The sequence below is a fragment of the Helobdella robusta genome, assembly GCF_000326865.2.
Source record: "Helobdella robusta unplaced genomic scaffold HELROscaffold_39, whole genome shotgun sequence".
NCBI classification, from domain to species: Eukaryota; Metazoa; Annelida; class Clitellata; order Rhynchobdellida; family Glossiphoniidae; genus Helobdella; species Helobdella robusta.
The window spans coordinates 322,895-394,983 of record NW_008704865.1 but is presented as its reverse complement, the minus strand read 5'-3'; the positions used below and the strand labels follow the sequence as shown (position 1 = coordinate 394,983).

The window sequence follows — 72,089 nt, the reverse complement described above, 5'->3', positions numbered from 1 at the left end:
ATACATACATTGTACAATTGTTATTGTATATAATATTTATGAGTATCACAGAGTTAATGGGTGAAGATAAACAGCGTCCTACTCTACATCTAGTTTTGTTATTATTCTTATTATTCTTATTCAAATGTATAACCAGAGTTATGCCTATACGTATGTGTACCTATTGATGTATATATGTGTATTTAATTAATTTAGAACTAACAAATCTTGTATCATTTCTGATGTTTTAATCAGCTGCAGAGAACATAAAACATTACATATCATTTGTTAAATAGGTTCCTCTGCGGTCTCGAGTACTTTGAAAATGGCAACCGACTCTACCCATCTCCATGTCAGGACTGCATGGTGCTTCATAACAACTGGATCGTTTCAAAAGAAGCGAAAATTTACAGATTTAAAGAACATCTGATGTGGGTGTATGATCAGGATGAGTATTATTCCAGCCCTACAAACATGTACATGAGTTATTCAAACCCATCAACATGGCCTAACACCAACGTCACTATAACATATGAAATGGAAGCTTTGAAAGGAGCGTTAGCCATCGCAAGAATGTTGAATAGAATCCTTATTCTACCGAGATTTCACTGTTCCCATCAAGTTCCAGTGAATGGTAAAAAAGATGTTAAGATGACAAAAAGGAGAATATTCAGAACGGTTTTGAAGGCTTGCCCTTTGAATGGATTGCTCAACATAAAATCGTTTGATTCTGTTTTTCAAGAAAGTTATCGCGAAAACTCGTTCTTACAGAATCCTGCTATTTCCGAAGGATTGGCAAAGAACAGATCAAAAGAAATTGTCATCATCACCGTTGTTAATGCAAATTTGTTTAGAGATAAAATCCCTATAACGTCTTTGTCTTCAAATCATGTGGGCGCTGCAAATAAGAGTAACGTGAGAAGCGTCGATGAGACAGAAAGCCAAAAACTTAACGACAACCACAACGTCAGTGACGACATAGAGTTAATCGACATGTCAAAGAAGCAGGTTATAAAAGAAGAAGATATCAAGTCAGCACTCAGCTCATTCACAGAGAGGGTTCTAGTCTTCCGATCTCTCTATCAACTGATGCCCCAATTTACGGATGAGGAGGATCAGCGAGTCTTCAACGCCGACATTAGCAAGGCTTTCAAAAAAAGTAACTACAGACAGCTTTTATGAAGAAAGATTCGTGGCCATTGTGATTTGCAACGTTAGTCTTGAAAAAATTGGTGGTTTACCAGAATGGCTAACGTATTGAAACTTTGATAAATCGATATCATGTGAAACCATATTGTAAAAATGTAGAATTCCGTGTATATAATTTTAAGTATTAAAAAACACTTCACTATGTATAAATATTCACAAAATGCTACACCTCAGTCACATCTAATTTTAAATTCTTCTTTCAATAAATAGTCTTAACAGAAACTCAGATGAATCAATGATTGACTAGTCATTATTACTTCAACAGCATGCGTTTACCATCAGTTTGCAGTATTCATTCATGTGCAGCTCCTGATGCATGCATGCATCAGGAGCTGCATCAGGAGCTGCACCTTCTCTTTTCCTCATTTTATTTCTTATTTACCATCATGTTTATGCTTGTATCCTTTATACACGTAAACACCTACATATATATATATATATATAATATTATATATATATATATGTGTGTGTGTGTGTGTGTGTGTGTGTGTTTATTTATTTATTTACTTTTAATCGCATATATCTTTCTTCTATTGCTTTATTGTATTTCTCAAAAATAAATCATGCATAATAAAAAAAAAATTACTTTCACATTTTATATTACAATACACACACAGACAGACGCAGTCACACACACACACACACACACACAAACACACATATATATATATATTATTTTTGTTTGTTCATTTATTTATACGCATACAATATCAACATGCTTTTCAGACTTAAAATTTTCCGGAAAGTTTTTAAACAACATTCCGCTTAAATATATTTAATCTGTTCATTTAATTTTGGTATAAAATCAGACTTATCAGTATGGTTATTAACGGTGAGGTATGCCAATATGTTGGATCTTATAAGTTGCATAGAAACAGTTTATATAAGCTTTGAGAACACGCTTGTAGCTGTAAGATTTATTATAGTCAGACGTTTGTACGAGACTTACTGGTTCTCTCAAGGAAATGATTTCCGCAGCATAATAACCATTTCTAACACATACATGTTTAGAACACCATTTGCAGCGATACTCTCTGCTGTATACCCGGTCCAGATTATTCTTCACGTTGAATAAAGAGAGCGTACGTCTCAGGAACCAGCTTTCGTTCTGCCATCCGAACGCAATTTATGCAAACCTTAGTATGATCCAGAAGGACACCAGTCTACTAATTTTAAATTTAATTTTCAAAGGACAGCATGTGTTCACGTAAAATTCTCAAAAATAAATGCATCACCTCACGTCAAAATGTAATCCGATGAAATTTTAATAGACGACGCATACCGCGAGAACAGTAGGAGAAATGGAAACTTTATTTTTCATCGTAACGATTGAGATCCAGTAAAATGTACAAACAAAAAAAGCATTTAGACTACCATATCATACTAACAATGTTTGCTGATAACTTGGCAAAATTCTTCTAGATTGTTTTTTAAGGTTTATGTGAAACCGTAAGTTAAGAAGATGTTGAATGAAGTAAGAAACGAGCGAGATTTACATTTTATTCTTTACAATTGTGAACATTATAATGCAACGAATGCGTTGAAAGACATTTAAACAAAGAATATAAAAAATGACATGAAGAGAATGCTGCTAAAATGAAAACTGTACGCTTCAAACACAAATACAAACTCATATTTTATTATTTCCACTACGATAAATACTGTTATTTTTAACCATTCGTTTTTATTACAATTAATTTTATTGATTTTGATAAATTTCAATTGTGTGGTTGAATTTATTAATTTATTCTGATCGTTGTTGGAAGATGAGAGAGCCTGTCCATGATTAACAGCACCTGAAATAAATGAATAACCAAAATGGTTTGTGTTATTTTAATCTGTACTTATTATTATTAATAATATTATTACGCCATCTATTGCGACAGAAACATTATATAACCGTTTAAATATGTCACCTAACTGCACTTATTATGGATAACGAGTAATGGAGTTTTATTGTGCATTTAATTATTTGACAATGACCATATTTTATCCTATTTTATATTTTATGCCACTGATTTTCTGAAATAAGGGAGTTTTAATTATTATTATCATTATCATTAAATTTACTTCATTAAAGAACGAAAACTGGACGCGCAGTTCAACAAAACGCGACACAACAGCTTCTAAGAAACTCTGCAAACGAGGTTAACTGTTAGCTACGATAGCTTGACTTGCCTTTTTTGCTTTTACAGATTGATGTCCTCGATACAAATGATAAACATTGGAAGAACACGCGTCTGTTATGCGCTGAACGTCGCGTGAACAGTTCACCAAGCTTTCTATCAGTAACAACAGCTTCTGAAAACGTACGAGTCATTTCGGGAATTAAGTCCAAAAGGAGATTAGAATTAAAAAATATGAAAATAATAAATCTGATCTCGATGCAATGTTGTGGAAAGATAATGATTGCCGATTTGAAGTTACGCTATCAACCGAGATAATTGTGCCAACTTGGAACCAATGAGCACATGGAAACATTCCTACATTCCTTCATTCATAGAACGTAAAAATGCACGCGGCTCATTAACATACATATATTAATACACACACACACACACACACATACACACACTAGCATATACACGCCCCTTCTGGAGCATACAATCACACACAGCATACACTGCATACAATAACACTTTCGTAAACACACACACACACGCACGCACACATGCAGGCATACATATGCACACGGACACACACGCACATAATTTGCACAGAATACTAGTAGCACAACCTAATTCACTTTGCAACTTTCCGTTGGAACCATGTTTAATGTTTTATATGCCTTAGCTACGAGTGTGTATATGTAGAATATATACGTACATGTGTGTGCGCGCGTGTGCTGTGTACAATATACATAATAGTGACGATGGTAGGAAAATATAGGCACCGTGTCATTAAAGTGAATAAGTGTGCATTTTGATTTTGAATATACTTCCTAACCTTATCGCTATCATCATTTTCGACTGCATCGTCATCTTCTTCACCGTTGTCGTCATCACCACCACCATCACCATCATCATCATGATGTTTTTTATGCATCTTGGACAGGCGGTTGTTGATAAATAAGATTAGAGCATCCTTACCGTGGCTGCATTATGTATTATATCGTGTAATCATTAAGTTAGGACAGTGAGTGAGTGAGAGTGAGTGTGAGTGAGTAAGTGAATAAGTGAGTGAGTGAGTGAATGAGCGAATGAGTGAGTGTGTGAATGAATCTATTAGCGAGTTTGTTCATAAATAAATATCAACATAACGAAGCAAAGAGTAAATGACCAAATGATGAATTAATAAAAAAAACAACGAACGAACAGACGAATGAACGAACAAACAAACGAACAAACAAATGAACGCATGAATAATGTAGAAACAAAGTATCACATTTCTAAACGTATCAACCAACAGATGTATAGAGCATAGATTTTTTTTATATAAACAACGATTAATTTGTTTTTGTTTTGGAGAAACATTAAACATTGCACTACAGCAAAGTAACCTATGATAAAACATCTATCACGTAGCTATCTTCTGCCTAATGCATTATAAGGCTTATTATTATTATTATTGTTGTTGTTGATGTTGTTAATAATAACAATAACAACAACAATAACGCCAATAACATCAACCTGCCAATAATTTCATGTAGTTGTTTGTTAATGTTTTGGTAGTCTGCAGTTGATCTGAGGTAATTCATAAGCAATATCTCTTCTTCTAAAGAACTGTATGGAAAAATAATCTATCTATCATTCGTTCTTTCATTCGTTCTTTCATTCATTCGTTCATTCATTCGTTCGTTCGTTCATTCATTCATTCATTCATTCATTCATTCATTCATTCATTCATTCATTCATTCATTCATGGTATATACCTGTTATTAAATCCCTAAATCTTAATCCCACATATGAAATACTATTAAAGGCACACTTACGACCGCACAATTCCATTTATATAGATTCCAAATATAACAAAATTCATTCAAACCTAAATTCATTTTTTACAACATTTCCCATCTCTCCATCATCATCATCAACCACATCAGCTGTGGTGGTGGTAGTAGCAGCAATAGTGGCAGTAGTAGTAGCGGCAGCAGCAGCAGTATTAGCAGCAATGGCAGTAGTAGGCGTTGTGGTAGTTGTGGTAGTATTACCATCAGAAGGTGTATTTTTAGCTTTAGAAGCTGTCAATTAAAATTGAATAAGATAGGAAATTTAAAGAAGAAAATAATGGGAAATGGTTAATAATATTAATAATATTTATAATAATAATAATTACAAAACTAGCAAATACAAATGGCATCAACTGCACCAAACACATGCAAACAACAGACCTGCATGTAGACCAGTATCACGTGAATCGTAGAATGTTATTGGCTCTCTGTTGCCTGACGTCATTTCTACCACTCTGTCGGCCAGATCAGACATCGTGTTGTACACCAGGTTACTGAAAGTATCTAGATGGAAATGGCGATGATGACGGCGATGATGACGGCGATGATGATGATGATGATAGTGAAGATAAAATGGTGATAAGATCTGTGGTGACGATGCCAGTGTTGATGATGTAGATGGGACGTCGAAAATGCCATGAACTTAATGAGGTCAGTCAAAGGTCATTGATGACGAAATGAATTAGTTAATGTGATGACGTGGTCGTAAAGATGGTGACGTCATTTATAGAGATGGCACTAGTGGCGGTATTATGGCTTAAGTATTTGAAATGTTACACACAAAAAACGCATTATGATGCGGTTAACATTGTAACTTTGGAAATGTAAACAGGAAAAAATTTTATTTTAAAGTTTTTGATGGACGTAGAGCCCCTATGACGGAGATTTAGTTTTTGTTAATTATTCATAATCGTTCGTTCATTCATTCATCATTCATTAATTTGTTTGTTCGTACCTTCGTTTGTTCTTTGATTCATTCATTCATCCAGACATTCGTTCAGTCATCTATGCATCAATTCATCTGCATTAAAACCTAGTTGATTAATTGGAGACAGAGACGGAGAGAAACAGAAAGAGAGAGAAAGAGAAAAAGAAAGAGAGAGAGAATACAAAATGGAAACAAACTAAAAAAAATTAACAATGAATAAAAAGTAGGATGAACCAACTGTGGATGGGCATTGTGTGGCCAAAGCCCATGATAGTTGAATTTGTAACTGCTCTTGAATCTATGCCTATGTACACTATTGGCACAGTGAATGAATGAATGAATGAATGAATGAATGAATGAATGAATGAATGAATGAACGACTGAATGAACGAATGATTGAAAGATTCATTGATTGTGAGTTTAAAATGAATAAGCAGAATGAAAAAATCGCTGAAGTTAGTTGATAAATTAAATAACAAGATATAATTGGATGAGGAATTAAAAACAGTTGCAGGTAAAAAATAATGCAATATAAATGAAACTAAATAGCCAACTAAAAATTATTTCAACCCTACAAAAACCTCATGATGAGAACTTATTTTTCAAAAAATTAAAATATTTTAAGAACGCAAAAGAAATTCAATCAATAGATCAATCTACAACAACCTTTTTGATCTGAAATCCTCTGAGTATCACTACCACTCCCACCCCCACCACAACCCTTACCACCGCCACCTCCATCAATTCCATCATCACCAGCTGCAGTTCCCCTGTCTTCATCATTGGTGTAGAGAATTCTTAATATCTCCTACATATTGTGACAGGAAAAAGTTTATTACAAAGTGTTTCATCACTATGCCTCCATTCTAGACCAAATTTTATTTTCAATGTTTTAAAATGGAAGGACACCATTTAGATAATAAGAAAATTTTATTCATGCATTTATTTATTCATTCATTCATTCACTCACTCATTTATTCATTCATTTAGGTGTTTGTTCACAATTAAAACTTGAAGAATGAGAATAATAATGATGATGATTGTAAGTGTACAACCTTGGCTTCACTTCTAATTTGCTGGCAGGTAGTCACTCCAAGCAATGAATGAGCATGTACGTTGAATTCTAATAAAAAAATAATTATTTATAGGATTTTTTAAACTAAATTATACATAAAATAAATATATGATAATATTAATAATAATAATTATACACCACAAAATAAATGATTCAACAGCACAAAAAAAGCAATAAAGAAAACATGACTGATAATTGTTGAAGTAATAATAACAAAATGATTATAAAGAAAGAACCACTCGCCTAGCTCACTACCTACTTGTTGTTTCACTAATTAGTGTGGAGCTTTTTCTTAAACTATCCCTGAAACTTGCATGTCCTTTTTCAATGAGATGCTTCATGATTTTCAGCACCTAATGCATCGTAACCATCAGACAGATATCTTATTAACAAAACAAAAGTGCCAACAAATTGTATCTAACAAAAACATCGAAGGAACATGTGGCTCATATTGGAAAATATGAACTTACACAAAATTTTTAGTGAAAACAAAAATTTTTGAATGAATAAATATTTTGTATTCAATAAAAAAGTTTACACATTCATACTTTTATCAGCCTAATTTACACATTTGTTAACTATACTTGTGAAAAGAGTATAAAATGAATGAATGAATGAATAAATGAATGAATGAATGAATGAATGGATGAATGAATGAATGAAAAAGACAAATGAATGAATGAACTTCAACTAGCCTTAAACTTGATCCATTGAGACTTCTTAGATAGCCTTTTATTCAACCAATCCACAAGATCATAACAGGTGTTCATGTACCGATATGTCATATCTGGATCAAACAAGGGAATATGTGTGTTGTTAACCTCTTTTGTCATGTGATCATTATATTTTAAAATAATATTAATTATATTGCTAATTTTAATTTATATTAATAAGTATATTACAATGTCAGTAATTAAAATTACTCTGATTTCACAAGATTCAACCTTGAACAAAAAAGCATTTAAATAAATAACACAGAAGTGAGACAAAAAATAACCAACTAGACTAACATATAAGTATAATAATTATGTAATAAATAATAAAAACAGAGAATAAATAAGTAATGGTGAATTATACTATTATTTATTTATTTATTTATTAATATATAAAATAAATGATGACTATCTTATTTCAAGTGACAGTTGTATTAATAATTAATTAATTATGTTAATTGATATGATTAAAATTAAAACAAGACCATCATATACACATAATATATTTATTTATATAATTTAGCAACCATTGATTTCATTGAGCAGATAGCCAGGGGTTGGATTTGGATTGTCCAACGTTGCATTCATCAACATGGGAATCTGAAATTAAAAGACAAATAATTGAATTTCAAACACTTTTTGATTTTAGTGTAACTCCCAAGTCTTCTACTATATTTAAAAAGAAATTTTTTTTATAATTGTTAAAAATTTTTTGGTGACCAAACCTTGCTGAAAAAAGACCCCTTTTCCAAAATGAAGTCGGCAACACTCATTGAATTTGATTCCATTTGTATATTTATAATTGAAACAAAAAAACTAAAGATATAAAATTGTCATAAATTAAAAAGTCCCCGATGTCTTCTACAAATTTTTTTCGAAATTGCACATAGCTGGTTACCGAAATATCGCCTATTACAATATTTACATAGACAAAACATTACAAAGATTAAATTTTATTGTCAGGTTTCAAAATTAACAAACATCGAACAGAACTGACCATGGACATATATATCTATGGCACTGACCGATTTCATGGTATTCTACAAAATTTTTTGCATTAAAAACTTTATTGGAAATGAAAGCAACATTGTTGTTACGCAAATTACTTTTAGATAATATTCTCCGCAGCTAATTAAATTGCAATTTAATGGCGCAAACGCCTTCCCTCGAACATTAAGGCCAATCGCAGTTCTATTCCTAAACATCATCATCGAATTTTCGAACACCTGCAGAAAACAAAAGCTGAAAAAACCAAACTGAAGTTAAAAAAACATTTTAATAACATTAAAAAAATTAATTTGACTTTTGGTAATAAATATTTTTCTTTTTAGGAGTGTAGGGTGGTTTGTCAACATTTAGAAGACTTCTTAGTTCATCAATGTTCATTTCCCAGTATTTCTCGAAATATACATTCATGAAGGACTTAGCGTTGAACCCCTGCTTAATAGCATACTTGAAGTGCGTGTCAAAATACAACTTCATATGTCTGTATGGAACGTGGATCAATGTAACGTTAGATAGATCAAATAAATACGTTTCATCAAATTTGATAAATGAGAGTGCAACTGAATGAACTAACTTGGGACCAAGTCTCCACGTGCCAAAAATTCCACCAGTGACGCACATTGGTAGACCAGTTTGAATACCTTCAAAGAGTTTGACAGTGACTTCACCGATCATGTTAGTGTTCATACCCAGGATAACATGTGTGATGTCATGTATCTCTCTGTATCTCTGCATGACGTAAGCAAGTTCAGCATCGTCAACAAATTGAACGGGAAGTCTTTCATCAGGGTGCGCTTGCTAGTGTTAACAATTCGTTCATCATTTACTTTAGTAACTTAATGTGGAAAAACACAATTGGTCCGCAATATATAGTGAAAATAAAAATTGAAATATCATTATGTGAATAATATAAATTTATTTTTAAAAACACAATATAATTACATTAGGTTTCAGCCAGTCGTGATAAACCCTCCCAAAGGTTCCATCTGACAGTTCCTTCAATTTGTTTAAATCAACTGTGCCTGTATTAATCACTGGCTTCTCTCTATATTCGAGTCAAATCAAATACTTACAAATTATTATTATTAGTAGTAACAGTAGCGGTAGTAATAGTCGTAGTAGTAGTAGCAGCAGCAGTAGTAGTAGTAGTAGTAGTAGTATCAGCATCAACAGAAGCAGCAGTAGTAGTAGAAGTAATCAAATTTGATGCTTACAACCTCAAAATGAGTCTTCCTTCTTCATCTTGCTCCATCCTCTTCTTCATCCTCTGCAGGGCGCAGGCGCCAGATGTTTCACCAAACAAAGCCAACATGTCTTGGAATTATTATGTAATAATAACAAATATAATAAATAAAAATAAATATTACATATTAAAAACAAATAGTGCTTTTCAGTCTTAATTATTGCAAATATTAATATTATCAGAATATGAAAGTTTTTAAGTTTATTTCAGTGACTATTAATTTGGAAAATAACTTAGTCTGTTGAAATATTTTCAGTTGGGATATAATGTTGGAGTCAAAATGAAAAAAAAAAATTTACAATTAAATATTACAATTACTGAACATTGAATTACATAAACATAAAAACATTGTGATAATGATGGTGACACACAAAATGATGATGGTGGAGTCGTTATTTTTATACTTCAACAACTATGTTGATGATGAAACGAGCAAATAATATGTGACAATGACAATGATAATAAAAGTGATAATGACACTGATAAGGATGAAGTGGCAGTAGTCACCTCCTCTGCTGGGGTTGAACAAGGTGATGGCAGATGATCCAAATGCTAACAAAAATTTTTGAAATGTATTTGTAGGAATGTGCCCGGGATACAAAACATCATAACCAATGTTACTGGCACTTGAGGAAGAGAGATGTCTTGGTAATGTTGCTTCATTCATGCAAAATGTATAGAGAAATATGAATAAATTAAAATATTCATATAAAGTTTGTACTTTGTATGTATGCATGAACATATTATGTATTTATTATTATATATATATATATACAATATATATATAACAAACATACATATTATAATATAGCGATCACAATATATTTTCACTATTCACAATTAATTCAATTAATTAATACAATTTCAAAAATTAAAAATTCAATGTATTTAATTTATTTAGATGTTCATTTGTTTATTAAATTAAATTGCAAAGAAATGAAATGAAAAAAGCTTACCTACCTAGTATAAAATTAATATTAAATTGATTCTTCAAAAGTGTGAATGTACTCATCAAATGTTTCATTAAATTGTAGTACACTGTACAAATTTGAGTTGAAGTAGTGTAGAATATTTAAAATTTTTACAAAATGAAAATTGAATCTTGTGATTTAAATTTTTAAAAATTTACTTTTTTTTAGTCTTAGTCCTTTTTGGCTTTTTTAGTAAAGTTTTTTTAGAGAATAAATAAATGAAATAATGAAATCAAATCAGACTTATTTTAGTAACTAGAACTTAACATAACAGAGTGACAGTAATCTTATAAAAAGAACTAATTAATTAGAGAAGAGTTGAGCTAAGTTTGGATTTAAATTAAACCAGAAAGATATTTGTATATCAATCAACGAACCACCACTATGCTATAAAACTGTGCCCAAAAGTTAAGATGCTTTTAAAAGTGCACCAATGTATAGAAAAAGAAATGAAGAAATGTACAAGTAATTAAATGAAAAAAAGGTCCACTTGGATTTTGTTGATTAATCCGATAAACCCACTTAAGACCTTGGTACGCAAGAATTAAAGAACATATCCATTAAACCTTCTTGTTTTATAGTTAAGTATAATGCGAAACAATATGTGTGTTGTGTGTGTATGTATGTGTGTGTGTGTCTGTGTGTTTGTAAATGCATATTCGTAGAGACACACGCACAATAAAAAATCTCCAAATTTACGATCTAGATTAGAAAAAAAAATATATATATATATATATACGATCTAGATTAGAAATATATATATATATATATATGCAAAATAGGTATGTCTATTTCCAATTCCAATAAAAACCTATACAAGTACAAATAACAGATCAAAAGGTTATCTCGAGAAAGATTCAAGTTCCTTGAAGATATACAATCATGTTCATGATCGGCTTACTAGTTAGTTTTGTACTGTTGGTCAACGCTAAATCATTTCCTGATGATGACGCAGGTTCGTTATTTCATTTTATTCTCCATTATCAATTAAAATTGCTTTAACATAAGTTAATGTAACATAATATAACATAACATATGTAAATTTCAATATTTTTTATACGTTAAGTCTTTTTAACCTTATGATGACATGACTAAATAATTAATAGAGTCTTTAATCGTGTACTCTACTTAACTAAGAAAATTGAAGTGATGAAAAAATAAAATGAGGTAGAGAAAAGTCACTGATTTTGTTTTTTAACCTTTTTAGATGAACAAGACGACACAATGGCCATTTCAGAATTTGAATTTCTGAAGCCAATAGTCCGACAAAGTCGTTCGAAAAACAATGGCAAGTTTGTATCAAAAATTGACTTTGATGTCGTCTGTCGACACTGCGCAGTTCAGCCCTTCTCGTGTCTCAACAACGTTCTGGTCTTCTGTCAGTTTTATGAATCCCAAATAAGAAAAATATAAAAAAAATGCATAAACTGAACCGCATTTGATTTTCAAACATATTTTATTACAGTCGACAATTTATTAAAAAGAATTTATATGATTTTTAAATATTTTTCTAATGTAACCTTTTTACTTTTCAAAATTGTTTGAAGATGAAAAAACATGAATTTACAATACAACAAAAATGTTGTTCTTGAATGACTTTAGCAATTAGTAACAATTACGTTTGAATGGTTCGTCATCGTTTAATCTGCAGATCTTCTGTTATCTGTTGTTATTTTTCTTACAAATCACTTTAACTTTAGCTACAACATCTATTTTTGTCACACTGTATATTAGGAATGAAGCAGCTTCTTCTAAATGGCCAATGAAGCCACTTGACTTGCTAGCTCTGGTAACCAACTAACGTAACATTATTTTGATGTGAATGAAATACCCATCAATTTAATGTCGAAGAAAACAACATCAATAATAAAGATAATAAATAAAGACGCCAACAACAACTAAAAATACCAACAACGATTACATCAGTAACAATCAGAGGCAAAAAGATGGCCGATAATCGTACTGAAACGCCGTCAATCAATCAATCAATTAATGTGTGCGTTCTGTTGTGCGTGTGTCATCAAACATCAAATAAGTATAAAATAAATGCCTCTAAAATTAATCTCACACCTAATGTATATGCATTCTTCACCACGAAAAAACTGATTGAAAAATACTTAGTTGAGTTGTTTTTGACATATATAATTATACAAATTATTATATTCTATGTACGTTTATATTTTGCGAGCTTATTACCAATATCAAGGCATATGCCTAGAATGAAAGTTATTTCTAAAATTAATCGCCAACTAACGAAAAATAGTTGCTGTGAAACTGTAAGATGCTAATGGTGATAAATATAGAAAATCTAAGACTAACTCAACACTGCTAGTTCATATTCTGAAAGTGTTGTGCCTTGCGCCGTCATTATTGCGTAACGACCTGGTTCGAAAGCATCTGTTTAAAGCCTTATACGTATAACTTGATGCTTGATCGATAAGTGTTATGTGCGTCGTTTGGCGTGAATGTGCAGTTTTAGCAGTTAATAAAATTAAGCCCTACGCTTGCCTCATATACGATAAATTACAAAAAATACGCATACCATACAAACACGATTAAGACGAAGAAAAACAGATGCACTACAAGCACATAGGTTTTTGCCACACAAAGCTAATAATCCTATTGCTTCAAAGAATTTATGGTCATGCCAATGACAATCAAATTTTTTAAACTCAAGATTAAATGTTCGACAATAAATGATGCTCTGAAAACATATGCAACAGTACGGTAGCTCGCACAATAGGTAGGCAACCAATAAATAAGGTAGATACTGAATAACATCTAGATGCCTACAATTTGTGGTACATAACTTATATACTCTAACCCATACATACATACACACATAGCTAGCAGAAAAATGCGTGGGAATACGTTGTGCACTTTGCTCCAAGAGAAAAGCTTCTATTTAAAGAATTCTTAACTTTGTATTTGGTAGACAGATTACACAAAAGCTTGTTACATCCTAAACAAATCTAATTTAAGGTTTATTTATTCTATTCATTATTTGAAAACATTTTTTTTACTTATTTTAAAAATAAATGACACATGACATGACATGAATAAAAAATTATGAATGAATTCTCAAATCATCTTAAGACTTAAATTAAACTAAAATTCAACCAATGTTAGTGATTAAATTCAAATGTCTCATCTTGGCATTGATAACAGATATTCTTTTTGAATAATTTATCTTATGTAACAAATAAATCAATAAAATAATTTTTGGGTGGTGACATGACAACATGGCTAGTACAACTGAAAAATTCCATGCCAACTTATGAATGGAAATAGTAGAAATAATTAATTTATTTAGGTGCAAAATGTCGTCATTCCGATCGTTTCGGACTGTTCACAGCGACGTAATGGTACAGAACCACCAACAGAAACAAGGAAACACCAAGGAAATTGGCGAAAATGGCTAACTGAACGTCGGTAATCATTTCTGTTTTATTTTCAGCAGACAACGGAACCTGAAAAAATAAATTATAATATATGTTACTAATTAAAAAAAACTAATTAATCAACCACTTACCAGAGGCCGAAACACTATATGAATTAATAAATGATACCGAGCGACAGAATCAAACACTTTTTTGCAGGAAATACGTGTGTTTATTATGAAATAAATTTAAAAGTAAAATTTTAAAAATACTTATTTTAAGTAACAAATATTTAATTAGTTAAATATATAAACTAATAACAAAATTTATTAAAATTAAAATGTATTTTCAAACATTTAAAATTATGTAAAAAATTTTTAATTTAAATTATTTTTACAGCTCATCACTAATGATTAAATTTAAACAATGATTGAAAAAGATTTTCCTAAACAACGATTTCTTTCTTTTTATTAGTTGAGGTTTGCAAACGGACTCGAAAAAAGATTTACAAATTAGGCATCGTTGTTTTTGTGGTTGATTCGGTTTCAAAATGGCGGCGGCCGTTCCAGACCTTGAGACTGACGAGTCGGAATCTAACTTGCTTTTTTTCAACTTCAACCAGAATTATTCGTCAGTTTTTTTAAGCTTTTCAGTTTTAGACTTTTAGTAACTTAATTAATAATTTTAATTATTTACTGGCTTGAATAAAAAATCATTGACATTTAATTTATTGATATTAATCAACAATTTTTTGTGGGATTTGGCATGTTGTGGTACACATGTGCATGCAACAATCATGCTGCCTATTTTTCTTACTTAAGCATTTAATTTTTAATGTTAGTTTTTTTAAGCTTTTTAGTTTTAGACTTTTAGTAACGAGTAACTTAATTAATAATTTTAATTATTTACTGATTTGTGGTACATATGTGTATGAAACGATCATGCTGCCTATTTTCTTACTTCAGCATTTAATATTTAATTTTGAATGTTGAAATAAAAATTTTTAGCTCAATTATTTTTTATTTAATTAAATATTTATTTAAAATATGTCCAATGTGCTGATTAAGACAAATTTTTTAAATAAAATAAAAATTATAAATTCTAGCGCTATTTCAGTTGGTACAAAAACTGGATACAGATTACTGTCATTAGCTTCTATCGACAAGTTTGACGTCGTGCATGAAGATGGTATACATATATTTTTCAGTAGTTTTCCATTTATAATTCATTTGCTATGCTAAATGCTCAATTTGATATTCTTATTTTTTCAGACACCCCAGAAGTCAATGCGATCGACAGGTTTTTTTCCAGTAGTTTGTTGGCTTTAGTTAGTTTGACAGCCCCCAGAAAACTGAGGGTATGCCATTTTAAGAAGACCCAAGAAATATGTAACTTCAGCTATTCTAGTGCCATTTTAGGAGTCAAGCTCAACAGAACGGTATAAATTTAAAAATTGACCTTTTAATATATTTGCTCACAAGTTTATTAAATATATATTTTTTCCATATTTTTGAGAAAAATAATTAACAATACTCAAATTTATTGGCACAATGTGATGCTATTTAGTGGCTGAAGTTGTAGTTAGTTTATTAATATATGTCAGAACCACATGCATACTCAATGATAGTTCAACATCTTTATAATATAATTGAATATCTTTGCAAGTCACATGCGATATTACAGAGGTTGGTGGTCTGTTTGGAAGACAGTATACACATCCACGGTCTCAAGGACATGAGAACCTTGCACAGCATCAACAACATACCATACAATCCAAAGGGTCTTTTTGCATTAGCCTCTGGCAATGAAAACTGCTTCCTTGCTTGGCCTTCAAGCAATATCATCGGGGAGGTCCATGTTTTCGACTGTATCAGTCAGGTTCTTGTTCATTCACTTTTTAGTTTTTTGTTGTAGTTTTGACACCATAGTTTGTATTGCTTTAATCAAAGTTTTTTGTTCTCAAAATTTGTCACATTTTTTTTATATAGGTGAAAATAATTTTGATAATGGAGTTGAAAAATTTGTGATGAAAAAATTAAACTCAAGAGCTTTAAGACTGAACTCAGTTGATTCGAATAACTTATGTGACAATTCCAAATTCAATTAAAATTTGTATGCTATATAATAAAAAAGTTTGTAAACTATGTGAGGTCAAATGCGAAAGTTTTCTAATGTAGATGAATTTTTAAAAATACGAACCAAATTTGAAAACGAATCTTTTTCAAATTTATCTATCTACCTGTCTGATGATCTAATTAGTAATAAATTTGGACATTTTAAATAGGAAATGATTGATTAATTAAGTCGATTTGGAAGCTCAAAGTTTTAAGAGTTCAGTATTGTAAACGTGTAATTACTCCAGCAAAAACAAGCACTAAGAGGATGTGTAGTATAAAATTGAATTTGTCTCTATATATTTATTTTTCATTGGACAGAGGGATATAACAACCATACATGCCCATGACAATCCATTAGCTGCCATAGCATTCAGTACATCTTCATCTATGATAGCCACTGCATCTGAAAAAGTATTGTTCATTTTATTTTTCATTATTTTCATCTGGCTTTCCATTTTGGTAGCTTTAAATTTTTTTTTAACGATTGGTGGACATCAGTTCATTTGGTTATATTTTTTAAATTATAATCATTTGCACTTGTAATATTGAGTATGTATATATGAGTATTATAATGAATATTCATAATATATATATATATATATATATATATATATATATATATTCTCAAATGTGTGAATGGTGGGAATTGGATGTTGGATGTTGAATGACAAACCACCATCACCACCAACAACAAACAGGGTACAATCATCAGAGTTTTCTCACTGCCTGATGGTCAGAAGATTTTTGAATTCAGAAGAGGAGTTAAAAGGTTGTTTAGTATCATTTTATCTATTTTTTGGTTTTAATTCCCATGAAAAAAATTGAAAAACTTGTTAATTTTATTTATCTTAGATATTAAATTAAAACTATTAGTTGATCGTTGTTTAGAGTAATACAAAATTGATGATTTTTAATACTCAGATAAGAGCACTGAATTTGAAAATGGCATGGATGTTATGCTTAATATGGAAACTTTTGGTAATAACTTGATATTACGCTTGAACATGCAGGTGCGCTACGATACATTCACTTTCATTCAGTCAAGACTCTCGTTTCCTCTGTTGTTCCAGCAACACGGAGACCATTCACATCTTCAACCTGGAAAGCACCAAAGATGAGAAGTTTGTTTTTGTTTTGTTAACCTATATATATTTGTATGCTTCATTCAACTTTGTCTACTACTTTTCATTTTTGCATACTTGTCTCAGCTGCAAGTGACTTTTCTATATATTGTATGGTTGCATGGTTTTTTTGGTTTGGTAAGAACAAATTGGGTTTTTTTACAATATGCTTGCAAGTTTTTTTTTGAATTCTTGAACCAATGTTGTGAATTTGAATCAATAAATTTTGTATAACCTTTTCAAAAATGTATCGACATGTCTAAATTTAGATGAAGGAATCAATGTATTAAGATATGAAATTTGTGATTTAAAATTTGTGATTGATGAAGGCCCGTAGAAGAGTCGCAAGGTGGTTGGATGGACTATCTTAGTGGGGCCCTCAGGACATCGGCCTCTTACCTGCCAACACAAGTTACCGAAATTTTAAACCAGGGACGTGACTTTGCCGTTGCACGACTCCACAAAGCTGGTCTCAAGAATGTCAGCGCCATCGCTTGGTAATGAAAAATTCAATGATTTTATTGTGTATTTATTTCTTAACGATTTGTTGAAAAATAATTTTTTCCCATAAACTTGTTTATATAATTAGTTAATATATAATTTCCCTGCAGTCTTGCACAAAATCTTTGTTTTGTGCATCGTTAACTGTTGCACAGGACCAGACACTTCAGGAATGTTAGAGTTGTAGTGAAGTTATTTAACATAGTGTAGATTGCACATTGTTACCATCACTGTTTGGAAATATTACATGCGTTGTTAACCATTTAATAGTTGCTGCATTGTTAATTTGATGGCTTGATGAATAAATGTTGAAACACCGCTAACTAGTTTAATTTGCACCATATCAAAGACCGTTGACGAATAAAAACAGTGAAATAGAAAGCACTAAATATTTTAAGTAACAAGTTACGGTCTCATTGCATTATCATTGATTTGTTGTTTGTTGCCTGGCAGCATACAGAGAGCAACCTACGTGCTGGTAGCCTGTGAGGATGGCTTCTTGTACGTCTTCAACTTCAACACATCTATTGGAGGAGAGTGTCCCTATGTTAAACGGCTCAGGTAAGATGCACTGGCACTTTATTTTTATTTCAGCAAAAATTTTTTTCGCTAGTTTAAGTCCATCTTGATATTTATGTCTACGTTGTTTCTTTTCTTAAAAACTATTTAGTTAAGCATCTAGATATTTGTTAATGTTATTTATTCATTAAATATGTTAGATAAATTTTTATGGAACGATCGTTTATTTCAGGTTTGATGTTATGGGCGAAAGCGGGAATGCAGAGGTTGCTGATTCCATGTTAATTAACGGAGCAGCGGCTTCTTGGCCATTTAGTTAGTTATGCATTGTGCATAGTTATGGTAGGCTTCTTAGTATTTTTCTTTTCTGAATATTCTTCATTGCCTTCTGTTTCATTCATTTCTACTAATATTTGGTTAATTATTAATTAATTGACCACTCAATTGATGCACAATTAAAAATTCGGTGATCGCCTGCGTCACATGGCGACAGTCGGCAATTAAATGAGTGTGAACTTGGAAGGACAAAGTAAGATGGAAAGTTTGAGTTGTAACGCAATTTTTGAAAATCTAGTGGCAAAAAAAAATGAATAAGCTACGAAAAGCCTGCAAGATAGTTTAACACTTTAAATGAATTTAAATGGTAAAAATTTAATAAAAGATTAATAAAGAAGTCTGTGTTGTTGGTTTTAATTAACTCTAATTCTCTATCGGCAGTTAACTGGTTGGGAGGAATGTTTTGATGGATTTAATAATATAAATTTCATTAAATGTGAATCTATTATCAATGTTTTGTTGTTCATAAAGCGAAAGATGAACCTTCGGAGGACAGAGTTAAAGAGCCTGCAGACGATTTGAAATTGGATGATGAAAATGAGTTTCCACCCGTTGTGCATGGAAATTAACTGTTAAGTAATTAATATTTAATTAATAAGTGCTGTAATAAATGAGTTAATGAATGAACAAACATATGAGATATATTCGAGTATTTCCTTTCGTTTAATGAGACATTGTCAGTCTTTATAATATGTGTTACAAATGTTCGTGCATCTCTGTGTAAACGCTTGAAGCGAGCGAACATTTCTATGTTTGTATACACATTATATATTTTATATATACATTGATCATCTATTTTTATTTTGACTCGTGTATATATATTTTTTAAGTTTAAACGTTTTGAATTTTTTTTTTTTGATCATGCATTATAATATTTGTCCTGTCGAATGGTGAATCTACGTTGAACAGTCTTCGAGTGTCAACTGTATATTTTGGATTATGTTGCATTTGTTGTCATTTGACTGTATGTTTAAGCGAAACAGTTTTCCATTTAATTAAGTATTATTAACCAATAAACATTTTCCATAAATATGGGATCGTTGCGTTCCAAAATTCCAACAAGGGATTCAATGGCTCATTTGTTTCATGTGACTGTACCGAGTTTTTGTGTTATCAACGATAATAATAAATTGCATTTTAATTATGGTGGATTCTCGATGTAGACATCACATCTCTGAAATTCTCACTTTTTCGGCTACAGTTTTTTTCTTATTTAACAAGACTGACGGCAAAAGAACCTTTGTGGCTTTCCGCTTTATATCAATTTTCGCTCAATTTTCCTTGTTTTATTTGACGAAGATTCAGAATGTTTTTAAAATTGGAGCGACCAAAATTTAGTATGTGTATGCGTGGGAAAGTTGATATATATATATACATATATGTGTGTGTATGTGTTTGTGTGTGTAGGTCTACACATATGTCGTTTGTTAGATAACAATTTAAAAAATAAAAGTTACACAATTTTTAATAAGTTATATTGGCATACTAACAAAACGATGACACATCTTACATCGGATGATTGAACGAATACCTTTCTAGTTTGTCTGTATTAAAGTCATTGACTCACAAAAACGTTGACTTACAATAAGCATACAAATCGTATATATATATATATGTATATGTGTGTGTGTGTGTGTAAAAATTATTTCAGGCTGTTAAATTTAGAAGAGTATTACAGCTATCGGCGAAAAACCCATTAAGGTTGGGAATAAGAGTTGAGAACAAAAAAATGCAAGATGTGGGGAAAAAAAGTATTACAAAAGAAGCGTGAGAGCGATGACAACCTTTTCTCTAATTTAATATAATCTTTTTACTTCATCAACATTTTCAGATATTTAGCATATTTTACTCACATCAAGCAACAGATGACATTTAAAAAATTAAGGTATCAGGTTTTGGTAGAAACTGACTGAAATTGTACGGTGTAATGTTGGTAGGAAATGTACGGTAATGTTGGTAAAAGAAACTAAGAATAAAAAGGTAAATAGTGAGTGGGCTTTGGCTTGAAAAAATTTGAGTTACAATAGAATTTTATAAAACCATAATTTTAAAAAAATGCAAACATCTGTTAATAAATTATGCTATATATATATATATATATATATATATATATATATATATATATAACGTTTATGTTGAGGGTATTATCATTAATTTAAAATTTAATTTAATACTGATAAAAATGTAAAAATAATTAAAATAGAAGTAACTGTAATAGCAGGTCAAGAATCATGAACCATAACCCACCTAACCCATATCCTGATTTCGAATTTTTCAAAAATTAAACATTAAAGCAGCCAAATTAATGATTTAAATGTTACAAGTTTATGTTACTGAAAATGTGACACCTTTCCACCTCAGAGAACACATGGGTTGATTCTTGGCATTAATTATTGAAATGTAAATATTACAAGAAATAAAACCAATAAATAATTGTACACTTAATGTTGAAAGGTTGGTTTTTATCTCTCTTGATCATCTCTTAAAAAAAATCGGCTTCTTACCAGCCACTGCATTGTTCAACACGAGAATTGTTCTTTAAAAATGGGGCTAAATTTTATATAAAATTTAATGAATTAGACATTAAAACTCTTGAATAAAATTGATAAAATAATCCTGATGGAAAATGTACTTTCATGCAAAAATGTCATTTAGCAGCAAATCTCATGTTTCGCTAGTACGTTTCCTTTTCCGTGGTCTAATTTGAAGTTTTCTTGCTCTCAGTTACCAGCAGATCTTAATTTTGCTAAATTTATCATTGTCTGCTTTCGCTCTGCCATGACACTAGGTCAGTAAAAATTCGTTTACCAGACTCCGTCTATTTAATCCAACAACCGAACTTTTTCCAAAGTTCCAGTAATATATAATTTGCCAGTAATATCCATCCTCTCGTTAACAAAGTATCTTTAATCATTTAAATATATTTACATGGGAAGTAATGCGTCTAGATGTTTCAAAAATAGGGAATTGATTGATTCCCGTTTTACCGCTTTTAACTGAAATATTTTCAACTTTCACTTTCACATTCAATAGGAAGAAGTGAGTAATTATAAAACCAAAGGAAAAATTTGAAGCTGCTGATTATAAACCAATTAAATACAAAAATAAACCTTCAGTTAAAGGAAAGAAAAAAATGCGTATCCGGTTATAAAAAGTCTAAGCTAAACATGTCTTGAGAGTCTCGCATATAATAGAGTTGAAACTACTTGATGAGAAAGTGTCTAAATAAATTGAAGATGATTTTATATGACTGACTGAATGGCACCAATGAAACAAAGAATTAAGTTTAATAATAACAAAAATATTAAAATGAAACAAATTAAAAACCCGCTATATTATATACTATGAAATAAATCGGATGAATATATATAAGAATTGACGAATAAATAAAAATGCAGATTTGTGAATCAGACTACGAAATAAAACAAATTGCGTACAGACAGACCATTAATATTTGCGTGAAATGAATTGCCCGAAACACGCAATCCACTGCAAAGAGGCAACTAAAAACAGGTGAAAAAAATAATAAAAAAAGTAAAAACCGTCAGTCAGCATACAAGACAAATTGACACAAAAATTCGATTTCAAATGTAAGAAGATGTAAGAGCAACCGAACGTGTTTTTGATATAGATGTATCATTTTTATGATAACACGTAATAAAGATAATTGAATACATCCTGAATTTGTATATTATAAATAAACACAAGCAACAAAATCTGTAACAGAGAATAACAATCGGCAAAGAAAATATAAATTTAACTAAAATTTAAAAACAATTAATATTGAATGACAAATCTTTACAATAGGGCTTTCACTCAATTTAAATAAGCAATAACAATAATTACAATATCAACGGTAGCAGTTTGATGTAATCGCCAACAAAAGATAGATCAATAAATAGCTGAATGAATAGAAATGATAACAATAATAATAAACGTACAATGTCCATACGCTTACATGTATGTAAACTTGCATCTCCTTTACAAGCATATGCATTTACGTCGTGATATAGATTGTCGCTAATTACAAAAATTTAAAAGAATGCAACGGCGGGACATTTCGCGCCTTAAGAAGGATGAATAACAAACCAACGATATTGTGTTTATGTAGACAGTAAGTTAGACTTCATATCAAATTTAAGTATAATCCATGTTTTACGATGACTCAAGTTGAATATGCACCCACATTACGTAGTGTTATTCGCCCATGCAATACAGTTTAAATAAATGACTAAATATATTATTAATAATAAAGCAATCATTAAAATTAAAACACTTGACTCTCAGAGAAATGGGTTGAACTCAGCCGGATAAGTAGATCGCAGTGGCACTTCTTGGCCATCTGTTTGTGGAACTTGAGAGTTTGATGGAGATTGAAATTTTTGTTGGCTGTATAATGGCTGATGAAATGAACTGGATGAGTTGGCAGATGCCTGCAGTGGAAACTGAAACTGCCGACCGTCTGAAAATAGCGTAGGTGGAATATTAGAGGACACTGTACCGTCGACAACGAACGGATTGGATGACTGGCTGGGAAGTGACGGTGATGTTCCTCGGCTGCTGTTGATCGTGATGGAAGCAGTGTTGGTGAGGGTAAAGGGGTTGAATGGGGCAGGGGCCACTGACGAACAACAAAAGTTCAACATTTATTTCCAATAACTTTTTCAATTTTTATGAAAATTAATAAAGGATCAACATAATTATTATAAATTAATCAAAATAATAACTACTGAAAGATCAGTTTAAAGATAAATAAATAATATTATAATATATTTGAATGAATAATAACCAATTGATTTTTGTTTAGACATCAAGTTATCTAAATTGACAAGAGCAGCATTTTCGCCAAGAAAGTCTTTTGGTGATTTGCCCCTCTGGTGTTGCTGTACTTGTTGTTGATACTCCTCTTCTTGTCGATGCTGTTCTGATGTGGAATTCTTTTCCACCCAAGGCCCTGTGTGTTTGTCATTGATGACCAAAACATTCTTCGTCACAATACACTACTACGTAACACATATGTCATGGCATTTTGTTAAAACTAACACCACTAAACTAAATATACTAAAGTATAATAAGTCTAATTTTGGTGCAGTACAACACAACAATTGTCATCTAAATGGATGTCAAATACATTTGAAAAAATGGAAGCATTGAATTCTGCTATAGGTAGCTAGATGCAATGAAAGTAGTATTATAAATGACCAAACATAATCAAATTATCAAAGGAATGTTTGACAGCCTACAAAATTGTTACAAAACATGTTTAATTAATAATACAATTGACATTATAGTACAGAAACAAAACATATAAAATTTATTCAAATGCTATAGACCTTGAAGATTGTTATTCATTGGTTTTTCATCAGAAGTTGTTTGAGGTTCCTGCTGGTCACCTAAACCTGACATCAACATGGATTTTGTTCTGTTACTAATTTCTTCAAATTCATCAACCACCGATGTTTTCTTCTTTTCAGGAGAAGATGACGACGAGAGATTTTGTGGCTTGGTGTCGTGGCTCATCACTGATGCAGGCCATGCTAATTTGAACAAAATAATTCATAATACATCCTTAATATATAAAACCACATAACGTAATTCAATGTGGAAAAAAAAATAAATTTTTGATTTATCAAACTCGGAAAAATAATGTTACTTTTGACATCAAACAATTACATTTACAAGCAAATAGAAAAAAAGATTACAAACCAGCTGGTGGTACAGTATCAAACCAATGTTTATCTTCATTGAGCCAGGGATTTTTTAAACTGCCATCATCATCACCAACGTCATCATCAGGTGACCTCCAACATGACCAGACGTCATTTGAAGCTGTGCCACTTGCTGCTGCTGCACTGAACTTTGGGTCTGTGGCTGGCGAAGCATGCTTACCATTCTCCATCGGTGTAATGGGTTAGGTCAAATAAAAAATATAAACGTGTACAACTAATCAGTTTGTAAAAATTATATTTAAACAAGAATCATTTTGTTAATGAAATTTATGAAAAGATTTTCTTACTTTTAATGATTGCTTCAACCTGGCTTCCTTCTCTTCTAACTTGCTTTGCTGCAGAGCCATTTGCAGTTTAAATTCATCTCCTTAGGAATAGAAGCGAGAACAAATTAAAACTCAGATGATAAACAATTTATTTAAGTTATCAAGAAATTTAGCTTCGATTAAATTAACAATTTAATTAAATATTTTCATCCCAACCTAAACACTTCAAACAAATGTCAACAATGCTATCATCGTTACAAAGCAACATAATTACACAACATCTCATCATTAGAAAGTTAAACAGACCCTTGATTAACTTCATCTGTTGTTCATGTTCCTCCTTACTCATTGCCAGTGCCAGCTCCAATTGTAACTCTTCTTCCCCCATAGATGTCGGTCGAACAGCTTCCAATTCAGCTGTTGAAATGAAAATTATTTTGGTCACTAGATATTTTTATAAAACATATTCAAGAAACAAAATTAAAACCATAGACATGAATGAACAAATGGTTAAGTATAATTACGAAAACTGAACAAATCTATGAATAGGATGATGCAAAACATACACACCATCCAGAGGTCCACCATCTGATGACCACGAACTTGGGGATCCAACTGAAAATCAAATAAATAAACATAATTTATTCCATCAAACCAAAAAAAAAAATTAAAAAACTGAATTTGAAAAATAATGACAAACATCCAGAATATCTGCCAACAACACTATCAGGGTAGGCAAGGACACTGGGTAAGATTGGACTGGCTGTTGCATAACTTGGACCTGTCTGCAAGAAAATTTTAAGATATGCATCCACAGGACTGAACTTTAACATGTAAGCCAGTGTTAATATGATTTTAAGGTATACTTAGATAAAAGATTATAACAATTACAGCTTGGATGGATTTCATATTTGAAATATTCAAAAAATTTATTTTCAAAGTATTTTTAAAAATTTTTACAACTCATGGAACAGTATCTGATTGAATAAAACTAAGAAAAAATATCAGTAAAAATGACTTGCAATTTCGACAGTTTTAAACAAACAATTAGTACAACTAATTATAGAATGTATCACACTATGACAAAAATGCTAACACCGACACCAGAACTTGTCTGGGCGAATCTTTCTTTAGCTTTTAATGCTTTGGCCCTTTCATTCTTCAGTCTTTCATTGTCTTTTAGTAAAGAAGACAACTGTTTGGCTTTCTCTCTCACATTTGAACCATAGTCTTTGGCATCTTCAACATACTGAAAGTCTTTAAGTGTCTGTATTGCAAATATATTTTCCTTGCACTGCTGTGTGACCTGTTAGATAAGCATTTTAAAAAATCATAAAAAGCAAAATACATCAATTTCTTTTAAAAAATTTAATAAGGAAGTACACAGTAAATTGAATAAACTTTATTGATAGTCTATATATCCAAAACAAACATACCTTTTCACTACCAGTTTTGACAATGTATTCTAGAAGAACAAGAGATTTATAAACATGTCTCCAGTTTTTTCCAGAATCATTAAGTCTTTTCCATATCATTTGCATTATTTCTGTGAATGCTAAGACATTATAAGTTAGATCAGCAATTTCAGTCATTAAGGTACTGGACGGGCCCCATGGATCATTGGACGTGGCCTCCCTCACCTTAACCTGGGCATCCGAATAATTTTTAACAACATTTTTTAACGTTCTTCTGAAGGGCATCATTTCTTTCAAACAGATAAAAATCTAATAAATGTAATAAAATGTTTATTTTCATCAGTTTTTTAATATTAAAACTTTAAATTTAAAACTAGATCTGATTAGTGATTAGCCATTAATTAATTAATTAAATTCATATTATATTAGCTAGGTAATGCTGATCTAATTGATGGTGATGCTGATGATCATGACATAAATTTACAAATAAAATTGTGCAAAGTACAAGTGCACAAATTAGTTAAAAATTGCATATTTTGAAAGAAAGAATTTCTGAAAAAAAAAATTATGATAAATTGTTTTCAATTTTATTTAATTATTAAATAAATTTAATATTTTAATTCTAATGTAAGCAAAAAGAAAAAAATCAGAATGTTTTTATTTTATAGTTTTTACTTTTGTGTATAGATTACAATTATATACAAGACTAGCATACATTTTTAATTAATTTAATTATTAAAAAATTCAATTAAATTAAATTTTTAAAATTTAAATTATAATTAAATAAATATATAAATTATAAAGAGAAAAAAACAGAAATCCAAACTAACAATACTTATGTCAAGTCATTTCTCAAATCTGAAATTTTGTAAGAAATAACAGGCCGTTGCAGACAAACATGCAACCATTTTTTTTCTGTCCGTTCAACAAGACAACATAAATTTGTTCTGAAAATTTTCGTTATTTTTGGCTATTTATTGAGGGACTGAGTGTAACAACCGCAACTGCAAAGTTTTGCAGAAAATAAAATTCTTGTGTTGCATAACCACTATATAGTTCAGTGATAGTTCAGTGATAATAATATAAAGAATACGTAGAATGTGTATTTTAAATATATGCTGTATTACAAATTTTCAACACACATCAAACCAGTGGAGAAAAAAATTGATATATTCAAAAAACATTGATTTTTAGAATAATGTAATTATTGAAATATCATAGTGCCAGTTTAGTTTGAGTAACCTGACCGAATTACCATGAAAATGTTTATAATATTATGTGATAATACATAAAGAGAATGTATTTTAGTTATGTGATCAACGCTTTTATTCAAATGTATGTTAAAATACAACCCTAATGGATTTAACAGTGAAAACCACCTGCGAACTACCTATGTGGATTCAGAAAAAAGATGCACAAACATTGAAATACGTAAAATTTCATGAGCCCAAACAATTATAGTTAGATGCTAAAGCTCTAAACAATAATCTCTTTCTACACCATGCTTTTTTTAACTAGGTACTTCTCAGTCACGTACAAATCACAGAATAAATCTAGAAAGTTATGTTTGTAAAAAATTTAATCAAGAAAAACCGTTGAACAACAAGAATCAAATTTTTGATCAAACAATCAGTTTTATTCCTATATCTACAGCTTCGTTTTAGGGATGTTCAATAACATTCCTCAAAGAACCATGCAAAAACTTTGGTCCACATCCTTGGTATTTTACAAAGGTAGCCAGGCTAGCCCTATTGCCCTACCTTAATCTTACCATTATAAAAATTACTAGAAACAAAATCTGTAATCATTGTCGTAGAAGAAACCTCCAAATTGACTTTGTCAAAACTAGGGTACGTCATAACAACGATAAGGTATGATATAATACGGTTTCTGGCCTGAAAAATAGCATTTGTAATAGACTTTTATCCGTATCCTTGTGCAGCTCTGATAAAAGCAGAACAAAGAAAATTGCGTTATGTAAATTTTGTACAAGAGCACACGAGGACACGACACACACGCATTGATATGCGCCCGCAAGCACAACATCTTTCGTGTAAATGAATACAGCCTAGGAATTTTGATCGGAGAGCATTCGAACCACGTGACAAAAACAAATAAGGAATGCCACTCCAGCTAAGTTAACCCGTCCAAATTCTTTATAATTCTTTTTATCTAGAATTTTTAAAAAGTAAAATATCATACAATGGGGAAAATCTAGTTTCTTCATTATTAGGCCGATGGTTTTGGAGAGCTTTGTTATAAAGACATACGATATGCTATCTGAGTTAATGGACAGCTGGATTAAGTGAGCAAAAACCCACGTAGAAAATATGTAACAATAAAGGGTCAGTCATTATATTCTCTATATATGGGGTCAGTAAACCAACGGGTTGAGTTTGTTCTAATAGGTATAGTTTATTTATTTTTTTATTTATTTTTTTTTATTTTACAAATTTTATTAACCACAAAAAATGGCTTGGAGACCATACAAGCTTATTAAGCTTTATAGGCCACCAAAAAGAAAAACAGAAACAATTTAAAAAATTATCAAGCGCATATACGATAACATAATTTGTTCGTTCAACTGTTTGACACAAAAGCATAGCACACTGCACATAAATTAAACGTTCGTAAAACAAAATGATAATGAAATGAAACTAAAATTTGATCCTTGTAGTGTTATCTAAAATGTGTTAGATCATACAACAAATATATAATTCAAACAAAGGCCAATAAATAAATACTAACATATATTCATGACATGCATTCAAAAAATAACAGCAATATAATTAAAATGTTCAATCATATGATTTTGCCGGAACAAACAACAAATTGAATTCAAACTAAGTCCAAGAATAAATATCAACATACATTCAAGACATACATTCAAAAACCAACAGCAATAAACTCAAAAATGTTTAATCATATTATATCAGCATAATAAATTAGAAATAACAAAGATTATTTGGAAACGTATAATAATATTTTATTAGAAAAATCAGAAATACTATTTAATAATTTGAACTCTGAAGGCAATCTATTCCAAAGTGAAACCCCGGAGGAGAAAACCGATAATTTATACATTACTAATCTAGGGTAAGGTTGAACATAATCATTCATTTGTCTTAAAACACGTAACTTTTTATCAGGAGCTTTAAAATGAATGGACAAATTAGGAGGCAATAAATTTTTATATAATTTAAACATAAATTTTAACAGACCAAAATTATATATTTGTTTAATTGTTAATAGATTAGCTTTTTGGTAAAAACTTGAGACATGGTCATACTTTTTCAAGAAAAAAAGACATCTAACAAAACTATTATAGGCCAATCTCAAAGAATTTAAGATGGGTCGTGCAACTATTACCCCATAACATTACGCCATATGTTAAATACGGATAATTAAACTGTAATATAATTTTTTAGTGACATCAAAACTAAGCTTGAACCTCAATTTACGAATGATACCAGTAATTTTAGAAATTTTACTTGATATGTGCATTATATGATTTAACCATGACAAATTGTCTGTAATTACAAAACCTAAAAATTTATTTGTATACACTCTTTCAATACTGTTATTATCAATTTTAATAGAAATCCCTAAATTATTAGCAACAATCTTAAAACCAAAAATCATATAGTTTGTTTTTTTATAATTTATATTTAAGTCATTTGATTTAAACCAACTGCATATTTTTTCCATTTCAGTGTTAAATGTATTGACCACAGTATTAATGTCTTTCCCAGAACATAAAATATTGGTATCATCAGCAAACAATATACTTTCAAGTGATTTACTGACAGTGGATAAATCATTTATAAAAATTAAAAATAACAAAGGCCCCAAAACTGAGCCTTGCGGGACACCAAATTTAATCAAAACATTCGATGACCGATGATTACCCAAAGCTACATATTGTTTACGATTTAATAGATAACTTTCAAACCATTTGTGTTGTACTCCACGAATACCAAGAGAATATAATTTCCTCAACAATAACGCATGATTAATAGAATCAAACGCTTTAGATAGATCTAAAAATAACCCAATAGTTATCGACTTATCTTCCATTTTACTAAGAATTCTCTCAACAAGATCTAACAACGCCAACTCAGTAGATTTACCTTTTCTAAATCCATATTGAGAATCATTGAAAAATTTGATATGTTTCAAATAATTATTTAAACGATTTGACATGATTTTTTCTAAGATTTTTGACAAAGATGATAGAACTGAAATTGGTCGATAATTGGACAGCAGATTAGTGGGACCATTTTTATGCAAGGGAATAACTTTAGCAATCTTAAAAAGATCGGGAAACATACCGGTGGCAAATGATTGATTAATAATATGACTAAGTGGATCAATAATGTTATATATTGTTTTTTTATGAAAAAAGAAGAAATACCATCATGGTTTGATGAATGAGAACACTTCAAATCATTGACATGTCCAAGAATTTCATCATTATCAACTAAATTCAAATAAAAAGAGTTTACGGTAAAATTTGAGGAAATATTGTCCAAAAAAATATTACTTTGAGAACCATCATTGTGTTTAATAATAGTGGTAAAATAATTATTGAATGCTTCACATATATTCTTCGGATTATCTATTATCAAACCATCTACATTTATTTCACTGATAGGATTATTAGGTCGGGATCTAATTAATTTATTAATATATTGCCAAATTACTTTTGTATTGTTTTTATTTTTTTCAAATATATCGTTATAGTAATTTTTTTCAGAAATAATAACTAATTTATTTAATTTATTACGATATTTTTTATAAATTTAAAAATTAAGTTCAGAAGGATTTTTAATATACAATTTATATAATTTTGATTTAACTTTGAATGATTTAAGGATACCCTTTGTTAGCCACGGATTTTTGATTTTACAAGATCTCATTTTGCGGATGAAACCAGTAAAAAAATTAATAAATGATGAAGTATATTTGTTTAAATCGGTAAATTGATTTAAACAACTCCAGTCAAAATTAGATAAAACGGAACTAAACTTCTATTTGATACAACACGAGCAGAATAAGTATCCGAGTTATTTATGAAACTAATATTATTGCAAACAGTGAAAACAGGTAAGTGGTCAGAAATATCAAAATATAGGATGCCTGAAGTGTGATTGACAATATTATTAGTGAAAATGTTATCAAACAACGTCGAAGTATTTTTAGTTATACGTGTAGGTGAATTAATTAACGGCACTAACGAAAATGACAGTCATTTTCTTTGCGGAAAGAAAAACCAATTTTGTAGCAGTCATCTTTAGCCATATCAATGTTAAAATCACCTGATATATAAATTTTAGTTTTATGCCTGTTTCAATTTTATAAACAATTCTTCTAGTTGTTGAATAAAAAAATTGTAATTAGTATTAGGTGGACGATAGATGGAACAAAACAATATGTCAGATCCTTTACCTGCAATATTATTAATATCTATAGCTAACCAATCAAATACATCCTTTACTGTACACAAATCTGTACGAATTTTATAAACAACATCCTTTCTTAAGTAAACACCTACACCACCACCACCCCTCAGTCTTCTATTATTCTAAGTATATTATGCGTTTCATTATGAATGTTTTTAATTGAAACGTTTTATGTACGTGTATATATAATATATACTACTTACTTACCCATATATACATGATACTTAAAATATATGTTCTAAGTTATAACCTATACATAGTTAAACGTTTGTGCACATTTTTACAATAAACATTAGTACCAGAACTTTTATAATGCGTGCACGTCACATTTAAAACGCGTATCACAATATATTATCTTTGATAGCGTTTTAAAAATTTGTACAACAAATAACGTACAAAGTGTACAGTTTGTGTTACTTTTCCGAATTGGTCTCCGACGTTTATATATGTCCATGAACGTTTCGTTCGTCTGTATCGGCCCAGACACGTCTGATTTTGCCGAACTTTGATTTTGTTAGGGTTGGACATTGTCGGAATTTGATTCCTCATTGTTTTTTTAATTTTTATAGCCATCTGAACTTTTATTTCTGCTGAATAAAATGGACAAATGGATGGATTCGTCCCAATATTTGTGAGTTCGCGTGACGTATATTATTATTTGTGCACTTGTCTCTAGTCTGTTTCCATGATTTCAAGTAGTTTTATCGTAAATTTGTCCGTAACTTCTTTTTTATTCAAGAATTTAAAAGTTTCTAATTATTTGAACGCTTTATCTTTTCTTTTTTTTAGGTATATGAGGTCCGTTAATTTTCTTAATCTTTTTATATTTCCTATTAATGGTTTTTTGAAGATGGCTTCTAGTTTGTTAAATTTAATAAAGTCGGCGATGTAATACGGTATAATTTAGATTATTCATAAAGTGTACGAACATAAGTGATAAATTGTTATTAGTAATCGCTGATAAAATTGTAAAACATGTCGCAAAGCAGAATATTGGATGACGCTAGTAGAGCTGATCGTTTGCAAAGGTTGTGATTTGATACTATGGTGGAATTATATAAAATATGTTGTGATTTATGTAATTTACGATTTAATTTTATAATTTTTCATTTATTTAATAAATTTAATATTTGATATCATTAAGTGATTGTATGTATGCGTATACATACATTACAATTGTATTTTATACTTAATTTATAATTTATATTTTTATATATAAATTTATTTTATTGAATTAATTATTAAATTTTTATATAAAATATAATTTATAATATGATATTAATTTTTTAAAATCATTTAAAGCTCTTTTCATGAAAGTATGGATGGGAGCAAATCTCAATCTGATGTGTCTGATGTTAATTCTGGAAATGCTTTGACTACCTCTGCTCCCACTTCTTCAAAGAGGTCCAAGTATACTACGTACAAGATTTTGCCCATTGAGAAAAATTTTTATCAAGAACATCCAGATGTAACAAATAGATCAATGGTTTGTCAAAATTGAGTTTTTAAAAATTTTTAGTTTTAAGCTTCTAAGGCTTACTTTAATTAATTTAAAAAAAAATTTGTTAATGATAAATATCTCAAAATTTAAAAAACAATGTTTCTAAAATGTGCAATTAGTTAAACTTGTAATGTACTTGTTAGGGTGAAGTTGAGGAATATTATGCTGAGCACCAAGTTAGAGTGAGAGGAAGGGATTGTCCCAAACCTGTCCTGAAATTTGAAGAGGCCAATTTTCCTGGTGAGCAGAAAGTTTTATTAAGTCATTGTTATTATTTATGTAGATTATTTCAGGATCTTAAAAACGGTTGGTCTGCTGACATCAACAGAAAAATAACACAAAATCAAATAAGTACAAATTTATTTTTTATGAAAATAAAAAAATTAAGCAAAAAATACACATAGCACTACAGAGTGAATAATAAATTAAGTGTTACTGAGTAGTTAGTTACTACTTCAACAACAACTACTACTACTACTACTTGGTTCCATTTGTTATCATGTGAATGTTGACAAATCCAGACTACTCTATGGATGTGTTTAAGCAACAAGGGTGGGAAAAACCCACTGTCATACAAGCCCAAGGATGGCCTGTGGCCCTCAGCGGCCGAGATTTAGTTGGGATAGCTCAAACGGGTTCTGGCAAGACACTGTCGGTAAGTTGCGGTAATGTTTTTTCTTCAGATCGCGAGAGGTAGGCGCGATGACGATGATGATTGAATTTCTTACTTTTATGATGAATTTAATGATGATAATAAAAATAAAATTGCTGTTGGCAATACGACAGCCTTCTACAGTAATGCTACTGGCTTCTCAATGACCAGTGATTAACTGTTGACATCAGATTAATGCTATCAATTTTTTTCTTGAATTTCATCTGGTTATGCACCATCCACTTTTAAAGATTCATCAGTTTTATATTGTTTTTGTTGTTTGTTTCAAGCTAACATTATGTATTTTTTTATAAGCATATGATTATGTATTCATATGTATCCATAAATATGCATCAATATATGCGTGCAATATTTATCACACACACGCATATATATATATATATATATATATATATATATATATATATATATATATATAAATATATATATAATGTGTGTGTTATATATGTGTGTGCTTGCATGCATGTACTTATTGGTTTGAAAAGACAAGATGAGGATTGGTGTTCTAAAACTTCCTTTCATCCAACCTGTCCAGAATATATAATTACAAAAACAATACATAAATAATTAATGTTTTCAGAAAATTTTCAAATATTGTAAAATTTCTTTGAAACATATTTGTTTTTGTTTTTACATTCCGATCACAATTATAGAATTTAATTGTTGGTTGGAGATTGTAGTTTTTTATTTCAAACCTTGCAATCACTGTTTGTTTGTTATGTGATATTGAAATGTTTCTCTTTGTTGCACTTGTACAGTACATCCTGCCAGCATTTGTCCATATCAGCAGACAGCCACCTCTCATGTTCAGTGATGGATGCATTGTTAGTATTCTCATGTTTTTTTTTATTTAATTCAAATTACTGCTATTTTCAACTGGGTTGTTAACCAATGTATCTAGCATGTTTATTTCATGGTGACATAAAAATTTAATTTTCTTTCAGTGTCTGGTCCTGGTGCCAACTAGAGAGTTAGCTCAGCAAGTTGCACAGACAGCCAGCCTGTTCAGTGAGAGAGCGAACATTAGATATGCTTGCATATATGGCGGATCTCCTAAGCAGCCACAATTGAAAGAACTTGAAAGAGGTTAATAAAATTTGTTAAACTTTTATTTGGTTATTTTCTAACAATTATTTCATAGTTTATATTCAACATTGAACAGGTGCAGAGTTAGTTATTGCAACACCTGGTCGACTAAATGATTTCCTAGATACATTCAAGACAAATTTGATGCGCACAACATTCCTCGTGTTGGATGAGGCCGATCGTATGCTTGACATGGGATTTGAACCTCAGATTAGAAAAATCATGGACCAGTTGAGGGTCGGTCATCTTTTATTTTTTTCATTCAATTGTCAACTTAATACTCATGACTTCTGTAATCTATTCTGTAAATGGTTCAACCAATGAAATTGATCAACCTTTTGTTTAGTCTGATCGTCAGACTTTGATGTGGAGTGCCACCTGGCCAAGAGAAGTTCAACAGTTGGCTGAAGCCTACCTGAATGATTATGTTCAAATAAATGTTGGAGCCCTGCAGCTCAGTGCCAATCACAATATTGTGCAACATGTTGAAGTTTGTCGTGAGGATGAGAAACCGTTCAAGTCAGTTTATTTGGCTCTTTATTCGTTCATTTGTTTTTGTTTAATTCATTGTATAATATTTATATTTTGAATTTGTATAACTATAAATTTATTTAAATGGTTGAACTGTGAATAAAAATTGGATTAATATCATTAAATTGAATAAATATTTTCATAATATGTGATTCAATTTGACCAATAAAGTAACAAAATCATTATTACAAATTTTGAAAATTCAGATTGAGTCGCTTACTGAAAGGCATCATGAGGGAGGAGGATCAAAAGTGTTTGATATTTGTTGAGACCAAAAGGAAGGCCGATGAACTGACTCGACGTCTGAAAAGAGAAGGGTATGTCATTATTTTATGTCATGTTCACTTCACAGAATGCTATGTGTTCTTGAGATCTTTACAGTTGCAAATTGTTTCGATTTTCAACTTGATAATAATTTTATTATTAATATTCTTATGAATGAACATTTGTGGTGTGAAAGGATAGTTAATGTGAAATGCAATTTATGAAAATACCTTGAACCTTAATAAGAGAATTTTTAATTTGCCTTTATGTATGTGATTAAGTCCTTTTAAAAACATCACGTAAATACAGTAAAAGTCTCAGAACGCTAAATTTGAAGTATGAAAATGTTGATTGTACTTGGATTTTATTTGACAAATTGGTAAATCAGTAAATATTTTCTATCTATTAATTAGCTATGCTGCAATGGCCATACATGGAGATAAAAGTCAGGTAGATAGGGAATATGTCCTACAAGGTATATTTATGAGATTTTTTGTTTGAATCTTTTTTTAATTTTTTTTTGCTACCATTTCATTTGGGAAATTTTTCAACTAAAATAGTTGAGTTTGAAACATTGAAATGTATGTTATTGACTGTAAATGCTATGGATGATGTATTGGATTTTATAAATGTGGATCCAATTTTCAGTTTTATCTATAGACTTCTAGTCATAAATATTTGTATATATTTGTAAATTGTTTGCTAATTTTAACAAATTTATGGAAAATAATTGAACAGAATTCAAAGATGGAAGATGTCCTTTGTTGATAGCTACTGATGTTGCATCAAGAGGAATTCGTTAGAAACTTTTTCTATTCAATGCAACTTAATTATTGTACATTTTATTTCTATTACAGCTTCATCTTTTTTTTAAGTTTGATTATCACTTATTTTATTAAGAATCAATCAATCAATCAAAAATGTCATCACAAATTTTAATTTGCAAGTGATTATTAATTTGTTTCCTGATAGATATTGAAGATGTGAAAACTGTGGTAAACTATGACTACCCAAATTGTTCTGAAGATTACATTCATCGCATTGGCAGAACTGGTAGAGCATCAAACAAGGGCACTGCATACACTTTTTTTACCCCTCATAACCGCAACAAAGCTAGAGACTTGATTGATGTCCTGAAAGAGGCCAAACAGATCATCAGTCCTCGTTTGCTAGGCATGCAAGGATTTGGATCTGATAGAGGTTGGCACACGTTCGTTTTTTTTTTTGTTTGATTAAAATATCTTCTGGTTTAAAAGAATTTTGTTTTTGCAATTTTGTTACCGACTGTGACTAATTTAAAAAATTGTTTGATAGGTAGGAGCAGGTGGAGAACAATGGATCGAGGATCTAGAACTGGTGGCAGATATGGAGACAGAGATGTTGACCATGCTGATAAATCCAGAGAGGATAGAAGCACTAGGAAAAGACCCAGTCGTTGGGATAGTGATGATCCAACAGTCAACAAATTCATGGCACTTGGTGATTTCGTTGGAGTAGCACCTTCAGAAGGTCAATCGACTATTGAAGGTGATGCAACTGCGGTTCCTACGGATACCACGGCATCTAGTCAAACAAATTTGCCCATCAATCTTGACAGTTATAACAGTACAGCTGCTGATAAAGTACAGGAGGCTATACAGAAAGTTATCATGAGCCAATACACGGCTCTTGCTGTAGCAGCGGCCAAAAAGAGTGAAACCAGCGAGGATGAATATGACGATCGACCACGATCCGGGAGACGTTCTGTTAGTTCAGATAGGAGTTCAACTGTGCGCAAATCATCTAGCAGTGTCTTGCCACTCATGAATGTTCAGACAGATGCTTCCAAATATCCTGATGTACCATTGTCATTATTCAGCAACACTGATGACAACATAAAAAATGACAATGAAGTAAAGGATTCCGATTGTGATAGCAGATCTGATCATAGGCTGGATAGAAGGGATAGGGATAATTCAAGATGGGGAGGAGACAGATGGAGTGGTGACAAGGGTGGAAGAGGGGGCGATAGATGGGGAGGGAGGGGTGGAAGAGGAGGAGAAAGATGGGGAGACAGGGGCGGAAGAGGAGGAGATAGATGGGGAGACAGAGGCGGAAGAGGTGGAGAGAGAGGTGGAAGAGGAGAAGACAGATGGGGAGATAGAGGTGGAAGAGGGGGAGAGAGAGGTGGCAGAGGTAGATATTTCAGAGATAGAGAAGAGAGAAATTTCAACTCCGGGGACAACAGAGACAACAAAGACTACCAGTCTGATCGTAGAGGTTACAATCGAGATTATAACAGAGACAACGATGATTTCAGATTTGATCGGAGAGATAGAGATAACAATTTTAGCAGAAGAGATAATGATAATGATAAGAAAAATGAAGACAATAATGAAAGAAATAATGATGGTAGTAGTACTAACACTGACAAGGATCAGCAGCTCGGTAAGGATAATACTGATGGCTATAATAGCAGAAATAACAGTTATGACAACAGCGGTAGAAATAACAATTATGATAATAATAAGAGTAGCACCAATTTTGACGATAACAGCTACAGAAGTAATAGAAACTTTGGATCTTTTCGAGGTAGAGGTTCAAACTTTCATAACAACGATGGTAATCGCAGATACAATGATGACAGAAACAGAAATTCGTACAACAATGGTGAAAATGAAAATAGAGATTCTAGGGGATTCAGTAATCAAAGATTTCAAGGAAGACATCAACAGCAGCAGCAGCAACGGGAACCACAACAAAAATCATTCCAAGAAAGATCTAACTATTATCAAGATAGCCAGAAATACAAAACACAGCAACAATCTGAGCAAAATGATAAGGGCTATAGTAATATGCACAACCAACACAATCAAAGTTTTCAAAATCAGTATCAGCCAGCTCAACAAAAGTCATCTCAGAATAGTTATTCATACGGCCACTTGAGTGCAACTAGCGTTATTAGTTCACCATTTCCTCAAACCTCTATCGCTCAGACGTTTCCAAAGTTTCATGGTTTTCCTGATACCTCAGCTCCTCCGCCGCCTCCTCCGCCATCTTCACAAAATCCTCCTCCTCCTCCACCACCACCACAAACAACAGCCAGTACAAACAACAACAGTGCCGCTGCAAATACTTACCAGTATAATGACAACCTCCAAAACATTGCTATGTTGTACAATCAGTTCATGCAGCAAGCAGGTCTCTTCAGTCAGGCACCTCCACCGCCACCTCCGAAATAACTTTTGACATCCTTTGTTAACGTTCTTATTGTGTTGTGATGGGACAGCGGTTTTTAAATTACTTGTAGGATGAAAGTTTATGTTTTATTTCATTTTTAGATAATAAAATGTACCGTTTACTTTGTTTCATTTATTGCTTATTTAGTCTAATGCTTATTGCTTATATATGGGTGAGAATTTCCAACTTGCTCTCGCAAGTACGGTTGGCCAATACGAGTGCATAAAGTACATCACGACCAAAGGTGCGTTTTTGTATATATATATATATATATATATGTATATATATATAATAAATTCATTATAAAAGCAACAGTAATAAGGGCTACATGTATACGCACGCAGTTCACATTTTTCGGGGAGAATTCGAAATAGTTTGAGATCACACCTTGCTTAACACCCATGGATATATATATATATTTATATCCATGTTAACACCCAAGCTGAGCCAATATGCGTAGATTTGTATTAGAATTTTGCTCGCTCGCTTTATATAGGAATATCTCCAATATCGATATCATAGAATTAACGCGAGCGAGTTTAAAAAATATTTTATTCAAAATTTTATTAAAATAGAAATATCAAAATAGAACATACACAAGTAACCGAAATGCAAAGTTTGGCAAATTAACTGCAATATCTTTGTAATCAACCACCTAATACTGCTCGCACCTCTTTTTTTTTAATATTTTTGCGTTTTAATATTTTCGTGCTTTTAAATGAAAATTGTGGATGCATTTAAATTATTTTAGTTTATAATTCATATAAATATAAAAATTAAAGCCTGAAATGGAGCCCATCGAAGCCAAGGTGTGCACGGAGTCTGCTGCTGATGATGTCCCTTCTGCTGTTGGTGCTGGTGGGTCGACTTTGCTACCAGCAAATCCGGAGGACAAGACGTGTTACTGGTTTGCCAAGTTTTTTTTTATTTTTCATGCTTTTCAACTCTTTAAATTTAATTTAAATAAAAGAGCTGTTAAAAATGTTAAGACTAGCAAGTCACTGCTATTTTCAATTTAAAAATTTAATTAAATTTAGTAATAAAGAACTTGATTAAATTTATTAAACTTCAAAGTTTAAATTAAAAAATTTATTTAATCATAAATTTCAAGAAAAATATAAATAAACCAAATATCTTTGATAAGAACAGTTTCATTAAATTTCCATGATGAACTTGAATAATTCTATTTTCAATAAATTGAATGATTTCCAGAAAATTCTAATAAGGAAAACTGAAAAACAAACTTTAAATTGATTAATGCCAACAATTCTGTTGAATTCATACAATACTGTATATATAAAGTATATAAAGTATATATATATATATATATATATATATATATATATATATATATTTTTTGGTAACAGACTATTGTTAATGCAACATTTCAAAAATTCAACACTACTTTCAACTTTGTTCAACTTTTTCATATTTCTTTTTCATTTATTAATTTCCGAGAAATTAGACATTTTATTGTTTTTTTTTTAAATTTTTATTAAATAAATTTGCAAATAGCTATATATATATATATATATATATATATATATATATATATATAGCTATATATATATATATATATTTATATATACATACATATAACTTTATGCTATGATTTAACATAACTCTATGCTGTGATTTACTACTAAAAATTTACCATTAAGTTTAAAATAAAAATAATTCGTAACAGTGGCAGAGATAGGAACTTGAATATTTGTGAATTTCAGTGTGGTATGTGTCTGAGGTATTACCATGAGACATGCGTATCTTGTTACAATAGGTTAGGAAGTTTATTTTTTTTTTTCAATTTAAAAACCATGAAAATTATTAGGATATTTAAAAGTTAAATTAAATATGTATTTAGTTAAGTTGTTCTGAGTAAACTAAAAAAAATTTTAAATTAAATTTCAGAGATTGTGTACCATTCATGACAAACTACCAGTTCTTCTGTAAAAGGTGCAGCATGCAGGAGAGTTTAATGAAAAGGCAAGCTAGTTTTGGTCAGATGTGTTTGACTGCCATCGCAAACCTTATGCAGAAGAATAAAGGGAAGACTATGTTTTCCAAAGATGCTGACATTATTCCATACATAGAGACCAACTGGGAACTGTTAACATCCAGTCCACGAAGAGTCAAGAACACTTGGCATTCTTCTATTTCTAAGACTATGGTTGGTGGCTGAAGAGTTGTTGGCTTTGTGATTACTTGAAAGCAGGATTACAATTTTTAATTGAATTTGTGCAGAACTGTTCAAATGTTTTTCTACAACCATTTAAATATTTTCATATTCAGTCAGTCAGGAAGTTTTATATTCTCTTCAATTATCTTATAAACTTTACACAAATGTTTAATTTCAAACACACCATTGCAGTTGAAAGATCCCAGCATATTCACCACAAAGGAAGGTGGTGCCGATACTACTTTTGGATTAGTCAATGAGGATCTGAGTAAAATAGGACCAAACTGTGAAAGCCTGTTGAGACTGTTGTGCAATCGTCCTGTTGAGACAAAAACTCAAGTGCAAACTGAAGGTATTGTATACATGTGTGTATGTGTGTGTGTGTGCGTGCGTGCACGTGTGTGCGTGCGTGTGCGCGTGTCTGTGCAGTGATACTTTACTCAATTTTAGATCATAAAGTGTAAATAAAATGTTTTGATTATCGTTTCTTTCATCACTTGAAAGCTACGAGAGGTAGGCTGGCAAAGAGAAAAACTCCAGGTGAACATCATTACGTTGTTGGCTCCAAACAGAAGAAAAGGTACACCCCTTATGATTTATTTTTCAAGAAATATTTTCAAACGTTATTTTAATGATTTGAAATGATGGTTGGAAAGGAATAATAGATGAACAATAAATTATCATTACTTGCCTATTCAGTGAAATGACATCAACGATGAGACTGGCCCCAAGTTGTTATCCAGCTGAGCATCCATTCAACAAAGATGGCTACCGGTACCACTTGGCAGAGCCCGACCCCCACGCTCCTAATTGGCAGATATTCGACGAGAGTCCAGAGTGGGCTGGCAAGCCAATACCTGGCTACTTGTATCGCATGAATCTAGAAGCTAATGTGTTATTGTCGTTGAATGATCGAGGCTAGCGATCTTGTTTCTGTTTCTGGTGATTTGTCGACGTCGTTTGTGCTGATGTTTTTGTTGATGTTGTTTCTCTTAATGTTGTTGCAGTTGATGATGATGCTGTTTTTAGGATGATGATGCTGTTTTTAGAATGATGGCAGTGATAAATTAAGATTGATAATGGCAAAGGACGAAGGTAATGTTAGTGATCACAAGAGGAGGGTGATTATGTTGATGACGATAATGATAATTATGTTGGTGACGATAATGATGATTATATCGGTGACGGTTATGATGATTATTCTAATTTGATGATCAGCCCCCCAGTTGAAGGTCAGTGATGATAGATTGACAGTGACAGGGGAGAAGGGCTACAGTATGATTCGGGCCAACCACGGTACATACTTACTGCCTACTTAACTATTATTTTTGTTATATATTTGATATATTTTTTAATTTAATTAATCAATTAAATTTAATGTTTTTTAAAATTTACAAAGCTCATTTATATATTTTAGTTGTTAAATACTGATTGGTTGTATTTATGAAGTTAATTGATGCAGTTGATATTTTTCAATTATTAGGAGTGAATGAAGGCAGCTGGTTTTACGAGGTGAAGATTGACGACATGCCCGCCGATTCTGCGACTAGGATAGGATGGTCACAAAGTTTAGGTTTGTGAACATTTTTCTTTCTTTCTGTTTCTTTCTGCTTTGGTTTAAGATAAAAAATTTTTCCCATCACGTTTTGTTTGCGTCTACAGTTATGATCATATACAACCAATTGTTATATAAGTGGTTGGTAACATGTTGATTCGCATTAGATATTTGTCAGGTCTTCTAGGATACAATAATAACCTACTAATCCAGGGAACCTACAGGCACCTTGCGGATATGACAAGTTCAGTTATTCGTGGAGGTCAAAGAAAGGGACAATATTCCACCAGAGTCGTGGGAAGCATTACTGTGACTCAGGTTACAGAGAGGATGATCTACTGGGCTTCCTCATTCGTCTGCCTCGCCAGGCGGATGAGTGTCATCTTCAACTCTTGCCACCTCAATACAAAGAGAAGGTTCGTGTGCAGGATAGCGAAAATGCAGATGCCGTCGGCGATGGAATTGTTTAATTAATGGATTTTTGTGCTCCAAGACCCAATTTAAAATATTTTTCCAGTTGTTTTTCTCATACATGTGAAAGATCAGACTAACTAACTTTTTCACTCTGATTGCAATGATGTAATGTTAATTCTTTTCAACGCAATTATTTAAGCCTCTAGTAAAGTTCAAAAGCCATTTGTACTATGAAGAGAAAGATTTGGTTGCAGAAACTGAAAGCAAACTGAAACCTGCTGCTGGCAGTCAGGTAAGAATTTATAAATTCAGTGTTTTCAACTTTGCATTCTTTCATACATTCATTCATTTAATTAATCAGTCCTTTACTATATCATTTATTCATTCAGCTTGTTCATTCATCTTTTTCCCCATTAATTAACTGGTAAATGAAATGGATGGTTTCAGATTATTATGTTTCTCAACGGCAAGTGTCAAGGCATCGCATACGAAGATATTAACAAGGGTATCTACTTTCCCGCCATCTCATCCTACAAGAATGCCACAGTCTGTTTTTCATTTGTTCCATTGTTCATCTCTTTCTTTTCATGCGTGGTTTCATTTTAATGGCTTGCATGGTTTTACTTGAATTTTCGAGGCGGCATTTATTTTGATAGTTATTTTTATTCTCCTTTACATTAAAATGATGCTGTTGCATTTGTAATTCAGGTGTCAGTTAATTTTGGACCGAAGTTCAAATACCCGCCCAAAGATTACCAATACAGACCTGTTTGTATATTTCCTCATTTAAATTATTTAAGAAAATTCTTTTACATAATTAATATTTTACCTCAGAATGATAGATGAAATTTGTTGCTTGCTTATTTAAAAATGTCAGATGTGCCAGGCGACGGAGGCATCGGCAGTACAGCATGCCCTCGGAGACATCTTGTACCACGTCGAACACGAGGGGCAAACATTGGAAATCTGATGATTTTAATCAATTTCTTTTAATACTCTCATTTCTATATTTTTCAAAACTGTTTGCTAATTATAATATATTGATTTTAATGCAACAAAGGAAGTACTGTTGCGGTAAATTTCAGTACTGAAATTTGATTTTTAAAATTTCTAATTTTTTTTTTTATAGAAAAAAACGTCTTACAGCAAAAATGCATTAGAATTTTGTGACCAATCAAAGGTCTCTACGTGTTTGAGCTACCTCTCATGATCTCGCATTAAAACTGACGTCTGTAGTTCGATGTATGAAAACTGTTTCAAGTTCAAACGTAGAAACCTTGGATTATTATTTATTTATTTAACTTTTTTAAATTTATTTTTAATATGCGCTTGTTTAGTCAGCGTAGCATCTTAATTCTCAACCGTTGAATTATTCATGAGAATTGAACTATACTATTTGACCTGAACGTCGACATGAGAACGTTGGCGTCGTTATGTTGTCTTTTTACTGCTGCATGCAGATGTCATTATATTGAAGTTCCGTGCCCAATTATGGTTGATGTGTGACGTCATTGTCGTTTTCGCTTTCAGAAAATGGCGTGATGGCCTAGTGGTTAAGGTCGCCCAGTGCTGTTTCGCAGTAACCGGTTTCGAGTATGACAAAAAAAATCCTCGCCTGTCACATGTTTCGTGTGTGATGCGTCGTTTAGCATGTATTCACATGCGATGTTTTTTAGACGTGTTGAATCCTCTGAATTTTGGAAAGTGTAATTGACCTTTGACCTTTTTAACCTTTATATTGCCAAGAGTATGATAGGGTATAAGATGGAACAAATGTTTGCTCCATAAATTTTTTGGTGTTTTTTCCATAGCTTAATAAACTGAATATTAATTTACTAATATCTTTATCATGAACGAAAAAAGACTCAATTAGCATTCTTTAGAGTTGCGTGTAATAAATTATTACAAACGTTGTATGTATGCTCACGTAAGAGTTAATACCATGGATGTAATATATATATATATATATATATATATATATATATATATATATATTTATAGGTTAATGCAATTCACATACTGATTATTTTATCTTTCGGTTTAATGCACTCTTGTTGTATAAGGATTGCGTAAAATTTGTAGTTTTCACTCGGTAAATGTTTCTTTGTTAAGTTTGACTTCTTATATTTTTTTAACACCTAGCCATCCATCGCGAGTTGTCTCGAGTTGATTTATTATCACACATATTTAATACAATATACAGCATAATTTATTTAGGTTTAAATTCATATAAAATAAAATTGATCATACGCATCAGTACGTAGCACTATGAATTCAGAATATGCACGCAAAATTGTCTTCCATGTTTTTTTTCCATAATGGGAACATTCTTTTAGTGACCAAAAAGATAAAATCCAAATGAAATCAGTCGAGAATTATTATTTATATATCAGAGTGTAAGTAGATGAGATGTAAAATATAATGTACGATCCTCTCATGCTCTTTGATCAACAAGTGCTTGAGAGTAAAAAATATATTTAAAGTCGGTTAATAATAATAATAATAATAAAATTAGTAATGTACCATGACAAGTACGGTACAATATATATATATATATATATATACAGTTAATTACAGTACGCGTGTGTGTGTAAATTTTAACTGTAATTTGTCTGCTAATGCCATTGCCTTGCATATTTTTTGCTTTCATTAAATTCTTAAAATTTCTACACGCTAATCATGTTTTTCTGTTCATTTTTATAAAACCTAACTCAAAAATGACCAGGAACATGCCGTACATCTACGACAACCCTACAGGAACTGAGGCCTAGACGGTTGTACGTACTTCATCTGCATCGTCATTTGCCTCTCCTCTCTACCTTTCACTTATCTCTCCAATTTATATAAGTACAAATTTTCTTTCCATCTCGGAAATTAAAAATAATTAAAACCTAAAAATGAATGAAATAAATAAATAAATTTAAAAGCTTAAAATTGCATACAAACAAACATTGAACTGTCTTGTAAATTGATATGCTGTCCAGTTTTGACAAGATTTTTGCATTTTCTTCCTGCTTATTTATTTAAGACTCAGCGTGTTGGCATGATTGAATAGAGTTGAAAGTTGTACTTTACATGTGTGGATGAATTGAATAAGCATGCTTGATGTGGCAACTATTCGGGTATTTTGGTTTCATCATAGGTAGCCAAACGGCAACCCCCGATCTCGGGGAAAATGCCGTCTAAACGTGTGTTGTTGTTGTTGTTTGATGTGGCAACTATTTGTTTGAACTTTCTTTAGCAATGTCAACAAGTTAACACTCTTTGTATGAAAACATATGATTAAGAATTTTTTATATTTGTCCCTGGTTCATTCATTCATCTCTTCATTATCTACGTGTGTAAGTCAAACAAGCGTTTAAAAACTGCTCATATTAACAAAAATTCAGGTGAATAGTTCAATCGGGAAGTAAAGTAATAATGATGTATCTCGCTTTCTGGAAAACTTGAGTTTTTATTCCTTTATCTTTCAAGCATGTCAGTCGACACGAAATTGCCAGCCTAACTACTCACCAACATCACTCCTCCTACTCCACGTCTCTTGGTCGGCAGCACGACAGTAGCAGCAGAGGAACTGACGAACGATGAAACGATGAAACCACTTTCGAAAATTCGAAACTTCCAAAACGACGGCACGTCTGTAGCGTGGGTGACTGAGGGCGTATATGAGAGGATTCCAAATCGAAGATGTTTTGGCGAACAAGACGGGGACTTCCGAAGTGAATGGCGTGACGAGATGTGCGAAACCGTTGATACCGAGTTGAGCGACAATGGCGTAAGGAGTCCAGCAAATTAGGAATGCACCGAAGCAACAAGCAAGTACTTTGGCGGTTTTCAACTCTTGGCGTGTACGACTGCCCGGTTGTCTGGCGTTGCCGTAATGAGGGAATCGAGGTTTTGTTGTCGGTGTTGTTACCGAGCTACTGTCGCGTCTGTCGTTGCTGTATGTAATGCAGTGGTCGTTGTTGTAGAGGATGCTTGTGCAATTGTGGTTTATAATTTCGTTGTTTCTTGATTTCAACATAAATATTTCATTCGACTGAGCGTTGACTACTTCTCGATTCCTGATAGTGTTTTTAAAGTGCTTTATTTAAAATTTAATTAAAAATTTATTCATTTATTTTCATGAAAAATATCCTCGCAAAATTGTAAAACTTCAAAAAACTGATATCACCGCTGAAACGTTGTTGACACGAGATGGTGTTGAATGAAATAAATTCAGTCTTCTAATATTTCAATGATCATTTGTAATTTAAAATAAAAACACTTCAGGATAATATCAATAAAAATGTCAACAACAATACTGCATTAAAAAAGGACATAAAAAACAGCAATATAAACAACAAAAACAACAACAATAATATCTATAACATTATAAAGATTACATAGGCATTAACGACAGCGAACCATTGACAGCACAGCAACAAAAACATAACAACGTGCGTTTTGAGCATCCATATGATCCTTCATTCCATCTTCCTCTACCGCTACCAAATTCACCATGCTCTCCCATCACTACTCTTCTCTTCCGACTCGATTTCGTAACCTCGATGACGATACCGATGTAACTCGTAACTATTATCACAACCGGTAAAAAAAATCCGCAGGTAATTAAGACGTAATTGAAACAAATATTCGACCAAGTTCTCGTCAAGTAATCGAACGTGCAGCTCACTCCAAAAGCTTCCGGAATGAATCGACCCCAACCGAATAGCGGCATTACCGACCAAATCAAAGCCCAACTCCACACGGCTCCAATTTGTAGCAATGTAAGTACTGACGATGACTTTTTGTTGAGCATATAGAAGGGATGTACTATAGCCATATAGCGGTCAATCGATATAAACGCCAGACATGTTATGGAGCCGAGACCAGTCCATCCAGCCACAAATCCATAGAAATCGCATCCTGCATGTAGAGTTACAAATTTTGTCTGAAAATTTAAATCATTTGTTTCAACAATTTCTAAAATGACGTATTTTTCTTAGTCGCAAATCGTAAATGCAAGAAAACGTTGATGATGACGTCATAAAGGATGTAAGTGTTCCTGATGATAATGATTGCGGTGGTTGCGATGATGATGATGATGATGATGATGATGATAATAGTGACGACCATATTGCCCAGGTTATAACATTTTAAACTTCAGATGTTAATTTATTTTAGTTGAAAGAAAGATATGAAGTGATAATGGCAATTACGTGATTGTCTATGATAATAATATTTACGAGGAGTTTAGTTGGTGACGTTGGTGGATACAGAAATGTTGACGTTGATGTCGGTGCCAGATATTGAAATATAATAACCAAGCCCGTGAGGATGGTTTTGAAAATTGTTTTTGACTCGTTTTTCACATTATTCGAGTGAAACAAGTTTTCAAAATTGGGTTAAACGCATTTTACTTTGAAACGTTTTTTTACAACTACTTTTTAAAAATTGATGTGTCAGGGAGTAATTTATTTTAACAAGAGCTTCTCGTCGGAAAATAATCCCAGCTTTTATGATGGGGTGGACATTTTTTCATCTGAAACATTCAAACTTTAAAAATAGCAGTAAAAATTTTTTTCTACAAATTTAAAAATAAAATTTAATTCAGTTAAAATTTTAAAAATTTGGTTTAGTACTATTTTGCACAATTTAAAAATAAACATGATTTTAGAAATATTTTATTTAAAATCAATATATCACCAATGAACCATAGCTATACCACACTAAACCAACACCACACCACATAGCAACCAACAAGCAGTTCACGTATAGTTCTGCTATGTATTATATATAGAGTTATAGAGCTGAGAAGAAGAAAAGGAAGAGAGAGAGAGAGAGAGAGAGGGAGAGAGAGAGAGAGAAAGGAACCAAAATTTAGCATTAAAAATTTCATATTTATTTTCATCCGAACTTCGCACGCAAATTAATTTTCATTAAATTTTGCATTAGTTGGGTTTTTCATGTTTCATTTTGCAAATTTTTCACTCTGAACACTCCCATAATTCTCATAGTAACTGTCACAATTCTCGACGATTACATCACAATGTCACCGACGTAATAATTTCTAATGATGACGTCATAATCATCATGGTCGTCATCTGTCACTACCATGCTACAGTTCCAAAGATGATGTTTATCAAAATACCATTTTCAAATATTATTATGAACATTATTACTATAACTGGTGGTCATCATCGTCATGTCATCACTATCATTATCATTTTTAAATAATGAGTGAGATAATCATATTAGGATCGATGATGATGATGATGAGATGACGACGAAGACGATGATGATGATAATGATGTGAATGACATCATAGTTATTACTAATCATGTATTATCATCATCATCATCATTATTGTAATCGTCGTGATCTCGCAACATGTACAAACATACCACACACCATCAACATTTAGCATCGTTTTGTTACTGCCTTGTAAATTTATCGCATAATTTATTTAGGCCATCATCGTCGTCGCCATCATTCAAATCTCTGTTCACCATCATCGTATTGAAAGTGCCATCAGTATGATTATATGATAATAAAACCATGATCTTTATCTTATTACAATAATCATCGCATCGCATGACCTGACCTAGATCGCCCCAGATCCAATGACGTTTGAAGCAGGACAACGCGGTCATTGGGAAGCCAATGAGAGATGAGAAAATGAGGTCACAGAGAGCGAGGTTGATGATGAGCACGTTTGCGTGGGTTCGCAGTATTGGAGTCCTGGTTGGGTGGTCATTTTAATGAGAATACAGAGATTATAAATAATGATGGAGTTGCTATGAATGGAGGGATGAATGAATGAAAATGAAATGAATTAATAGATGACTGACTGACAGAATGAATGATTGACTGAATAAATGAATGAACGAATGAATGAATGAACATACGAACCGATGAATGAATGAATAAGAAATAAACGAAGAAAGATATAAATTAGTTGATAAATGAAAATATTTAACACATACACACACACACACAACACACATAACACACGTACACATACACACACACGATTTTATAACAAAAATAACAAAACAGATGAATGGATAAATAATTTGATGTTTAATGAATAACGTAAAAGTCCAATTAGTAGACTATGGAAAGTCTAATCAATGTTAATCATGTGTAATTTTGCAGTCAGGTTTGTAGTTCCAAACAGTTTCCTGACATAAAAAAAAGAAATAAATGAATTTATTCATATTTTGTAATAAAAACAATGAGAAATTAATTCACCAAAACTAGACATTATATTATATAAAAACAACAACATTGGATTAAAAAGGTACAAATGAAAAAAGTCGCAAAGGCAGAAGTTAAAAAATTTGCCTTTTATTTTTTATTTCAGGTGGTTGAGAAGCCATGCGAAGACGACGTAAAACAGGTAGGAACAGGATAAAAAATTTAGTCTAAGGCTGTTGAAAATTTAATGGGAAAAATAAAAAATTTATGTACATGTACTTTTCTTAAATAAGATAAAAAATTCAATGTAAAAGTACAAAAACACAATATTTTTTATTTGTTAAATATTTTACATCAGGGGTAGGCGAACTTTTTTGCTGTGAGGGCCGCATTGAGAACTATTTTACCTTTGAAGGGCCGCATAATTACTTATACAGCAAATTTTTTCGACCTGGAGAGAATAATTTTTTTAAAGTTTGTGGCTCCATTTTTTTGGTTATAATGTCCGGCTGACGACTTTTTTTTTGGCAAACAAGACCTCGCGGGCCGCATATAAAAGTAGCCTCGCGGGCCGCATGCTAGTTTGCCCGCCACTGCTTTACATGATAAGATATGCTGTCACAAGTTCAACTTCTACAACAAGCACCAGAAGACTAATGACATTGTGCCATTTACGTTTAACTCAAAATTATTTTCCCACAAAAAATTGAAAATAAATTTAAGTTTTTAAATAAAAAATACTGAAAAATTTTGTTAGATGAAACATAAAAAGATATTCGTGAGAGACGCAGAGAAAATAAGAAAATTTAATTAAGTTAGAAGGGAAAAAATTGGAATGAATAATTTGCAAGGAGAAGGCGGTTGACCTGTGTTTGACATGACAGTCCATCCACTCATATCAACACCACACACACGCTACACCACACACACACGCTACACCACACCACACACACACCACACACACACCACAACACAACGATAAAAACTCTGGTTGAATGAAATATTATTATGCAACGTTCAAAGTTGACACCCACGTTGTTCGGTCAATCATACAAGAAATATCCATCTCATCTGCCTTTTCTTTCACTGCACCAGACGAGTTAGAGCACTGAATAATTATACCTAATTATGATATGAACATAATTTCAAACCAGAATTAATTATTTTGGGATTGTGGCGTAATGCTTAAGGTGCTTGGCACTGTTGTTGCAGTAACCGAGTTCGAACGAGAAAAGATCCCCGTTATAGCCTGTTGTAACCCATCTTTCCTAAGTGTAAATTAACGTGCATTCAAACTGCTAACAATGTGTGTTTGCGGTTGATGTTTTTGAAAAAAAGATTACTCAGTTAATAGTAATAAAATTATTACTTTCAATCAGATCCACAATACTAATGACAGTTTCAATATTACGTCTAATGTGCTTTTAAATGTATCTCCGCCACGGCATGTTCTTCTAAATTTTTTACCATTCCGTTTCTAACTTTCAAATGAATTTTCAAATGGTTTATACTGTTTCTCCATTTCAAAAATTATAAAAATTGTTTCTCTGTATATATATAATATATACATGCGTGTGTGTGTGTGTGTTTGTTTGTAAATGTCTAATGCGTTTATCATCATAATTTTGATAATGAAAAATAAACAAATTTATTTGAAAAATTTTTCGAGAAAGTTAAAAATAAAATAAAAGAAGAAAAAATAAAACGACAAATAAAATTTATTAGAATTTATTATGATCAGCATATTTTTAGGCTCAAATTCTTTACAACACGAACATTGTACAGGTGTGTGTTTGTGTATTCGTGTGTGTGGGTGTGATTGTATGTGTGTGTGTGTGCGTGCGTGTGAGTGTGTTTTGATTAAAAAACTTTAAAATATAAATCAGAAATTGTCAAATTGCTGATGGGGTGGTGTGCAGTCCTTATGCCCCCACCATAGGCTACCCCTTCTAAACCAGGTGGTGGGCACATAAATTAACGTTTACGCGGATGTAGCATCGTTTAGATATAAAAAAAGTTGTCTTTCGACAATTTTTGTTGTTGAAAATTTTGTCTGTTTCAAACTAATAAACCTTAATTAAATCTTAGATTATGAAAAAATAACAAAATATGGAGTAAAGGAGGAACTAAAAAAGAAAGAGAGAAAGAGGAAGATCAAAAAAAGGTGAGGAGGGAGAGATAAAGAGAGGAGAAAAAGAAAGGAGAGAGTGACGGAAGGTGAAAAACTAAAAAAAAAAATAAAAGGAGAAAGATGGAAGAAAAAAAAGATGAAAAGAAATAAAAAAAAAAGAGAAAATAAGAAAAGAGAAAGAGAGAGAGAGAGAGAGACTGGTTTTATCATCATCGTCGTCATCATCACTGCCATCACTTTCAACGTAGCACGATGTTATGGCCACTTAAAGTATGATTAGGTATCATCTGGTCTGACATAATTAAATATTCTTACTAATCTCTCATCATTAATATTAATATACCAATACTATATATTAATATATTAATACTAAAAATTGATTCAGTTAATCCCTCATCATTAATATTCATATATCAATACTTTATATTAATACTAAAGATTGATACAGTTAATCTCTCATCATTAATATTCATATATCAATACTTTATATTAATACTAAAGATTGATACAGTTAATCTCTCATCATTAATATTCATATATCAATACTTTATATTAATACTAAAGATTGATACAGTTAATCTCTCATCATTAATATTCATATATCAATACTTTATATTAATACTAAAGATTGATACAGTTAATCTCTCATCATTAATATTCATATATCAATACTTTATATTAATACTAAAGATTGATACAGTTAATCTCTCATCATTAATATTCATATATCAATACTTTATATTAATACTAAAGATTGATACAGTTAATCTCTCATCATTAATATTCATATATCAATACTTTATATTAATACTAAAGATTGATACAGTTAATCTCTCATCATTAATATTCATATATCAATACTTTATATTAATACTAAAGATTGATACAGTTAATCTCTCATCATTAATATTCATATATCAATACTTTATATTAATACTAAAGATTGATACAGTTAATCTCTCATCATTAATATTCATATATCAAAACTTTATATTAATACTAAAAATTGATACAGTTAATCCCTCATCATTAATATTCATATATCAATACTTTATATTAATACTAAAGATTGATACAGTTAATCTCTCATCATTAATATTCATATATCAAAACTTTATATTAATACTAAAAATTGATACAGTTAATCCCTCATCATTAATATTCATATATCAATACTTTATATTAATACTAAAGATTGATTCAGTTTAAACTGGCATTCATGGTGAAAAACTGTTCAACGGTGGAACAACCACCACCACACCAAGAATTGAAACATTTGAAGGAATTTGTCAATTTATTATCAGTCAGATAGATGTCCAGAACGCTGTTCCTTGTGAGAGCGGCTAAACACGAAGATCACGCGAGTGTGTGTCTGTGTGTGTCTGTGTGTGTGTGTGTATGTGTCTGTGTGTGTGTGTGTATGTGTCTGTGTGTGTATGTGTGTGTTTCATACATTCGAACATCTAGCCATAGGGAAATAATTTGAAGTTACTTTAAAATTGAGATTAATCACAGCAGGTTATATAATGGAGGTTACAGGAAACAGTTGCTAATTAATTATTCAGATCGTGGAATAAAATTGCACACACACTCACTCACACACACAATCACGCACTCGCACGCACGCACGCACACACACAAATACCTACACGATATGTTTTCAAATACATTTCACAATAAAAATTTTAAAAATTCAAATAATTAATAAAACAAAGGAGAGAAAGGAAGATTCGGTAATTAAACAACCTGACAACAGATTTTTTCTCTTAATCCATTTATTCCGTTCGACTCATTTTTTATCATCATCATCATCATTGTTATCATCCTTACCATCATTATCATCATCATCATCATCGTCGTTATCATCAGTAGTAGCATCGTCTTCATCATCGTTTCATTATTCTCGTCACACATTCAACAGGGGAAGGTCATCTGTTCAGATGTGTAACTCTCAATTGATGTTAACTTCATCGTCGTCGTCGTCATCATCATCCCCATTTGGATCATCATTATCGTCATCATCATCATTTTTGTCATCATCATCATTCTTGTCATCGAGTATTAGTTTCGTTTCCTAATAGCGAGTGAGCTAAAATTTTGCGACCTCATGAAACAAACTATTAATGCTTCATCGTTCATTCTTCTCAATCATAATTCCTTCATTTATTTACTCATTTATTCATCTATTTATTCATTCATTCTATCATTCATTCATTCTTTTATAGCTGCACCTTGCTAGCTGTCGCCATTAATTTTTATACCAGCTATAATACCAGTATCGTCGTCGTTATCATCAGCAGTAGCAGCAGCAGCAGCAGCAGCAGCAGCATCGTTTTCATCATCGTCATCATTATCATCATCGTTTCATTATTCTCGTCACACATTCAACAGGGGAAGGTCATAGTAAAAAATTAAAAAGTGAAATAACATGTCCACACTTGAGTCCATAAATAAATGATAGGCAGTTACGTACGCACACCTTCTTCATGTTACTGCTCTGTCAAACGCAAAGCTGGCCCCTCACATGTTATTCTATACTTATAAATTAAACTTTCGAGCCCCAAAGACTGTACTATTCACACCACACGACGCGCATACACATTATATATTTGTCTATGATGGTCTTTCAGTTTCGGACAGACAGTATTCGAACCATGCCATCGCGTAGACATGACACTGAGGCTAACTTGGTGACAAATATTTGACAAACACTGCACTAAACCTAAACAAACGATCACACACAACACACATATACACCAACTCTCTCTCTCTCTCTCTCTCTCTCTCTCTCTCTCTCTCTCTCTCTCTCTTTCTCACACACACACACAAACACAACCAACCCATTTATTCAAATATATATTAACATATAGGGTACAACTAGCACACCCAAATAAAAATCCTCAGAAGTGCAATAATGTTTCGCTTATACGTAAAAGCTTTTCACCCGAATGTGCAAAAATTTTTATCTGTAAGAAACTACAAACATGGCACTTTCATACAAAGACACGCAAGATAACATTTTTCCATAAACATACACAGCGTAGTACAGCGTATATAGCGTGGTACACATTTGTTTCTAAATAAAACACACACATATGCACACCCACACAAACACACACATAAGCACACCCACACAAACACAGACAAACTGACCTGCAAAAAACGAATATAACCGTTACATTACCGATAATACCGACGATACCGGCGATCGTTAAAAATATACCGACAGAGTACAAAAAGTATGGATCAACGGATAGGATGAAGTCTCGATGCTCCAGCCAATGAGAGTGAGTTCTTTTGAGCCACGTTAATGGCATGCTGATGTTTGATTGGTTGCTGGCGATGACGTTTGCTTGGGCCGTTGATGTCATCATCGACATCAACTACATCAACAGCAGGTGACGGGAAGAAAAGTTATCTCTCAATAGTTTGTCTGAGACGGATGTTGGTGTACTTTGAAGTTTCAACAGGTACCTCCAACGTCGTATCGTTAATAAGGTGTGGCCAGTTGTAGGCTTGATAAAATATATTTATGGCTCTGATATTGCCGTTGTCGTTCATTGAAGAGATTGCTAATTAGGAAGTTCGTGACGAGCAGCTTAGTTGGCAAAAATTTGAAAAAAAAAATTATTTTTCAAGTTTTTGCTTTTGAATTTGATGAAGTTACGTCGTGTTGTCGTCATGTTTGTTGTTGTAGTTGTTTTTGATTTGTTGTTGTTGTTTGTTGTTGGTGTGCTTCAGCTTGTATGTTATGTGGCTAGTGTTGTTACAGTAAAAATGGTTTCTATATGTTGTCATTATGTTGTTTCATTGGATCAGTGGTGGCTGTGAGCCTTTGTTGGAAGTGTAACGAAAATGAACTTAGTTGTTGTTGTTGTTGATATATTTGCGTCTTGTTTTGTTGTTGTTCTGTTGATGCTTTGTTGATGCTGCTGCTGCTGTTTTTGATGTCGTGTCATGGGTAGTAACATTTGCAGGTTGTTGGTTGCCCAACTTCACACGAATCATGCTCTCTGAAGATAAATTCACCGCTGAAGTTAATGCTGATTAAGGATGACGTCGTTGATTTTTATTGAAGAATTTTTAAGTCAACAATTTTTTGGTGAAGTCATTAGAGTTTTATTTCAAAACGTTTCAAAGGCAATAAGAATCTAGCCACAACTTAAGCAGTTTATTATTCACCATTCAGCATTACTGTCCAAAAATTTTTAGACCCAATTCAATAAAAAATTACTGCGATAAAATTAATTCAATGGTATTGACTTGGTATTTTAATGGTATTGATATTTAACTTGCTTCATCACACTTTTGAATAAATTTTGAAAAATAATATTGAAAATACACAAATACATATTCACAGTGATGAATGAACGAAAGAACGAATGAATGAACAAACGAACGAACGAATAAATGAATGAACGAATAAATAAATAATAAAAACCAACCGTTATGCTAGAGATGATTTAGTAAATAGAAATCCACTAAAATTGCTCACATGCCATCGTCAGCAGAGCCAACTTTTGATAGGCCCTCAAACATGATGCATGCATGCATGCACACGCAAGCAATTAATTGCTGGTGGACTATTATATCTTGCAGCTGTTTGTGGTTGTTGTTATGGTTGCCGGGATTGATGATGACGACGACGATGACGACGAAAATGATGATAAGAATGATGACAATAACCACATAATGATAATGATGGTGTATCAATGATGTGTTATCACAAAAACAAATGTGATGAACATGGTGATGACAATGAAATAATGACTATGATGATGATGATGATGATGACGATGATGACGACGACGACGACGATGATGATGATGATGGTGATGATGATGATGATGGTGATGATGATGATGATAGTGATGATGGTGATGATGATGATGGGAATTTTAAAAATAGAATTGATTAGGATTTAGCTGGAGTGAAGAGGACCTCGATTGGGAGCAACGTTGTTTAGTTTACGATATTATGTTTTTGCTGATTTTTGTTTCTTTGTTTTTGTTGTTGATGTTGAAAATTTTGTACTTCTGATTTCTATTTGTTGTTGTTGTTGTCGTTGTTTTGTTGTTGTTGTTATTGGTGTTGGTGGTGGGGTCTTGTGTGTCGGTTGCGATGTCTTTGGCGTTGTTGTTGCTATTATTGTTACTTTTAATGTTACCAAATTCTTGCCAAATCCGTAAAAAATTTGCAGTAATTGAATTAGGAAGGAAGAAAAATTGTTTGTAGTAAACTTTATACAACATTCGTTTTTATAGTTTTTGTTCATTCGTTCAAATTCTAGTCGAAGGTTTAAAAGTTACATTTAATTTGAATCTTCTAGACAGCAATTAACTTTGATACGTGCCGAACAGCATAAGAACGTCTGTGGTGTGAACATTCATTTATTTATTTATTCATTTAACCATCCATCTATTCATTCATTCATCCATCTATTTGTCCATCCATTCATCTCAACAAATCTTCATTTACTTGAATGAATGAATGAACGTAAGAACGGCAACCATGAAAATACCCCATGTACAATACAAATTTGCATAAAATACACATGTGTATACAATACACATAAACAACACACATTATAATACACATGCATATACAATACACATGTATATTCAATACACATGTATATACAACAATACACATGTATATATATATATATATATATATATATATATACAGATATACAGATGTGTATACAATACACACATCCAGGTATTAAAACTGTAGGTTCAAACAAATCATTACAAAATTTACATTTTACCGCTACCAAGCAAATTGTCAAACAACGTTAAAAAGGCTGGTACTTCGAAAGCACATCGAGTCAGAAAGAACGACGAATCACTGGTGAAAAGATAACATTAGAAAACATAACTTTATGTCATAAATGTAATCTAGCTTAATAACACTAATTACAGTGACATCACATGATGACACAAAATGACGCTGTCTATACATTTACGTGTGTGTTGTTTGCATCGGTGCATGCATGCAAGGTCTTCTTCACGAAGCTTTCCTTTTCAATATAAACATTTTGAAAAATGTTTTCACGAAGCAATAAATTGGTCCTTAACAGTGTTATCATAACAGAAACAATCCTTTCATTCAATGTTTACGTAATTATATTTTCTAATAAAAGCACGCAGTTCATGATTTTGTTTTGATCACCTGCAAAAATCATTCCAGTTTTCAGATAGGTTATTTATAATAGATTGATTGAATGTTTTGTACTTAAGAAAACAAAGAATGAAGATATTTTAAGGAAAGATGAATAAAAACAAAAAATCGAGATAAAGAATAAAAAAGATGGGTAGAGAAGAGAGTGAGTGAGGGAGTGAAAGAGAGAGAGAGAGAGAGAGAGAGAGAGAAAGAGAGAGAGTGTCAGAGTCAGCAGCGGGCAGTTTTGTCAAGTACATTTTTGAAGTTTAACTTTTTTCTGTGTCAAACGCAGAGCTGTTTATTCTAAACTTGTAGATAAAACTTTCGTACCACAAAGACCGTACACTATCCACACCGGACCAGACGGCGCGCATACACATTCTGTACGCACGTTCAAGCACCGCATCATACGCGTATGATGGTATTTTGAGTTTCGGAATGACAGTATTCGAACCATACCATCGCGTACTAGTAGCGCGAGATATGGCACTCCTACCCGCTGAGCTAACTTGGAATATAATCACATGAAAACCAACACAACAAAATCAAACTTTTATTCATTTCTCAAACCATCATCTCAATTTCAGAAAATTTTTAAATAAAAATTAAATATTCATTATTCATTCAATTTTTTAATTCTAAATTCGATTAAAAATCATAATTATGACGTAAAATTTTTTTTATTTAACAATCTAAATGCGAAATAATATTCAATAATTTATCTATTGTGTAATGCTTAATCAAGGTGTGCGTGTGTTTGTATTAACATTCTTATATCTTCTATACTTGTAGTCTCACTGCTTATGCAAATGTAATTGTGTGTGAATGTGCATGTGCTTTCGTTCATTCATATAATTAATTAATTGATTAGTGAAATTAATCAATTAATTTGAGTATTTAGTTAATTGATTTACACTAAGTACTGTTGAAAATTAATCAGTTAATCAATCAATCAATATAATATTATTTATGTTTGTTTAAATTAATGCAGTTGTGATGAAATGATTGTCCGTTTTCATTTTTTATAATTGTCAATCAATTTATTTCATTTGTAAAATAAAATAATTTCAATATATACCTTATACTAAAGACATTGTGAAACAATCAATCAATTGATCAATCAACCAACTAACTAACCAACCATCCAACAAACCAACCAACCAACCAACCAATCAATCAATCAACCAACCAATCAAACAACTAATCCTCTCATATTATGTTTTTATCATACGAGGAGTATGAATAGAAATAGGAATAGGAGTATGAGTAGGAATATAATTATCATACTCTTGTTAATACAACCAATTAGAAAATGAAATATGGAATGATAAGAATTTAATTTATACAAGGTAAATTAATAATAATAATAATAATAAATAATAAGAGTTATAGTTATTAATAATTATTTATACTGTTATTAATTATTCTATTATTGAGAAAGTAAAAATATTAATTTTTTCGTCGTAATAATAATAATAATATACTATCAATAATATTAATAATAATAAAAGCAGATACTATCGCCTTATGAGTATATCAAAGCAAGATTCATTTGGATATACATGTAAACGAAACGGAAGGTACAACGTTTTGTTATAATGGTTATAATATTTTTAAAAAAGTGACCATAATTTGAGGTAAAGCTGGTTTTTTTTGAAAGATAATACGTTTGTTGTAAATGTTATAACATTATTGCAGTAATTCATATTAGTTTAATTTAGTTTTTATATTAATATAATTATATTTTACTTTAAAATAATTAATAATTAGTTAGAACTTGGAAGCGGCAGTTTCTTTCTCACCATCCGCCGACCCTGACTTGGAGACGCCGTCAGAACTGATCCCACTGGTTCCCGGCTGGTCCGATGCATGCAGTTCAATTGTTGGGACCTCCTGAGTTTTCTGCTGACCGATGGAGTAGTTGGAGGTGACCGTGGAATCCCCTCCCGTCTTCCCACTGCGGACCGACCCTCCAGACGACGACATTTCCGACATTCGAGTGTTGGCTGCAGACACTTCGGTCTTCAACGGCTTGCCGAGTAAGTAGCGGAATGGGAGTTTGCTCTTGCGCAGGGCATCTCTGTACCTTGGATGGCTTAGCGCGTAGATGATCGGATTCCACGCCCCGGAAGCTTTGGCCAGCATGACTGGGATTTCAGTTGTGTAGGGAGTGACTAAGTGACTGTGGCCCGCCACTCCCAGCATGGCTACTGTGACGTAAGGAAGCCACGTGACTATAAAGAAGAGTACGTTCACGGCAACGACTTTAGCAATTTGAATTTCTTGTTTGGTTTGGTTGGCTGTATCCTTTGACATCCGACCCATCTCCTTCCTGTTCTGAGCCACTGCATTCACGATGCCCACGTAACAAATCAGCACCAGCGAAACTGGCAGGATGAACTGAAATGTAACAAAGCACATGTTAAAAGAAATGTTGTTTGTCGTTCGAGTCAGGTAGTCCCAGGTGCAGCTGAAACCAAAACCTTCAGGCATGAATGCACCCCAGCCGAACCACGGCGGCAGCACCCAGCCGATGGCATAGCACCAAACAAAAATAATTTGTTGGAGACTCCTAGATTTGGATGCAGCTTGCATCATGTACAAAGGTTTCGCAATAACCATGTAACGATCAATTGAGATGGCAGTCAAGGTGTTGATGGATACCAGGCCACTGACTCCTGCCACAAACGCGTACCACTGACAACCTGCATGTAATTAGAACATCATGCAATTAAAACATCATGACCGTTGATTAGCTTTAAACTAATTAGTCAAATTCAACATTTTTATCAAATTACACGAGTTTCGCATGTTTTTGATATTAAATTCAAGCGCAACTCAAAACAGAAAATGTTCTTGTAAAAATTGTTCATGTTATTATTTCAGTAAAATTGAAAAATGCAACCAACTGACCAACAAATCCCCAGATCCAATATTTTTTGAAACACGCCAGAGCCATCATGGGAAATCCGATGATGGCTGAGAACATGAGATCGCAAGTGGCCAGGTTGATGACCAGCATGTTGGAGGGGGTCTTCAGGGATGGGGTGCTGATGCAAAAGGGTAACGATGGTCATTGTGTAGGTTAGACATTGTAATAAAAATGTTGATACAAAAATTTATTTTTAACGAAATAAGTAAAATGAAAATTTAAACAAAATTAAGTAAATATGAAACATAAAATGGTAGCAGACGTGCGATTATTTATTATTTTCACAACTCTCTTATTTAACTCTCATAAGTAACAACGACAACGATGCAAACCCAGCGCAAGTAAATACGCGCCAAAAAAAGCATCTCATTCATAATACCACATGGCAGACGGGATCTCTCTACAATCGAACCCAGTTACGCAACTGCGGGACCATGCAATCGCGAGACTATACAACTTCGAGATCATGCAATCGCGAGACCATGCAATCGCGAGACCATGCAACTGCGAGACCATGCGTCTTGACCTTTACACCACATTGCAGCTCGATCTTCAATATCTATCCCATCATGATATCATTTTATGTTTTTATAATCGGCATCCACATTTAAAAGAACTGTCTCGAAGACTTTTTATTGAATTCAGTTGTAAAAGAGGTCCTAACGTGGTGAATATCCAGAGAACGATCATGTTACCGATTGTTCCGATGAAGGCAACGATTGTAATGTAGATTCCCAGGATTATCATGAAGCCACCTGGCGCTTCGTCAATCACCTGTATTGTAGAGATACAAGTGTGTTTTAAAGTGTTTATGTGTGGATTGAGGTTTATGTGATGCTGCTGTTTGAATGATAAAATTTACATAAAATGATGTCTGAATGATTTATTTTACGTTTTGTTTGTTCATTGTTTGTGAATATTTTATAAAAGTAATTTCTATTTTCAGCATCCGATTTTAATTTGTAATAATTTGAGATTGCAATCAAGAATCCCGTAATTGAGAGTAGCGACAGTAACAATCAGCCAACCAACCAACCAACCAACCTGTCGATACTGGTCCCAATGTGGATGTATGTACATGCCGTGTTCGTCATACCTCTTAATTGTAGTGGTGGCATTCAGGTAGGTCGAGTTGTAATCGAAAACCGCCCAACTACCCACAGAACTGGGCGTGGTCACGTTGGCGAGTGTCTGGGGGAGAGCCATTGGCCACAAGGGTGGGGACATTAGGGAGGATAGTGATAATTCTGATGATGATTGTGGTGGTGCTGATGGCTGTGATGATGACGACGACGATGATGAATATTTTGATGGAGAGGTTTGTGATGATGTTGATGGTGATGTTGATGGCGATGATGACGGTGATGATGATTGAGGCAGTGAAGAAGAAAAAGAAGATGATGATGAGGAGGGGGAGGAGGAAAGTGGCAATGATGGTGATGATAATTTGAATGAAAATGAAGAAGACGATGATGATGAAGATGGTGTTGCGGGAGAGGAAACCGATTCCATTTCCGGTGTAGACATCTGTGACGATGACATCAAGATAGCCGCCAGCAAAAACATGATGGTGAGAAATATTTTCGGCATTGTTTCACTTTAGTTTCAAACTGTCATTCGGAATAACTTTTGTTTTGGCATCAGTTGGATCGATTTCAATTCGATTTTTAACCTTGAAAATAATATAAACTTGTTAACATTATTTAACTATTCTAGAAGTTTAACAAATTTTCAATTTAAAACATGGGTATTCAATCTTATTTGTTTGTTTTTAGGAAAATTATTATCATCGTAATAAATATTTTCTAGAAATAAGTAATAGTTTGCAGACGACAATTTTTAAAGGACAGTATCGGTTTCTCTCATTATCCTGCTCTCTACTCTGATTTTTCAGATTTTAGAAAAGATGATGACCGGAACAAATACTCAACCAGCTCATGCCCACAGATTTCATTATTTGCTATGTTTACTGATATCTACAAAAATTCGACAGATGAACGGTCAAAAAAGCTGATGATTTTCCATGCTAATGATGGTTACTAGAAAAAAATTCTACGCTAAAAATATCCTTCCAACATTCTAAAAACACCAGTATAAGATAATTGTTTGATTGACGCGTTTAATTTGACGTCATTAAGTCGATGTGACGTGAAAGATGTCTCCTTCCAAGTCAGTGTGGCATGCGAAAAAATGTTTTTAAGATGTATGTTAGGTATTTGTTTAAATTGTTAGGCATTCATATCAGTTTGGTATTTATTTTAATTGAGTATTTAGTTCATTTTTAAATTCAAATGATTTAACAACATGCTGGTGTTTTTGTGTTATATTAGTTGAGACTCAGCAATAACTCAGCAATGATAAAATGTTGATAAACACAAGAAGTATCAACACAAAGTACTCCGCCATCGTTAAAATATATGTAATTATGCGTCATTACATCACTGCTGTTACCAGTGGCGGATCTAGACAAATTTGACTGGGGGCCAAATTTTGAAAATGTCCTAATTTTTTTCTGGGGGAAGCCGAAATTTGTCGTCGTGTGGCTGAAGACCTTTTTATGCCTATCACGTCTAATTTTTGGTCCGATTTTCTTACCTAAAACGGTCCTTCTTCTGATTTCTATTAAAAACTGCTCTCACAGGGGTCACAACGGCCCTTCCCTTGACTGTTACAAAATATTTAAAAGAGTAATACTAACAAACTCATTTTTGATTCTGACAAAATAAAAAGTTTTAAAGTTTAAAATTAAGACATAATTTTCTTAATAAATGGCTATTGGCTACTTTTTATTGAAAAGCACATTCTCTACCACCATCATATGATGACTCATGGTAGAGAGTTCTTCTCATTCCTCAGACTAACTTATAAACCTGCCATTGTTACCATTGAAAATGCATTGTATTTCTTTAAATATCTATCATTCATCAAATAAGAAAATTTGTATCATCCTAATTACACGTTGAATCCATATAAAACATATTTCCTATTGACATATTGAAAGATAATTTAAATATACAATTAAACTAATATACACTTTTTAAATATTTAATATTTATGAAATAATTTAACCAAAAAAGAGAAATAACTTTAGTGAATAATGACAATTTTACAATAAATATCAAGCTTATATTTAACATTAAAAAAATATCGTACTAACTAAATCACCTCCGAAGATTTAGATGGATGGCTAGAATGGTGAATAAGAAGATGGATTAACAAATGAATTAAAAGTTCATGGAGTGAATAACGAATAAATAAATGAATAAAAACGAAAGGATTGATTGATGAGAACGATGAATCGATGAATCAATGAAGGAATGAACGGATGGATGGATGGACTGCTAAAGGCACGACTCGCCACCACAACTGATCAATCAATCTTTAAACCTCATTTCAATCATCTGCTTCCCGTTTTATATAACATCACCAAGTTGTATTTTACTTTCACAAGTATATATACGCCGTGTGTATGTGTGTATTGTATATGTGTGTACTGTATATGTGCACTGTATATGTGTTTACTGTATATATGTATATGTGTGGTTCGCATATACTCTGCATGTTGAAATAATGAGTAAGTCATCAACACACGCACACACACACACACACACACATATGACACACACACATATATATACATACAAATGTTTATATATACACATTTGTGTTTCAAATTTCTTACGTGAAGCAGAAGTAACTTTAAAGCAACGCAACGAACAGATCAAGCATGCATCCATCATTCCATAAATCCATTCATCCATTTTAATATTCATTCACTTAAAAACTCCAATAATTCATTCACTTAAAAATTCATTCATCTATCCATTCAATTATCCATTCAATCATCCATCAATCCATTCATCCATCTATTTATCTCTTTTCTTTGGTTCGTCTAAGTTCACGTGTGTCTACGAAGCACAAATACTTAAATGACGTTGTTAATTTTTTTTTGACATTTTGAAGCAGTTTCTTCAAAGTCATGGCAAGTAGGTAGGTACTCATCATTGGTGCTTCTATAACATTTAAATTTACGGTAGATGGGTGTGTGTTATTTGTAAGTGCAAAACATTCGCGCGTGCCTGAGTTTGCTATGCGTCAAGCGTTCTGTACGCGCGCGTGTGTGTGTGTGTGTGTGTGTGTGAGTGGGTATATGTGAAGATTTGAAATCACATACACATATCGTTAGAACTGCATGATGTCATTGGCACTTAATAAATGGACCGGTTGTAATGCACAGGAAATTATTTAATTATAAGTTATGGCAAATGCTTAAAAGTACCATTTTCATCATTCATGTTGTCTTTCATTCCTTATCTCTCACTTTCAGTTTTACTCTCTCTCTCTTTTTCTTTCTCTGGTTATTTTTTCTTTTTTCAAGTTTTTTTTTCTATTTATAGTTTTAAAATTTTTATTTTTAGCTTTTATTTTGTATTCATATAAATGGCTTTGCAGATAATGTGTCATATCGTCGCATACGCATATGCAGTCTCTTTTAATGAGTACGTGTGAGTGTGTTGTGTGTGCGTGTGTGTGCGTGTGTGTACGTGCGTGTGTGTGTATTCATTCATTTGTTTTTGCAAGCATCTATTCATTTTTGTTTGTTCGTCTAATTATCTTTCCATCTTTCCATCTATTCATGGTTCAAATTATCCATTCATCCATCCATTCATCTATTTATCAATCCATCCATCCATCCATCCATCCATCCATCCATCTATTCATTTATTCATCCATTCATCTCTCCATCCATCTATTCATCCATCCATCCATCCATCCATCTATCCGTCCATCCATTTATTCATCTACCCATCTATTCGTCTATCCATCCATCCATTTATCTATTCATACCATATATGCTTCGATTTATTTGATGTTTGAGGACATTAGAAACGACTTTTCATCATTCACTGTCCTCATCGTCATCATATTTTGAATAAAAAATTAACTTGAAGGTGATTCAGAAAAGTGAGTGGCTGACCAGGATATGATTTTTAGAATGACGATTGTTTTTAGCAATAATTTTTTCTTGCAATACGACAAAGGTCACATTACTCTAAATCTTTACTAGACCGAAGCAGACCTGCACTGGCAAAAGTAAGAAAGCATTCGACTTGTGATTTGTTTATTTTGAACAATTTATATTCCATGAATTAATAAGGTCTACGCACACCCATTAATGAATTATTTAAATTTTTATTTAAAAAAACAAAATCATAAAAAGATTTTTCATGTTTTCCGCTGTGTGTTTTCAACAAATTCAAATCAGTTATAATCAATTAAATTCACAATGTCCAACTCGCAATTTATAGAAATTAAAACTCTAACTCAGGTGGAAATTTTGCGTTATTTTCAATTTGTCTTAATAGCCTGACTGTCATGTGTGATAATTGATTCAGTCTATTAGAATGGAACGCACATGTGGAAAGTAAAGTAAAGTAACTCGTTCCTCCCTCAGCTTGATGTTACATTATGCTGCGTTACATTTGTTGTTAATGTAGATGTTTTATTCTTCTGAAGAACATTTTATTATTTTCTTTTAATATTAAACTTCTCGTTCATGTAGTAAACCTGTCTGGCTTGTATACAATAAAATAGTGAATCTCAAATAAAAAAAAATCTCAATTTTAGCAGAAGTTACAGACGCTAAACAAGAGGAGTAATTTTTTAGTTTGTTTGTCGAACTGTTTTGAAGACAGAACTTCACGCACACATGCATAAAATGACAGAAAGACAGACAGACAGAAGAGACTTTGCGCACAGAACCTCAAGTAGTAAACCATCAGAAAGATCATCAAACAGAAATGCGACAGATGGTTTGTCTGCCGGTTCATATCTACTGTGGCTGTTTCAAATATTGTTAACTAGTTGTTAGCCAAACTTTTAATTTTTCAGTCCTGTTATAACATTCAATTTTTCACCAGTCTTGAGTTTCTTTCATCAAAAGTATTTTTTTTACGATATTGTAATGAACAATGGGTCTTAATGCTGTCGGATGCTCATTTATGAAAACTATACGAATGGTAGGGTAGGTACATATCTATTTAAGAAAACAATCAGTGACCAAAAAAGGTTAAAGGTTTATTACACTTTTCTTCCTAGCATCAGAGAAATCAACGACATACAAACATCATATACGAACATGTGCTAAACGAGGCAAAACACTCGAAGCACGTGACTGTGGTAGGCGGGATCTTCTTGTCATAATCGAATCCGGTTACTGCACAGTGCACGTATTGCGAAACCGCACAAACCGACCGACCTTAACCACTAGACTAGGCAGTCACGCCCGAGTGTTTAAAGGGTGAGGTGAGACATTGAAAAAGTACGAGTGAGAGCAATTGAACAAGGAACAGAATTGAAAGTTTCAGTCATAAAAATGTATATTACATGTAGGAAGGATGTAATGTAAAAAGTTGCAACCACGAAATTATAGATTGGAATTAATTAACCTATCATATTCTTCTCTTTATGAGCTTTAGTTGAATTAGCATAAGTGGTTTGACGTCAATCAATCGTTATAATTTATATAATGAACTTTCTACAAAAGGGGAATATTGGTTGTGTTGTGGCCGTGAAAGAGTATACAATGGCAAAAACACTTCTCGGACAGAGTTTTTTTTCCAAGTACAATACTTCATTTCCTAAAGTAAAATTTTATTATCACGAGTAAATAAGAAATATAAATGCTGAACCACAGCAGGACTTGTAGCAAATAAACGATAAAGCAGATTGTTCCAATAATAGGGCAAATTCCATAGTGAAGGAGTAAGATTACCTGACCGTAGAAAATATGAATGTCAATAAGAATATTCATAAATTTTTAGGGTAGAAATAAACTTAAACCTTGACGGGGATGGGTTTGCGTTATTTCATCATACCTTGCTTAACAACATCTGCTATATTTGGAGATTCTCTCTTTAAATTAATGGTATTGGTATATTGATATTGGTGTCGGTAATTTAAATTAAACTATGTTAAACTCAGATTATAACCTGCTCTTGCTTCTTGTAAAGCATACGATGGTAAGAGTATGAGAGTCAGGTCTAATCTAAGACTCCTTGATGGATAACGCTGATTAAAAGGGACTAGCTAAAAAAAACAAATGTTCAAAAATAAAATCGAAACTACAAATGAATGGTGTGGACTCAAATTAAAAGTTAGTAAAAAGAACCAGAAGGTTGACAGCTTGAATAATGAAAAAGCTTGTAAGATACGTAAAAATATTAACTCAAATTTGAGCTGATTCGATTAATTTGTTAAATTCGTACAACACTTAATAAGCTTGATACAGTTATTTTTTGTATAATGTTTTTGTTTTCTATGCTAATTTCAGTTTTACGTACAAATTATTTTATCGTTCAGGCGTCAAGCATTTAAATTTTAAATTCTTATTATTAGTATATAATTTATTTAATAACCAAGTCTATTCATTTTTATTTAAATGATTTTTTTATTCGGGAATTTGTTGATCTATTCATAACATAAATATCAAAACTGATATTAATTTGTTAGGACAATGGAGGTTACCAAGCTAAAAATTAAAAAAAGTTTGTTTCTGCACTGAATGAACATCTACCTTCCTAGCTGGCTAGTGGTTAGTTAATTTGAGTTATAATTTATGGTTAGAGCTTACGATAATTAATAATTTTTTTATCAGTACACTTGCCAACTATAACCACAATGATTATTATTACTTTTATCTGTGTCAGTACACTGCTGCACTGTGACCCATGACCTGACCCATGACCAGCAATAATTACTTTTGTTAATATGCTGGGCACCATGATTTACAGTTAATAAAAACCAGCATTTAATAATTACTTTTATTACCTTGCTTGGCACTGTTACTGACAATTAATAAACACTTTATTTCTTGTAATTCAGTCTTATTTTCTTATGAAAAATTTGTTTTTTACATTTAGATTTAATAATTGCATGTTTGATAATTGGCAAATGCTTTGTGATGAGGTAATAATTTAAAAAAAAAGTAGTAATAAAATTTGGCCCCTTGTTCATCTATGAACGTTTAACATTTTTTAAATTCCTTTCTGGTGAACATTTCATTTTCAAAATTTTGTCTAGATCTACCATTGGTTGATTTGAGCTATAATTTATGAATGTTACTAAAGAAAGTAAATAAAATATTCTTCATTGAAATTTTTTGTTCTAAGAACATCTAACTTTCCATCAACATCAAAGCAGAATAATGGCTCAGCAACAAAATAATTATAGTAGCAATGGTAATCAGAGCAATTTTCTTATGAGATCATCTCATTCTCAACCAGCAAGGCCTATCAAAGTTTCTCAATTTTCAAATTCTCATGTGACAAGCTCGCAGACTCAATTTTCATCTAACGTGTCAAGTTCTTCTACTACTACAATTGCAAGTATGAACAGTGAGCAATTTCAATTGGTGAAACAAAGCACCGAATCTACAAACTATTTTAATCAAACACAACAATTTCAACCTCAGCAGTTTTGTCAATTTCCAACAAACTCAAGAACTGATGCTGCAACGTTTATTAGATTTACTCCTACAATGCAGTCAGCACCACAACAGCCTACCAAAAACTGTTACCAACAAAATACATCAATCAACAATATTCAACCATTTGTATATCAAGCCAATCAAAATTCTAACTCCTTACATGTTGATTCCAAACTCCAACAGAATAAACTATTGCAAAACATTAATTCACAAGTAACAACAACATCAGGAAAGTCAACTCCAATGTATAATGAACATCACCAGCAGCTGAACCAGCAAAGAAACAACTCTTTCACACCTACTGGCCAGTTACAACATAATAATCTTGACCAACAAAAGGTTCTAAATCAGCAAATGTTGCAACAGGCTTCCAAACAAAATGCTATGAATTTTTTATTTCAAAGAGAACAACAATTAAGATCACCTGAACAAAATTTAAAATATCATTCAAAGCAGCCACAAATTATATCACAAAGTACTCAGCTGACTAATCAGCAGCTACAGCAAACCAATCAAGAGTCATTGCAACAAAATTCAATGATGAGGTCCAGTTGTCAACAGAATATGACTCATTCAAGTCAATCCCAACAGTTGACATCTCAAAACATTTTTCCAACACCCAAACAATCAGCAACTCAGCAGCAGGAACAATTTTTTCAGCATCCAATTAATACACAACAATACACTCAACTAGAAAATGATAAAGTGCAAAATGTTCCACAGAAAAAAAACCAACCCCTACAAAGGCAACCTTATCAGAATAATACAGAAATGTCATCAGACAGCAAAGCAACACCATTTCAGTCTAGTTTATATTTTAAAAACCAACCGTCAACTCAGCAGCAGCAGCAACAACAATTAAATCAGCAATCACAATATCAATCCTATCTACCACGGCAATGTCAAGCTCATCACCAGTCTCAACAGCAATCTCAACAAACGCAAGCACAGCAGCAGCAACAACAACAGTTTCAGCAAACACAGGCACAACAATATTTGCAGCTACAGCATCAGTCTCAACAACAGACACAGCAACTGTCCCAACAACAGACACATCAACAGTTTCAACAACAAACACAGCAACAGTTTCAACAACAAACACAGCAACAGTTTCAACAACAGACACATCAACTGTCTCAACAAACACAGGCTCAACAACATTTTTTACAACAACCACAGCCAAAACATTTTTCACAACAGCATACTCAACAACAACAACTTCAACTCAAACAGCAACATTCACAGCAACAATGGCAACAAACATCACAGCTGTTTCAGCAATCCGAGAACCATCATTCATCCCGGCAACAAAAGCAGCTACCCACCAACAACCAACAACAATCCTACCTGCAAGCTCAAAAACAACTCAATCAAGTACAACTTTCTCAAAATGAACAACATTTGAAGCATAATGAACATCAAGCAGAAGAAATTCAACAACATCTATCTACCAATATTACACCAGTAACAGCATCTACGACATCACCAACAACGACCATTGCAGCAAATACACAAGCAACTACAGCTCCTTCTTGTGCACTCATTCAACAACAACAAAACATAGAAAAAAACCTAACTAAAATGCAGACAGACCGTACAATTTCACCAGCAGCACAAACAAATGTTCAACATTTTGCTAGCAATGCTCAGCATGAGAGTTCTGACAATGTTGATGTTGAGAAAGATATGGTTGATGTTGAAAACATTTTCAACCAAAACTTCAACATCCATTCTGATCAGTCTGCAACATCCATCCAAGCAGACAAAGGTTTTATCTTAATGGCTTTTAATAACAAGAAATAATTGTTCCGTTTTGGATTCTTTCAATATTTTTATAAAAATATTATAGAAATA

At 32.1% G+C, this 72,089-nt stretch overlaps 10 protein-coding genes across 10 annotated transcripts in view; 5 read left to right on the top strand and 5 right to left on the bottom strand.

Annotated features, from left to right (window-relative positions):
• Window positions 1-2,263, top strand: part of HELRODRAFT_176694 (hypothetical protein) — a gene marked incomplete at both ends in the record, with an annotated part of 3,723 nt that extends 1,460 nt beyond the window's left edge. Inside the window, 2 exons of the mRNA XM_009024054.1 lie at window positions 276-1,138; window positions 1,998-2,263. Of these exons, the coding sequence (XP_009022302.1) occupies window positions 276-1,138; window positions 1,998-2,263 (1,129 nt within the window). The remainder of the gene's footprint in view (window positions 1-275; window positions 1,139-1,997) is intronic.
• A 914-nt stretch (window positions 2,264-3,177) lies between these two features.
• HELRODRAFT_176693 (hypothetical protein) lies at window positions 3,178-7,481 on the bottom strand (the record flags this gene model as incomplete). Its single annotated transcript, XM_009024053.1, has 9 exons — window positions 3,178-3,210; window positions 4,135-4,282; window positions 4,818-4,910; window positions 5,173-5,368; window positions 5,519-5,641; window positions 6,304-6,378; window positions 6,732-6,873; window positions 7,121-7,188; window positions 7,400-7,481. 9 exons carry the CDS (start codon window positions 7,479-7,481, stop codon window positions 3,178-3,180), a joined length of 960 nt encoding a protein of 319 aa, XP_009022301.1.
• A 1,665-nt stretch (window positions 7,482-9,146) lies between these two features.
• Window positions 9,147-10,768, bottom strand: HELRODRAFT_84100 (hypothetical protein; the record flags this gene model as incomplete). Its single annotated transcript, XM_009023999.1, has 5 exons — window positions 9,147-9,339; window positions 9,433-9,656; window positions 9,801-9,903; window positions 10,076-10,172; window positions 10,609-10,768. The coding sequence occupies 5 exons, from the start codon at window positions 10,766-10,768 to the stop codon at window positions 9,147-9,149; spliced, it is 777 nt and encodes a 258-aa protein (XP_009022247.1).
• A 1,186-nt stretch (window positions 10,769-11,954) lies between these two features.
• HELRODRAFT_176691 (hypothetical protein) lies at window positions 11,955-12,873 on the top strand (the record flags this gene model as incomplete). Its single annotated transcript, XM_009024052.1, has 3 exons — window positions 11,955-12,027; window positions 12,280-12,450; window positions 12,773-12,873. The coding sequence occupies 3 exons, from the start codon at window positions 11,955-11,957 to the stop codon at window positions 12,871-12,873; spliced, it is 345 nt and encodes a 114-aa protein (XP_009022300.1).
• A 2,013-nt stretch (window positions 12,874-14,886) lies between these two features.
• On the top strand, window positions 14,887-20,514 carry HELRODRAFT_185812 (hypothetical protein). Its single transcript, XM_009024051.1, has 12 exons — window positions 14,887-15,082; window positions 15,558-15,640; window positions 15,724-15,890; window positions 16,118-16,330; window positions 16,888-16,980; window positions 17,268-17,338; window positions 17,580-17,690; window positions 18,020-18,187; window positions 18,645-18,752; window positions 18,943-19,025; window positions 19,518-20,398; window positions 20,480-20,514. Exons 1-11 carry the CDS (start codon window positions 15,003-15,005, stop codon window positions 19,613-19,615), a joined length of 1,275 nt encoding a protein of 424 aa, XP_009022299.1. The 5' UTR covers window positions 14,887-15,002; the 3' UTR covers window positions 19,616-20,398; window positions 20,480-20,514.
• Window positions 20,515-26,113: 5,599 nt separating this feature from the next.
• Window positions 26,114-26,741, bottom strand: HELRODRAFT_84146 (hypothetical protein; the record flags this gene model as incomplete). Its single annotated transcript, XM_009024006.1, has 2 exons — window positions 26,114-26,347; window positions 26,478-26,741. The coding sequence occupies 2 exons, from the start codon at window positions 26,739-26,741 to the stop codon at window positions 26,114-26,116; spliced, it is 498 nt and encodes a 165-aa protein (XP_009022254.1).
• A 6,495-nt stretch (window positions 26,742-33,236) lies between these two features.
• Window positions 33,237-39,323, top strand: HELRODRAFT_113643 (hypothetical protein; the record flags this gene model as incomplete). Its single annotated transcript, XM_009024050.1, has 12 exons — window positions 33,237-33,404; window positions 33,563-33,659; window positions 33,941-34,074; window positions 34,851-34,916; window positions 35,037-35,178; window positions 35,255-35,415; window positions 35,525-35,697; window positions 35,916-36,026; window positions 36,387-36,448; window positions 36,712-36,771; window positions 36,946-37,173; window positions 38,080-39,323. 12 exons carry the CDS (start codon window positions 33,237-33,239, stop codon window positions 39,192-39,194), a joined length of 2,517 nt encoding a protein of 838 aa, XP_009022298.1. The 3' UTR covers window positions 39,195-39,323.
• A 515-nt stretch (window positions 39,324-39,838) lies between these two features.
• Window positions 39,839-44,490, top strand: HELRODRAFT_185811 (hypothetical protein). Its single transcript, XM_009024049.1, has 13 exons — window positions 39,839-40,099; window positions 40,880-40,969; window positions 41,101-41,359; window positions 41,561-41,720; window positions 41,873-41,948; window positions 42,068-42,285; window positions 42,587-42,664; window positions 42,852-42,941; window positions 43,137-43,339; window positions 43,537-43,629; window positions 43,785-43,883; window positions 44,046-44,105; window positions 44,215-44,490. The coding sequence occupies exons 1-13, from the start codon at window positions 39,981-39,983 to the stop codon at window positions 44,305-44,307; spliced, it is 1,638 nt and encodes a 545-aa protein (XP_009022297.1). The 5' UTR covers window positions 39,839-39,980; the 3' UTR covers window positions 44,308-44,490.
• Window positions 44,491-46,842: 2,352 nt separating this feature from the next.
• HELRODRAFT_84106 (hypothetical protein) lies at window positions 46,843-50,065 on the bottom strand (the record flags this gene model as incomplete). Its single annotated transcript, XM_009024001.1, has 4 exons — window positions 46,843-47,175; window positions 47,745-47,824; window positions 47,871-48,245; window positions 49,924-50,065. Coding segments are annotated over 4 exons (930 nt in total), but the record flags the coding sequence as incomplete, so codon positions are not given.
• Window positions 50,066-60,885: 10,820 nt separating this feature from the next.
• Window positions 60,886-62,827, bottom strand: HELRODRAFT_132379 (hypothetical protein; the record flags this gene model as incomplete). Its single annotated transcript, XM_009024048.1, has 4 exons — window positions 60,886-61,520; window positions 61,729-61,865; window positions 62,412-62,508; window positions 62,788-62,827. Coding segments are annotated over 4 exons (909 nt in total), but the record flags the coding sequence as incomplete, so codon positions are not given.
• Between the last annotated feature and the right edge of the window lie 9,262 nt (window positions 62,828-72,089).

Excerpts from the sequence above, each read along its gene's own strand:
- HELRODRAFT_185812 (XM_009024051.1), top strand. The coding sequence starts at position 15,003 with ATGGCGGCGGCCGTTCCAGACCTTGAGACTGACGAGTCGGAATCTAAC. Across the intron at positions 15,891-16,117 it reads GAGTCAAGCTCAACAGAACG|TCACATGCGATATTACAGAG; the intron begins GTATAAATTTAA and ends TATCTTTGCAAG. Across the intron at positions 17,339-17,579 it reads TTCAGAAGAGGAGTTAAAAG|GTGCGCTACGATACATTCAC; the intron begins GTTGTTTAGTAT and ends TTGAACATGCAG.
- HELRODRAFT_185811 (XM_009024049.1), top strand. The coding sequence starts at position 39,981 with ATGGAGCCCATCGAAGCCAAGGTGTGCACGGAGTCTGCTGCTGATGAT. Across the intron at positions 41,360-41,560 it reads CTTCTATTTCTAAGACTATG|TTGAAAGATCCCAGCATATT; the intron begins GTTGGTGGCTGA and ends ACACCATTGCAG. Across the intron at positions 42,286-42,586 it reads ATTGTCGTTGAATGATCGAG|CCCCCCAGTTGAAGGTCAGT; the intron begins GCTAGCGATCTT and ends TTTGATGATCAG.